Source organism: Nerophis ophidion, linkage group LG19 (assembly GCF_033978795.1).
Source record: "Nerophis ophidion isolate RoL-2023_Sa linkage group LG19, RoL_Noph_v1.0, whole genome shotgun sequence".
Classification (NCBI taxonomy): domain Eukaryota; kingdom Metazoa; phylum Chordata; class Actinopteri; order Syngnathiformes; family Syngnathidae; genus Nerophis; species Nerophis ophidion.
Window position 1 is genome coordinate 30,028,512 of NC_084629.1, and position 72,089 is coordinate 30,100,600.

Consider the following 72,089-nt stretch of genomic DNA (forward strand, 5'->3'; position numbering starts at 1 on the left):
CAAGTGAGATGATTCATTTGAGTGACTGGGGTAGTTGAGTTTGATGGATCGTCCCTTAAAAGCATCATTGCTAATCTTCGGGCTCCTCTTTTTTAGGTTATTCACAGATCAGTGAGTTTTCCGGCTAACCCGACCACCGCTCCCCCCCCCGTCTGTGTACACGGTATTCATCACGCGCTGACAGGTGGAGTCCTTCAGACGACAAATAACCTTCAGCGAGCGGTAGGTAGGCAGGTAGGTGTGCGGTTATTTTGGATACACGGCACAGTGGAGTGGGGAAAGGCGCACGAGGCGGAGATGTATGGCGTCCTTGTATGGCGCCACGAGATGGACCCTCTCTCAGTTTCCCAGCATAATCATTCTGAGCCTCAGCCATGCCTTCGACAACTCAATCAGACAGCCCTCTACCTGTAAAGTGGCTGGGCTGATTTGATTGCCATTTTTATTGGATCCCGCGGCCATAAATCAAACCAATGGGGACGGGCTCTACAGACATGACCACTCGTCATTCGCCGGCAGCCTTGGAAACATTGTTTCGGAGGCCGCGCGGCTGTCATCAGAGGTAAATCAGGGAAAGGGAAGTTTCTTTCCCGCGACGGCGCTGCGGCGTGGTTAAATCATTCCGGAAACGGATGTCACCGCGACCAAGTGTTTTCACCTACCCCTTCAATAGAGTCCCATCAAGTGGTGACAATGTCAGCACTTTTACCCTCCGCTCAAAAAAAGATGCGTCTCTTCTCGGCCGGCCGCTGCTCTGCTTCGGCTGATAAGACTTTTTTTGGACATTTTCAAAGACTTCTGCGTATTAGCAAGGAGCATATGTGTCATATCTTTGCAAAACCCAGCGTCCCCCACAGTGGACATTTGTTTTAGTTCCATTTCTTTTGTCAGAATTACAGATTTAAAAGGGGAACATTATCACCAGACCTGTGCAAGCGTCAATGTATACCTTGATGGTGCAGAAAAAAGACCATATATTTTTTTAACCGATTTCCGAACTCTAAATGGGTGAATTTTGGCAAATTAAACGCCTTTCTGTTTATTGCTCTTTTTGCGATGACGTCAGAACGTGACGTCTCCGAGGTAATACAGCCGCCATTTTCATTTTCAACACATTACAAACACCGGGTCTCAGCTCTGTTATTTTCCGTTTTTTCGACTATTTTTTTGAACTTTGGAGACATCATGCCTCGTTTGTGTGTTGTCGGAGGGTGTAACAAAACTAACAGGGAGGAATTCAAGTTGCACCACTGGCCCGAAGATGCGAAAGTGTCTGCCGCCAGACCCCCATTGAATGTACCAAAGTGTCTCCACGTTTTACCGGCGATGACAGACATGGCACAGAGATGTATGGATATCCTGCAGATGCATTCACAACTATAAAGTCAACAAAATCACAAAGGTGAGTTTTGTTGATGTTGACTGCCAGCTAATCGATGCTAACATGCTATTTACCGGCGGTGCTAAAGCAGACATGGAACAGAGATGTATGGATAACCTGCAGATGCATTTGCAACTATATTACGTTTCCTTCCACCCACATTTAATGCGAAAAAAACACTTACCAATCGAAGGATTTAAATTGCTCCAGTGTCACGAGATGCGAAAGTCCTGATCGTTTGGTCCGCACATTTTACCGGTGATGCTAACGCAGCTATTCGGCAATGTTATGGCTATGAATAGCGTCAATAGCTATTCGCTCAATAACTTCAGTTTTTTCTTCAATACTTTCATACTCCAACCATCCGTTTCGATGCATGCGTAATCTGTTATAATCTGTTAAATCGCTTAAATCGCTGAAATCCGAGTCTGAATCCGAGCTAATGTCGCTATATCTTGCTGTGGTATTCGCCGTTGTTTGTTTACATTGGCAGCACTGTATGACGTCACAGGGAAATGGGTAGTCTCATCGCAAATAGCGAAAAGCAAACACTTTAAAGCTTTTTTTAGGTATATTCGTGGAGCGGTAAAATTTTGAAAAAACTTCACACATTGTGATCATGTTTCCCTTTAAAGGGGAACATGATCACAATTTCAAAAGGGTTAAAACCAATAAAAATCCGTTCCCAGTGCCTTATTTAATTTTTGGAAGTTTTTCTCAAAATTTTGCCCATCACGCAATATCCCGAAAAACTGCTCCAAACTGCCTGATTTACACCATCATTATATCCACCCGTCCATTTTCCTGTGACGTCACTGCGTGAAGCCACCAGAAACAAACATGGCGGATAGTACAGAAATGTATAGCATAGTAGCTCGGATTCAGACTCGGATTTCAGCGGCGCAAGCGATTCAACATGTTACGCATGTATTGAAACGGATAGTTGTAGTGTGGAGGCAGGTACCAAAAATGAAATTAAAGAAGAAATAGAAGCTTTTGAGCCATATCACAACAGACGGCGGCACGGGAGATTTGCACCTTCTTTCTCTCGTATTACCACTCGCACCACAGCTAACGTTACCCATGCTGCTACCTCTCTGCTCCGCGAAGTCGTATACGTATGTAACGTATGTAAGAAGCTGCACTTGATTTATGTCTCTGTGAGAAGGAGAGACAACAAAGAGTGAGAAGAGCCTGAAGTGTAATGCCAGCAGCTAAAAGCAGCTGCGTGAGAACGTATACTCAAATATCACGATATAGTCATTTTCTATACCGCAAAAGACAAACCCACGATATATCGAGTGTATCGATGTATCACCCAGCCCTGGTTCAAAGCATATAATAGGTAACACTTTGATGAGATAACGATAGGGATACATAAGAATAAACACAGCGGATAAAACGAAATCTAAAATATATTAAATGGACGTAATCATTGCAAAGACTATTCCAGGTCAATGATATCAGGCACCAGTTTTTAATAATACATTCAGGAACAAATTATATCAGACACTGGTATTCATAGGACACTGTAATAATTAAAACTCAGGAGTAATTTATATCAGACGCTGTGGTATTTATTAAATAAAAAAAACTTGGAAACAAATGATATCAAACATTCCTTTTCATTAAATTATAAATTAACTCAGTAATGAATTATATCAGACACTGTGGTATTTAATACATAAAAAATAGCTTTGGAACAAATTATATCATACATTGGTATTCATTAAATAATATATGAATTCCGGAGCAAATCATTTCAAACTCTAGTATTTATTAAATTAAGTAATTCAGGGATAAATTATATAAGTATGAAAAAAATATTACAATCCGTAAATTATTTCAGACACTGGTATTCATTAAAAAAACGTATTCAGGAATAAATTATTTGTGGCACTGGTATGTGTTTAAATAACTCAGGAATAACTTACATCAGACTTTGGTATACATCATTGATACATGCATTCATTTGGGCATATATCTGTCAGGGTTATTTGTTGATGAACCCCAAGATGCAGAGAAGGAGGCAGGCATAGAATATGAAAACATGATTTAATAAAAACTAAACAAGAACAAACAAAAAGCACGCAAGTGGGCGGAATAACAAACTAAGGGAGCTAGCACTGGAAGCTCGAAAACAAAAAAAGAACTTTAGCATGTAAGCTAGAGGATAGCAAACAGAAAAACTGGAAATAACTAATGGCTAAGAAGAACAGCTTACCGCTACGACGACCAGGACAAAATGTAGCACGACAGGTAATAGCTGAAAAGAATCACAGACACGACAAGAGCAACATATGGCAACGACAAGTTTGAATGACAATACAATGATCCAGCAAACTGACACAAGACAAAGCAGGTACAAATAGGAGCAGGCTGATTGGCAAGAGGTGTGGCCAGGTGCCAATCGGCCGCAGCTGAGGAGGAACACAGCACTCAGGGAACAAGACAGGAAGCTGACAAAATAAGAGCACTAGACAGGAACTAAAGACAGGAAATACCAGACACAGAGGAAACAGACAAATACAGAGGAAAAAAACTAAAACATAGACAAACTGTCAGGGGAAAGCCTGACAATATCATATCAGAATATAGTATTATTAAATCACAATTTTAGTGTTGGAAACAAATGATATCAAACAATGTGGTATTCATTAAATATAATAATTCAGGGGAAACATATGTTAGACATTGTGGTATTCAAATAATTTTGAATTAAATATAAATGATATCAGGCATTTTATCGTTGAATAATTTTACTTGGGGATAAAAAATATCGGGTATTGTTTTTTATTCAATAACACATTATTTCAGACACTGGTATTTATTAAATATATACAATGAATAAATAATAATTACATAACTCAGAAATAAATTATATTAGATACTGTGGTCTTCATTAAATAATAAATTATTTTAGGAATAACTTACTTCAAACACTGGTATACATAGATGAAGCATACATTTATGAAGGAACAAATGATATCAGACTATGGTATTCATTAAATCACAATTTAGTTTTAAAAACAAATGATATCAAACAATATGATATTCATTAAATAATATCTGTGAGACATTCAATGGATAATAAACAATTTAAGTATAAGTTATATCAGGCATATTGATATTAACTACTTAACAGCTAAACAAATTATAACAGACATTGTTTTTCATTCAATAATATCAATCAATCAATCAATCAATGTTTACTTATATAGCCCTAAATCACTAGTGTCTCAAAGGGCTGCACAAACCACCACGACATCCTCGGTAGGCCCACATAAGGGCAAGGAAAACTCACACCCAGTGGGACATCGGTGACAATAATGACTATGAGAACCTTAGAGAGGAGGAAAGCAATGGATGTCGAGCGGGTCTAACATGATACTGTGAAAGTTCAATCCACAATGGATCCAACATAGTCGCGAGAGTCCAGTCCAAAGCGGGTCCAACTCAGCAGCGAGAGTCCCGTTCACAGCGGAGCCAGCAGGAAACCATCCCAAGCGGAGGCGGATCAGCAGCGCAGAGATGTCGAGGCGGATCAGCAGCGCAGAGATGTCCCCAGCCGATACACAGGCAAGCAGTACATGGCCACCGGATCGGACCGGACCCCCTCCACAGGGGAGAGTGGGACATAGAAGAAAAAGAAAAGAAACAGCAGATCAACTGGTCTAAAAAGGGAGTCTATTTAAAGGCTACAGTATACAAATGAGTTTTAAGGTGAGACTTAAATGCTTCTACTGAGGTGGCATCTCGAACTGTTACCGGGAGGGCATTCCAGAGTACTGGAGCCCGAACGGAAAACGCTCTATAGCCCGCAGACTTTTTTTGGGCTTTGGGAATCACTAACAAGCCGGAGTCCTTTGAACGCAGATTTCTTGCCGGGACATATGGTACAATACAATCGGCAAGATAGGATGGAGCTAGACCGTGTAGTATTTTATACGTAAGTAGTAAAACCTTAAAGTCACATCTTAAGTGCACAGGAAGCCAGTGCAGGTGAGCCAGTACAGGCGTAATGTGATCAAACTTTCTTGTTCTTGTCAAAAGTCTAGCAGCCGCATTTTGTACCAACTGTAATCTTTTAATGCTAGACATGGGGAGACCCGAAAATAATACGTTACAGTAGTCGAGGCGAGACGTAACAAACGCATGGATAATGATCTCAGCGTCTTTAGTGGACAGAATGGAGCGAATTTTAGCGATATTACGGAGATGAAAGAAGGCCGTTTTAGTAACGCTTTTAATGTGTAATGTGTAAATGTGTAATAAATTGACTCGGTAATAAATAATATCAGACACTATGATATTCATTAAATAATTAACTTAAGGATGAATGATATCAGAAACTGGTATATATCAAATAATAAATTAATCCAGGAATACATGATATCAGACACTGATTTTCATTATACAATAAACAAACTCAGGAATAAATGATTTCAGACACTGTGGTATTATCATTAACACTGTTTCATTGAAGGGGGACCGGAGGGTGTGTTCCACAATTTTCTCACCAAAACCTGCTGCTTGATATGTGGTAGAGAAACATGTTCACTTGACCGCTCTGTGCCATATTAAAGCTTCAAAACAAACAAAGAGACACCGGCTGTGTTTCGGTTGATAAAGGCAGCTGCAATCCACCGCTTTCCACCAACAGCATTCTTCTTTATAGTCTCCATTATTAATTGAACAAATTGCAAAAAATTCAACAACACAGATGTCCAAAATATTGTGTAATTATGCGATTAAAGCAGACGACTTTTAGCCGGGAGTGGTGCTGGGCTTAAATGTCTGCTACAACCAATAACGTCACAAGCACGCGTCAACATTAGCGTCATCATTCCGCGACGTTTTCAACAGGATACCTCGCGGGAAATTTACAATTGAAATTTTGTAAAATAAACCAGCCGTACTGGCATGTGTTGCAATGTTAATATTTCATCAAACTATCAGACTGCGTGGTCGGTAGTAGTGGGTTTCAGTAGGCCTTTAAGTTTGTTTTTTAATCACTAAATGGATTATGTTTTAATATGTCTGACCTGTTTTAGTTAATATATTTCTGACTTTAACAACATTACAGGATTAATAGCATCACAATAAATGTTCATACATATCATTCCCCATCTTGTCATGTTTTTAAAAATGTATAATTATATTATTACTATTTATCATACATGTATTAGGGTTGTACGGTATACCGGTATTAGTATAGTACCGTGATACTAATGAATAATTTTCGGTACTACACCGCCTCTAAAAAGTACCGGTCCTCATCACAACATCTTTTGTTTTTTTTAAACGTACATTATGTTTATAAACTCAGGAAACATGTCCCTGGAGACATGAGGACTTTGAATATGACCAATGTATGATCCTGTAACTACAAACCCCGTTTCCATATGAGTTGGAAAATTGTGTTTGATGTAAATATGAATGGAATACAATGAGTTGCAGATCCTTTTCAACCCATATTCAATTGAATGCACTGCAATGACAACATATTTGGTGTTCAAACTCATTAACTTTATTATTTTTTTTGCAAACAATAATCAACTTAGAATTTCATGGCTGCAACACATGCCAAAGTAGTTGGGAAAGGGCATGTTCACCACTGTGTTACATCACCTTTTCTTTTAACAACACGCAATAAACGTTTGGGAACTGAGGAAACTAATTGTTGAAGCTTTGAAAGTGGAATTCTTTCCCATTCTTGTTTTATGTAGAGCTTCAGTCGTTCAACAGTCCGGGGTCTCCGCTGTCGTATTTTACGCTTCATAATGCGCCACACATTATCAATGGTAGACAGGTCTGGACGGCAAGCGGGGGAGGAATGTACCTGCACGTGCTGAATGTGGATTGGTATTGTCTTGCTGAAATAAGCAGGGGCGTCTATGAAAAAGACGGCGCTTAGATGGCAGCATATGTTGTTACAAAACCTGTATGTACCTTTCAGCATTAATGGTGCCTTCACAGATGTGTAAGTTACCCATGCCTTGGTTACTGATGCACCCCCATACCATCACAGATGCTGGCTTTTGAACTTTGCGTTGATAACAGTCTGGATGGTTCGCTTACCCTTTGGTCCGGATGACACAATGTCGAATATTTCCAAAAACAATTTGAAATGTGGACTTGTCAGACCACAGAACACTTTTCCACTTTGCATCGGTCCTGCTTAGAGGATTACGGGCACAGAGAAGCCGGCGGTGTTTCTGGATGTTGTTGATAAATGGCTTTCGCTTTGCATAGTAGAGCTTTAACTTGCACTTACAGATATAGCGACAAACTGTATTTAGTGACAGCGGTTTTCTGAAGTGTTCCCGAGCCTATGTGGTGATATCCTTTAGAGCAGGAGTGCCCATTACGTCGATCGCGAGCTACCAGTCGACCGCGGGGGGTGTGTCAGTCGATCTCCAGCCAGGCTTTTAAAAAAAATAGACCTAAAAATTAGTGATCATCATTCTTCACCAAGACGTCACTTAAATGACATTCACGGTACCGGAGGGTCTTGTGAGATGACGCTGGCTGCTGCAAGATCATTATTATTAAAAATGACCGAGAGGAAGGCGAGAAACACTTTTTATTTCAACAGACTCTCGCACCGTACCTTCCGTCAAAACTCTAAAGGCCGACTGCACATTTCCTATCTTCACAATAAAAGCCCTGCTTCATGCTGCCTGCGCTAACAAAATAAGAGTCTCGGAAAACTGGCGTGCACAAGCGATCCCTCAGAAAGCTGGCGTGCACATCACTCAGTATTTATTGCCACCTTTCCCAACTTCTTGGTCACGTGTTGCTGGCATCATTAATGATCATTTGCAAAAAAATAAAAATGTTTATCAGTTTGAACAACAAAAAATATGTTGTCTTTGTAACATATTCAACTGAATATGGGTTGAAAATGATTTGCAAATCATTGTATTCCATTTTTATTTACATCCAACACAATCTCTCATAGTCATCATTGTCACCGACGTCCCACTGGGTGTGAGTTTTCCTTGCCCATATGTGGGCTTTACCGAGGATGTCGTTGTGGTTTGTGTTGTGGTTTGTACAGCCTTTTGAGACACTAGTGATTAAGGGCTATATAAATAATCATTGATTGATTGATTGAACAGTAAATGAACAAGTAGATTAATGATTCATTTTCTACCACGTGTCCTTAATAATGTTGATAAAATAATAGAAGGGAAAATGACACAATATGTCAGCAGCTAAATTAGGAGCTTTTGTTTCTTTACTTACTAATAATAGACAAGTTCTCTCGCATGTTCACTATTTTATTTAAGGACAAACTTGCAATAAGAAATATATGTTTAATGTACCCTAAATGTTTTTGTTAAAATAAAGCCAATAGTGCTATTTTTTGAGGTCTTCTTTATTTAGAAAAGTACCGAAAAGTATCAAAATAATTTTGGTACTGGTACCAAAATATTGGTATTGGGACAACACTCATATGTATATTGTTTTCTTATCTGACTTACCATATATTATTATTATTATTATTATTATTTTTTTTTTTCCAAATTACAATTTGTTATTATTTTTTTTCAATCCGAGAAACCAAAATACATATTATTTTTACTTGGACAAAAAACATTTATGATCAGTTTTTCCTGGACATGTGTTTTATTAGAGGTGGAGGAAATAATGCATTTTTAGATGCATAGCAATTTGGACATGGACGATTATAAAATCAATTGGTGAACATCAATAATCGACGTATTTATTGGAAATAAGGACCGTTCTAAAATTTGGCTGAGTGCAGCGAGCCACCACACCAGCTCCTTTATCAGTACAGTTTTCGCACACATTTCCATGAATTTAATAAATGTGAAAATTAAGTCAACTGTTTTTTATTGAAAAAATGTTTTAAAGTTGCAAGTAATAAACGTTTATTTAGTGAAACGAAAAAATGTATATACATAAATTGGAGATGATCAATTAATAATCAAATCGTAATCGAATCGTGAGCTGCCCAAAGATTCCCACCTCTATGTTTTATTATTATATTCACTTTATGAGTTTTATTTCAAATATTTAACTGTTAATCTGTGCATTGTACTGCGTGTTACACAACATCTATTTATGTGACAAAAGTATTTATTGATTTATTTCAATGTGCAATAAACATTCAATGAACATATTACTGTATTGTATACCACGCATTAAATGTAAAGAAAATGTTAGAAATGGGTGAAGTCTTTTCACCCTGGACAGAATCAGGCCCTTCCATCCCAGTTACTAAACTCTCCTTACGCTCCCTTCAAACTTGAAAACTACATCGCTCATCATCTCTTTGCGCTGTCTGCCCGGCTTTTGATTCAGTGCAGAAGTGAAGTCTATCATGTCCGCCAGCGCCAACGTATTCTATTAAACGCAGGTAGCTCATTTCCTCCAGCCGCATGGCTGAGTGGGACTGCGAACGAACATGATGTAAAATTAATTCCGAGCTCTGAAATTTTGATCACGCCCGGGCTATTTTGGGGTTCTCGCCGCGGAGCTTGTTTCTTACCTCGTTTTCCGGGGGGTGTCTCTTAGGGATCAATGTCAGTCAGCATAAATATCATCTGCGGAGGGAAACCAGACATGACAAAAGCCATGCATGTGAGCAAGCTCCATGAAGCTCTTCTGCACGCAAAATACTAAAAATGTTTTAGTATACCAATATTAATTTGCAGATTTAAAACTAAGGAGTGTTAAACGATCTGACAAAAGCCAGTTTTTGAAACAGTACACGGTGTTTGCTAAGTCCACTGAAGAGGCAAAATGCTAAGAGGCAGTGACTGATTAATTCCTGATTTCATGGGAGCTGTGTGCTCGGTATTTTTATGGATTTTATGTATTTTTATCTATTTATCTATGTTCTTATGTGTTAATATGAATTCACACTAAATTAGTTTTGCTTACAAATTCGTTGTACAATGTACAATGACAATAAAGATATATTTTATTCTATTCTATTTGATTTAATTTATTTATTATTCAATGGAACATCCATCCATCTTCTTCCGCTTATCCGAGGTCGGGTCGCGGGGGCAGCAGCCTAAGCAGGGAAGCCCAGACTTCCCTCTCCCCAGCCACTTCGTCTACCTCTTCCCGGGGGATCCCGAGGCGTTCCCAGGCCAGCCCGGAGACGTAGTCTTCCCAACGTGTCCTGGGTCTTCCCCGTGGCCTCCTACTGGTTGGATGTGCCCTAAACACCTCCCTAGGGAGGCGTTCGAGTGCATCCTGACCAGATGCCCGAACCACCTCATCTGGCTCCTTTCGATGTGGAGGAGCAGTGGCTTTACTTTGAGTTCTTCTCGGATGGCAGAGCTTCTCACCCTATCTCTAAGGGAGAGCCCCGCCAACCGGCGGAGGAAACTAATTTCGGCCGCTTGTACCCATGATCTTATCCTTTCGGTCATGACCATAAGTGAGGATGGGAACGTAGATCGACCGGTAAATTGAGAGCTTTTCCTTCCGGCTCAGCTCCTTCTTCACCACAACGGATCGGTACAACATCCGCATTACTGAAGACACCTCACCGATCCGCCTGTCGATCTCACGATCCACTCTTCCCTTACTCGTGAACAAGACTCCTAGGTACTTGAACTCCTCCACTTGGCGCAGGGTCTCCTCCCCAACCCGGAGATGGCACTCCACCCGTGCTGATTCTCATTCCGGTCGCTTCACACTCGGCTGCGAACCGGTCCAGTGAGAGCTGAAGATCCCGGCCAGATGAAGCCATCAGGACCACATCATCTGCAAAAATCAGAGACCTAATCCCACGGCCACCAAACCGGAACACCTCAACACCTTCACTGCGCCTAGAAATGCTGTCTATAAAAGTTATGAACAAAATCGGTGACAAAGGGCAACCTTGGCGGAGTCCAACCCTCACTGGAAACGTGTCCAACTTACTGCCGGCCTTGCGGACCAAGTTCTGACACTGATCATACAGGGAGCGGACCGCCACAATAAAACAGTCCAATACCCCATACTCTCTGAGCACTCCCCACAAGACTTCCCGAGGGACACGGTCGAATGCCTTCTCCTAGTCCACAAAGCACATGTAGACTGGTTGGGCAAACCCCCATGTACCCTCAAGAACCCTGCCGAGAGTATAGAGCGGTCCACAGTTCCACGACCAGGACGAAAACCAAACTGTTCTTCCTGAATCCAAGGTTCGACTATCCGGCGTATTCTCCTCTCCAGTACTTTTGAATAAACCTTACCCGGAATGCTGAGGAATGTGATCCCACGATAGTTGGAACACACCCTCCGGTCCCCCTTCAATGAAACAGTGTTAATGATAATACCACAGTGTCTGAAATCATTTATTCCTGAGTTTGTTTATTGTATAATGAAAATCAGTGTCTGATATCATGTATTCCTGGATTAATTTATTATTTGATATATACCAGTTTCTGATATCATTCATCCTTAAGTTAATTATTTAATGAATATCATAGTGTCTGATATTATTTATTACCGAGTCAATTTATTATTGAATGAAAAACAATGTCTGTTATAATTTGTTTAGCTGTTAAGTAGTTAATATCAATATGCCTGATATAACTTATACTTAAATTGTTTATTATCCATTGAATGTCTCACAGATATTATTTAATGAATATCATATTGTTTGATATCATTTGTTTTTAAAACTAAATTGTGATTTAATGAATACCATAGTCTGATATCATTTGTTCCTTCATAAATGTATGCTTCATCTATGTATACCAGTGTTTGAAGTAAGTTATTCCTAAAATAATTTATTATTTAATGAAGACCACAGTATCTAATATAATTTATTTCTGAGTTATGTAATTATTATTTATTCATTGTATATATTTAATAAATACCAGTGTCTGAAATAATGTGTTATTGAATAAAAAACAATACCCGATATTTTTTTATCCCCAAGTAAAATTATTCAACGATAAAATGCCTGATATCATTTATATTTAATTCAAAATTATTTGAATACCACAATGTCTAACATATGTTTCCCCTGAATTATTATATTTAATGAATACCACATTGTTTGATATCATTTGTTTCCAACACTAAAATTGTGATTTAATAATACTATATTCTGATATGATATTGTCAGGCTTTCCCCTGACAGTTTGTCTATGTTTTAGTTTTTTTCCTCTGTATTTGTCTGTTTCCTCTGTGTCTGGTATTTCCTGTCTTTAGTTCCTGTCTAGTGCTCTTATTTTGTCAGCTTCCTGTCTTGTTCCCTGAGTGCTGTGTTCCTCCTCAGCTGCGGCCGATTGGCACCTGGCCACACCTCTTGCCAATCAGCCTGCTCCTATTTGTACCTGCTTTGTCTTGTGTCAGTTTGCTGGATCATTGTATTGTCATTCAAACTTGTCGTTGCCATATGTTGCTCTTGTCGTGTCTGTGATTCTTTTCAGCTATTACCTGTCGTGCTACATTTTGTCCTGGTCGTCGTAGCGGTAAGCTGTTCTTCTTAGCCATTAGTTATTTCCAGTTTTTCTGTTTGCTATCCTCTAGCTTACATGCTAAAGTTCTTTTTTTGTTTTCGAGCTTCCAGTGCTAGCTCCCTTAGTTTGTTATTCCGCCCACTTGCGTGCTTTTTGTTTGTTCTTGTTTAGTTTTTATTAAATCATGTTTTCATATTCTATGCCTGCCTCCTTCTCTGCATCTTGGGGTTCATCAACAAATAACCCTGACAGATATATGCCCAAATGAATGCATGTATCAATGATGTATACCAAAGTCTGATGTAAGTTATTCCTGAGTTATTTAAACACATACCAGTGCCACAAATAATTTATTCCTGAATACGTTTTTTTAATGAATACCAGTGTCTGAAATAATTTACGGATTGTAATATTTTTTTCATACTTATATAATTTATCCCTGAATTACTTAATTTAATAAATACTAGAGTTTGAAATGATTTGCTCCGGAATTCATATATTATTTAATGAATACCAATGTATGATATAATTTGTTCCAAAGCTATTTTTTATGTATTAAATACCACAGTGTCTGATATAATTCATTACTGAGTTAATTTATAATTTAATGAAAAGGAATGTTTGATATCATTTGTTTCCAAGTTTTTTTTATTTAATAAATACCACAGCGTCTGATATAAATTACTCCTGAGTTTTAATTATTACAGTGTCCTATGAATACCAGTGTCTGATATAATTTGTTCCTGAATGTATTATTAAAAACTGGTGCCTGATATCATTGACCTGGAATAGTCTTTGCAATGATTACGTCCATTTAATATATTTTAGATTTCGTTTTATCCGCTGTGTTTATTCTTATGTATCCCTATCGTTATCTCATCAAAGTGTTACCTATTATATGCTTTGAACCAGGGCTGGGTGATACATCGATACACTCGATATATCGCGGGTTTGTCTTTTGCGGTATAGAAAATGACTATATCGTGATATTTGAGTATACGTTCTCACGCAGCTGCTTTTAGCTGCTGGCATTACACTTCAGGCTCTTCTCACTCTTTGTTGTCTCTCCTTCTCACAGAGACATAAATCAAGTGCAGCTTCTTACATACGTTACATACGTATACGACTTCGCGGAGCAGAGAGGTAGCAGCATGGGTAACGTTAGCTGTGGTGCGAGTGGTAATACGAGAGAAAGAAGGTGCAAATCTGGTAACAAATGAAGGAATACTTAACTCTCAAGAAAAACGGCACAGGGTCCATCGTCTGGCGGTGGTTTGGCTTCAAGCGGGAATATGTCGAACAGACAACCATAATTTGTCTAGTGCGGGGCAAAAGTGTTGCTACAAAAAATTGCATTACTGCTAATATGTAGCATCATTTGAAAAGTCACCCGCCCGAGAATGAAGAGTGCTTGAAACTCCGCATGTCAACATTTCCGTTCGGTGCCACACCAACGAAATGCCAAGGAAAGCATTTCCAGATCAACACCATATGAAACAAATAGTCAACAACAGAAGGAGATAACGTCCGCAGGAACCTACCACACAGTGAAGGACATACATTGTTTGATTTGCTATTATGCAGCTCATTTTTATTTTAAAGTTATTGAAATATCTTGTGTGACATCATGCACAAAAGTGCACTTTATTTGTTTTAAACAATTGTAGTGGTGTTCTGGACAAAAAGTGCACTTTAATTTAGTGTTGTTTTGATATGTCATCTTAGTGACATAGTGCACAAAAGTGCAATGATAGCTTGTTTTAAAATGTCTCTGACAATCTTACACTTTCCGTTTTGGAAATGACATGAATGTTTGTGCCACTGATTAATAACTGTACAATAAATACAGTTTGGTCAATTGACTTAGGCTGGGCGATATGGCCTTTTTTTAATATCGCGATAATTTTAGGCCATATCGTGATACATGATGTATATCTCAAAATGTTATATATAATCACAGCAGTATTATGATTCTATGTGTCTACATTAAAACATTCTTCGTCATACTGCATTGATATATGCTACTATTAAACTTTCATGCAGAGAAGGAAATCACAACAAAAAAAATATCACAATTTCTTTCATACGGTGTTGATCTGGAAATGTTTGCCTCAGCATTTTGATGGTGTGGGCGTGTGGCACTGAATGGTGATGTTGAAATGCGGAGTAAGCACTCTTCATTCTCTCGCAGGTGACTTTTCAAATGATGCTACATACTAACAGTAATGCTACTTTTTGTAGCAACGCTTTTGCCCCACACTTGACAAATGACGGTTGTCTGTTCGACATCTTCCCGCTTGAAGCAAAACCACCGCCAGACGATGGAGCCCCTGCTGTTTTTCTTGGGAATGAATTATTCCCTCATTTGTTACCAGATTGGCACCTTCTTTCTCTTGTATTACCACTCTCTACACAGCTAACGTTACCCATTTTGCTACCTCTCTGCTCCGCGAGGGCGTATACGTATGTGACCTATGTAAGAAGGTGCACTTGCTGTCTGTGAGAAGGACAGACAAGAAAGAGCAAGGAGAGCCTGTAGTGCAGGGGTCGCATGCGGCTCTTTAGCGCCGCCCTAGTGGCTCTCTGGAGTTTTTTAAAAAATATATGAAAAATGGAAAAAGATGAGGGGAAAAAAGCATTTTTTGTTTTAATTTGGTTTCTTTACGACAAACATGACACAAACCTCCCTAATTGCTATATAGCACACTTTGTATCAAACATGCTTCACTGATTCAAGTATTTGGTGAGCGGCGTTTTGTCCTAATTTTGGCGGTCGTTGAACTCACCAAAGTTTGTAACTTTCCCCGATTTTCTAAGACGTGTTTTATGCCACTTCTTTTTCTGTTTCATTTTGTCAACCAAACTTTTAATGTTGTGCATGTATGCACAAAGGTGAGTTTTGTTGATGTTATTGACTTGTGTGGAGTGCTAATCAGACATATTTGGTCCCTGCATGACTGCAAGCTAATCGATGCTAACATGCTATTTAGGCTAGCTATATGTACATAATGCATCATTATGCCTCATTTGTAGCTATATTTCAGCTCATTTAGTTTCCTTTAAGTCTTCATAATTCAATTCATATCTCATGACACACTATCTGTATGTAATATGGCTTTTAACTTTTTGCGGCTCCAGGCGGATTTGTTTTTGTATATTAGGTCCAATATGGCTCTTTCAACATTTTGGGTTGCCGACCCTTGCTGTAGTGTAATGCCAGCAGCTAAAAGCAACTGCGTGAGAACGCATACTCGAATATCACGATATAGTAATTTTCTATATCGCACAGAGACAAACCCAAGATATATCGAGTATATCGATATGTTGCCCAGCCCTAGCCCAGCCCTACTTTGAACTTAGTTTATTATACAGCGTTTGTTCATTTTACTCCTTTATTTCCTCCAGTCCATCTTCCATTATTAAATAAGCAATCCACAAGCAATTACTTTAACCCTTCTATCTCACTTTTTAACTCCTCCCTTACTCTAATGCAGTGGTTCTTAACCTTGTTGGAGGTACTGAGTCCCACCAGTTTCATATGCGCATTCACCGAACCCTTCTCTAGTGGAAAATACAATATTTTTCAAATTCAAGAGAAAGTTATATGATCTTTTACTGGTGCACAACCATGCATGAACATCACCTTGTTCAAAGAACAAAACCAACACAGTGCATGAACTCGTAACAAATTACACACCTGCAAATCAGTTTGGGTTCTGCTGTTGCCGTATCCCTAATATGCCGATAGGGAGAAGTTTTTATGTACACGATGAGTCGGGTGTGGCCTGAGTGCAGGCTCCACCGAACCCCTGAGGCCGACCCACCGAACCCCTAGGGTTCGATCGAACCCTTGGTATGAACCACTGCTCTAATGGAAAAGTGTTCATTTCCCGTGTTAACATGTACTGTGTAAGAAAGGGGTCACCAACGCGGTGCCCGCGGGCACCAGGTAGCCCGTAAGGACCAGATGAGTAGTCCGCTGGCCATTTCTAAAAATAGCTCAAATAGCAGCACTTACCAGTGAGCTGCCTCTATTTTTTAAATTGTATTTATTTACTAGCAAACTGGTCTCGCTTTGCTCGACATTTTTAATTCTAAGAGAGACAAAACTCAAATAGAATTTGAAAATCCAAGAATATATTTTAAAGACTTGGTCTTCAATTGTTTGAATAAATTAATTTATTTTTTTACATTGCTTCTCATAACTTTCAGAAAGACAATTTTAGAGAAAAAATACAACCTTAAAAATGGTTTTAAGATTTTTAAACACATATACATTTTTACCTTTTAAATTTCTTCCTCTTCTTTCCTGACAATTTAAATCAATGTTCGAGTATTTTTTTTTTATTGTAAAGAATAATAAATACATTTTAAATTAATTATTCATTTTAGCTTGTTTTTTCGACGAAGAATATTTGTGAAATATTTTTTCAAACCTATAATGATTAGAATTAAAAAAAAATTGTGGCAAATCTAGAAAATCTGTAAATCAAATTTAAATCTTATTTCAAAGTCTTTTGAATTTCTTTTGAAATTTTTGTTCTGGAAAATCTAGAAGAAATAATTATTTGTCTTTGTTAGAAATATAGCTTCGTCCAATTTGTTATATATTCTAACAAAGTGCAGATTGGATTTTAACCTATTTAAAATATGTCATCAACATTCTAAAATTAATCTTAATCAGGAAAAATGACTAATGATGTTCCATAAATTATTTTTCAAATTTTTTCCAAAAGATTCGAATTAGCTAGTTTTTCTCTTCTTTTTTTTGGTTGAATTTCTAATTTTAAAGAGTCGAAATTGAAGATAAACTATCTTTCAAAATTTTATTTTTATTTTATTTGTGTTTTCTCCTTTTTTAAAACTTTCAATTAAGTGTTTTTTTCATCATTTATTCTCTACAAAAAACCTTCCGTAAAAGGAAAAAAAAAATGTATGATGGAATGACAGACAGAATACCCATTCTTTTATATATATAGATTTATTTATTAAAGATAAATTGAGCATATTGGCTGTTTCCGGCAATTTATTTAAGTGTGTATCAAACTGGTAGCCCTTCGCATTAATCAGTACCCAAGAAGTAGCTCTTGGTTTCAAAAAGGTTGGTGACCCCTGATGTATAAGGTCACCCTAATTATCAGTCACTGTTGCGCAACAGGGAAGGGGTAGAATGAAATAAGCTCTGCTTCGTTCTACTCCTTTTCAGATGTGTTGAGTTGTGCAAGGATGGGATGCCCTTTAATCTAGGCAAACATGGTTAGCAGAAAACAAACTATCAAATTGCTTTATACAGTATGGAGAAGGGCTGGGTGGAACAAGATCTACTTCGGCCTACTCCTTTTCAGACATGATGAATAGACAAGGTGTACAGCAAACACGTGATGCACTTGAATGCAACACCGATAAGCATGTTGGTAATAAACTACACCGTTGCCGTGTCCACGGCGGTAAACAAGGCGGCCGTTAGAGGTGCGGATGATTTGAATCAACAAGGGTGAACAGATATGGATACTCTGCGCATTAGTGTTAATAGGAATAGATTATGGAGGGATTTGGCAGAGTGACCTTCAGTGCACTAATTGAAATAGTACTCCGAGTCAGCAGTGGAGTAATCAACTTAAACACAGAATCATAAATCATCGTGAGTAGCGCTGTCACATGGCGACCATTAGCCCCGTGTTTTTCACCCACACACACACACACCCGCCCCACTCCTCCGCTCTCCCGCGGCAGCCTCGCGAAAATGTTTGCCACGCCGATCCGTAGGTTAATAGGAACAGAAATGGCATTTAGACTCTATTTGGATCAAAGACACTGCGGGGTTGAAAGTTTGCTAATTTGCAGGTAATGTGAATTGATGTAGTGGAGGGGGGTAGGGGGGTGGGCTCGGGCGCGGCGTGATAAAACCTACATCATAACGCCGCTTTGTGACAGGCTGAGACATAAGAGGTCCAGCTCGTGGCCAGATCTGTTATCAAGAAGGGATTAATCTTACAGGGTCTGCGCGACCTTTGGGTTTTGTTATTAATTACAGCTGACAAAAGCGCAATAAATTGCATTTCCTTGGTGCTGCTGCTCCTTTCCTACTGTTGCTTGTTAGTAATGCACTAATGCTACTTTATTTACTCATCACCACTTACTGGAAATTGTCATCACCTGTCGCAACATCTAGAAATAAAACTGCCCATTTTAGAGATGCACGGATAGGCAATTACATCATCCGCAACCGCATCAGCAAAGTCGTCATCCACCCAAACCAACATTTTATCAGAACCGCAACCGCCTGCCACCCGTCCGTTGTTATACATCAGAGGTCGGCCACCTTTATCACTCAAAGAGCTATTTTAACCGGTTTCACAGAGTAAAGAAGACAATGGGAGCCGCTAACGTTCTCGCGAATATCCGATGGTGTTCATCCAGATAACGAGAACAAGGGCGGGCTGAGAAGCCATTGCCTTTGACGCCTTCTACAACATGTATGAACCGCTTGCCAGTCCAGCAACATGTTATATGCAGCATCCATTAACACACGTACAATATTGAAATGCATACTGGGTGATACAGAGTACACTGATGGTTGTGATATAAACAATTTTAACACTCTTGCTAATATGCGCCACGCTGTGAAGCCACACCAAACACGAATGACAAACACATTTCGGGAGAACATCCTCACAGTAACACAACACAAACGCAACACAACAAATACCCAGAATCCTTTGCATCCATGACACTTCTTGAATACATTTTACGCCCCCCAACACCGCCCACCTTACCGACGCACGGGGGTGAGGGGGGGTGGCGGGGTTTGCTGCTAGCGGGGTGTATAATATAGTCAGGGTATTGTCATGGATGCAAAGGATTCTGGGTATTTGGCGTGTTGCATTTATGTTGTGTTACTGTGAGGATGTTCTTCCGAAATGTGTTTGTCATTCTTGTTTGGTGTGGCTTCACAGCGTGGCGCACATTACTAAGAGTGTTAAAATTGTTTATTTCACAACCATTAGTGTACTATGTGTCACCCAGTATGCCTTGCAGTCGTGTGCGTGTGTCTGTGGAAGCCACACACAACATGTTGCTGGACTGGCAAGTAGATTGTTTATGCTGTAGAAGGCGTCAAAGGCAAAGGCTTCATAGCACGCCCTAATACTTATTAACTGGGTGACTGCTGCCAGACGTTCTTGAGATTGTTTGCGTCTCCTATTGTCTTCTTCGCTTTGTGACACGGGCCCGAAAGGGCTCTTTGAATGGTGAAGGTTACCGATCCCTTAACCATGTATATCTAATATTTCCGAATAGTTCAACCCCCACTCGCCCGTATCTATTTAAAATCTATTTTTTCGTCATGTCACCCGCCCGACACACGGTTTATTTGCGGACTTCGCAGATGAGACCGCAAACCGCGCATCTCTAGCCCATTTTAACCGTCTTATGTTTTATTTTTATTTTTTTTAATACAAATTTGTGTTGCTGTTTTAATTGTGGTTGTGTGATTTTCTATTTTTGACATACCTAATATTTTTGGCGTCTGATAAAAAACACTGTTTGATTTCCATCCCATCCACTTTCTACCGCTTGTCCCATTTGGGGTGGCAGGGGGTGCTGGAGCCTATCTCAGCCGCATTCGGGCTGAGATCAGCTTCTCTCTGGTACTCATCGAGGATGGACGCTCCCCTTTCCTCTCCCTTATCTCTCCTGCTTGCTTCTTTGTTTTGTCTTGTCTTAACTTTCTTGTTGCCTCTTTTGGCACTGCTCTCCAAATCTAAACATTGGAACTATTTAACTGGCCTCAACAAAATTGACAAGATCTTGGGTTTGGGGGAACCTGCTGTCGTGACGAACTGGACACACGACGGACTCTTGGGAGAAGAAGGAGGGCCGCGTGCCTCGCGACCCTTTTCTGTCGAGGACGTGAAGATATCTACCTATTCGGAATTATGACAACAGGACATCTGTTGATTGGAGTAAGCGTTGCTCTGGTTTGTCGACAAAATGGAAGTTGCTGGCAGTCTTCAAAGTACCCCAAAGCTGCCACAAATGATTGGAGGATGCAGGAAGAACTGTGGATTACATCGGACTGTCTACCCCGCAGTTTTTGAGGACCAGTCATATACAATTTAGAGTGAAAAGCAAATTTTATTTTCACTCGCATACAAATCTTTTTAACTTGGATTGTTTTCCTGGCTTCGAGACTCTCCTGAAGATCACTGCAAGCGAAGACACAACAAACTCCCTTTTTTGTCTCTCATGGACACACACCTGTTGTTGTGAACTTTGGACTAGCGACGGCAAATACATCAAGGCCGCGGAACAGAGACCCACTATGGGCTTATACACTAACACACACACACATCCACAAAAAAATATATACGCCACACATACACCCTCCTGCCCCCCAATCCAACGCCCTCGACGCAAATCCCATAGGGGGTGATGAATGGATGGTCAGCGCCTGTGAGCTGCGACCTACCACCATGACCTTAAACTACCTTGCCTCTGTTGCTAAATATCTCGAGATGTATGTTGTAATATGTATATGTGCTTTGCTATGGAGGTTTTTTTCCCAATCCAGACTGGGCCCCTTTAGGAGCCCAGTCTGGATTGTATTTTTTTACTCATCCTTCCCCAGCGTTTACCTTTTTCACATCTTTTACAGGGCGCCTTATGGCGACCCATCAGCGTTCTTGTTCTGTAACCATGTACACTGTTTGTCTAATCTTGAACAGGTTTGTGCTGAAAACAAAGTTTCGTTGTTCTTGTGCAATTACAATAAAGACCTACCCTACCCAAGTCGACACCTCATCCCAGGGCCAACACAGATAGACAGACAACATTCACACTCACATTCACACACAAGGGACCATTTAGTGTTGCCAATCAAACTATCCCCAGGTGCATGTCTTTGGAAGTGGGAGGAAGCCGGAGTACCCGGAGGGAACCCAACGCATTCACGGGGAGAACATGCAAACTCCACACAGAAAGATCCTGAGCCCGGGATTGAATTCAGGGCAACTCGGGACTTTCGTATTGTGAGGCACACGCACTAACTCCTATTCCACGGTGTCATAATTTTGCTAGGTGAAATTCCAATTATTATTGAAATATTGCCAAAATGTTTAAAGGCCTACTGAAACCCACTACTACCGACCACGCAGTCTGATAGTTTATATATCAATGATGAAATATTAACATTGCAACACATGCCAATACGGCCTTTTTAGTTTACTAAATTGCAATTTTAAATTTCCTGCGATTTTATTGTTGAAAATGTCACGGAATGATGTCGCGTACGTGGGACGTCACGGACTGTCAGGAAATATTAGCGCTGCACCACTCGCGGCTAAAAGTCGTCTGCTTTAATGGCATAATTACACAGTATTTTGGACATCTGTGTTGCTGAATCTTTTGCAATTTGTTCAATTAATAAAGGAGACTATAAAGAACAATGTTGTTGGTGGAAAGCGGTAGATTGGAGCTGTCTTTAGCACTGAGACACAGCCGGTGTTTCTTTGTTGATTTCTCTGCGTCAACCAGCATGTTTTTGGATGGGGAAATTGTGACATATATCTTACCGGAGAAATCATTGGATTATTCGTCATCCTGCAGCAGCTGTTTAAAAGGCAGCTGTGAGCTTGGCTCCTCCGCTTCTCTCTGAGACATTTCGTGTTCACCGCAGCCATCCGACCTCGAGGTATGTCTTTAAAATTTCACTAAAACACTATAAAAACAATAAGCAGAAAAGGGATCTTCCAGAATTATCCTAGTAAATGTGTCTAATTACATGGGAGCCCTCGCTTTTTTTTTCTAGTCCTTCACTATCAATATCCTAATTCACAAATCTTTCATCCTCGCTAAAATTAATGCGGAAATTGTTGCTTTCTCGGTCCGAATTGCTTTTACTGCTGGTGGCTCCCATTAAAAACAATGTGAATATGTGTGGAGCCCTGCAACTCGTGATGTCACGCGCACATACTGCCGGTAAAGGCAGGGCTTTTCTATTAGCGACCAAAAGTTGCGAACTTTATCGTCGATGTTCTCTACTAAATCCTTTCAGCAAAAATATGGCAATATCGTGAAATGATCAAGTATGACACATAGAATGGAACTGCTATCCCCGTTTCAATAAGAACATCTCATTTCAGTAGGCCTTTAAGTATTCTTATAAAATTGTGAGTTTTGTCGAGTAAAATTACGACTCTTCATACAATTGTCAAAATGTTAAGCTTTTTCTTGTAAAATTGCAACTGTTATTCAGTAAAATTCCAAAGCAGGACTACTCAGGACCTTTGTTTTGTGAGGCAGATGCACTAACCTCTCTACCACCGTGCTGCCCATGTGTTTGTGTTGTGGTTTGTGCAGCCCTTTGAGACACTAGTGATTTAGGGCTATATAAATAAACATTGATTGATTGATTTATTGATATTCATATATCCAAGTTTATTTTCTTTTTAAAAAGGGATGTTACATGTTATAATGGTGCGGTTTTAGGGGGGCAAGTACCGGTCAAATCAATTTCAGTTCATTTCGATGGGCGACGCTGGTTCATAATACACATTTTTGAAGGTACAAGCTACCTCACAATTTTTTGTCGGAGACGATTTGAATTTATATTTTTGCTCCGGCATACTTTCTGTCCACATTAGCTTCCACAGCCCTAGCCCACCCCCCACTTCCATATTTCCATAATGGAGATTCACAATTCTAGCAAAACACGCTAATGAAAGTGAGACGTTTGTCACAAAGTAAAGAAAAATGTTGTCAGTGCTTTAGAATTGCGACATCAAGCAGGGAAAAATTACTGCAAGCTTCAAAGTTTAAAAAAAGGAAGCGGCACAATGAACAGCATTGAGCGAAGTGGGGAAATGCATTTGCACAAGGTACCATGTACAAAACCCAAAACAAGTGATATTGGCACGTTGTGTAATTCATAAATAAATATAGAATGCAATGATTTGCAAATCGTATTCAACTTATATTCAATTGAATAGACTGCAAAAACAATATATTTAATGTTCCAACTGAGAAACTAGTTTTAACACTGTGCCTTGGCATTGTCTTTGTCATGTCTGTGTGATCATGTTTTGTTTTTTAGACACTCAGTTCCTGTTTTTGCACTTCCTGGTTTGTTTTGTTACCATGACTACTCATTAGTTTTCACCTGTCACGCACCTGTCTCACGTTTTGCACTCGCACACCTGTTTTCACTGATTATGTCACTGCTATTTAAGGCTGTCTGTTTCTGTTCTTTGTCCTGGCAACATCACCATCGATCACCGTCTACCACATTCCACCACCGTCTTTCACCTTTGATACCTTTACCCACGTCATGCCATGTTCCACAGTTCCATGCCAAGTAAGTTTTTGTTTTTAGTTCGTTATTCATGCCATAGCGCAAGTTTGTATTTGTTTTCTTTAGTCAAGTTTTCTTTTGTTCCTGTTTTTAGTTATAGTGTTAAAATAAAAATATGTCTTTACCTTCACACCGTGTCCACTCCAATCGCTTTGCACCTCGGGAAAACAATCCACGTCCAAGTCCAAGTCTTGACAGTCTTCTGAAATAAGCAGGGGCGTCAATGATAACGTTGCTTTGATTGCAAAATATATGTTGCTCCAAAACTTGTATGTACCTTTCAGCACTAATGGTGCCTTCACAGATGTGTAAGTTACCCATGCCTTGGGCACTAATACACCCCCATACCATCACAGATGCTGGCTTTTCAACTTTGCGCCTAGAACAATCCGGAAGGTTATTTTTCTCTTTGGTGCAGAGAACACAAATTCCACAGTTTCCAAAAGCAATTTGAAATGTGGACTCGTCAGACCAAAGAACACTTTTCCACTTTCCACTGTCCATCTTAGATGAGCTCGGGCCTAGCGAAGCCGTCTGCGTTTCTCGGTGTTGTTGATAAATGGCTTTCGCTCTCATAGTAGAGTTTTAACTTAAATAAATAAATCATGATAAATGGGTTGTACTTGTATAGCGCTTTTCTACCTTTAAGGTACTCAAAGCGCTTTGACACTACTTCCACATTTACCCATTCACACACACATTCACACACTGATGGAGGGAGCTGCCATGCAAGGCGCCAACCATCACCCATCAGGAGCAAGGGTGAAGTGTCTTGCTCAGGACACAACGGACGTGACGAGGTTGGTACTAGGTGGGATTTGAACCAGGGCCCCTCGGGTTGCGCACGGCCACTCTCCCACTGCGCCACGCCGTCCCTTACACTTAACTTAACTTGCACTTACAGATTTAGCGACCAACTGTAGTTACTGACAGTGATTTTCTGAAGTGTTCCTGAGCCCATGTGGTGATATTCTTTACGCACTAATGTCGCTTTTTGATGCAGGGATCAAAGGTCACGGGCATTCAATGATGGTGTTCAACCTTGATGCTTATGTGCAGTGATTTCTCCAGATTTTCTGAACCTTTTGATGATATTACGGACGGTAAAGGCTGAAATCCCTAATTTCCTTGAAATAGCTAGTTGAGAAATGTTCTTAAACAATTTCCTGTGTGCAATACTACATTTTTATTTAATGGTGTATTTTAGTCAAGAAAAAAGTTTTAAGTTTGCCCTTTCTTTATCTGATTGATTTGAATTACTATTTAATGAATATTGGTATATTATATGTATTAGCATTTATTTATTTGCATGCAATGTGCAATACTACATTTGTATTTAAAGATGTATTTTATTCAAGAAATAAGTTTTAAGTTCGCACTTTATTACTCTCAATGTTAGAGATTATTTACATGCAATGTACAGTACTACATTTTTATTGACAATTTTTTTTTATTGAAGATAGAAATTTTAAGTTAGCACATTATTGATTTAATTGATTTGTATTACTTTGGAATGATTATTGGTTTCATTTATTGTTGTATTTGAGTTTATTGATTTGCATGCAATGCGCAATGCCACATTTTTATTTGCAGAAGTATTTTTTAAGACAGAAGATTTAAGTTTGCACTTTATTATTCCTAATGTTAGAAATTATTACATATTTGTATGCAATGTGCAAAGCTACATTTTTGGTTTAATACATTTTGTATTAAAGTAGAAGTATTGCCTCCCAGAGAAATCTCTTAATTCAGTTCTTTGAAAATGTTTGCCCCCAAAAAAGTACAATGTATAGCTGGTCTGAAAATAACAAGATGAAACACTTTTGAATTTCACAAAGAGTAAGATGTAGTGTATGTTGTGTCATTTCCAACTACTAGTTTTGGATCAAATTAAAGTAAAACTTGTTTTGGATCATTTCTGTCATTTGTATTACCTGGTTTCTGGGAAAAATAAGGGGAAACAAATCTGAAAAAATTGTAAATCAAATTTTTTGACATCACATGGACAAAGATAAGACCTTCTGGAGGAAAATTCTGTGGTCAGATGAAACAAAAAATCAGCTGTTTGGCAAAAATACCCGGCAATTTGTTTGGAGGAGAAAAGGTGAGGCCTTTAATCCCAGGAACACCACACCTACCGTCAAGTATGGTGGTGGTAGTATTATGCTATAGGCCCTGTTTTGTTGCCAATGGAACTGGTGCTTTACAGAGAGTGAATGGGAAAATGAAAAAGGAGGATTACCTCCAAATGCTTCAGGACAACCTATAATCATCAGCTTGGAGGTTGGGTCTTGGGCGCAGCTGGGTGTTCCAACAGGACAATGACCCCAAACACACGTCAAAAGTGGGAAATGAATGGCTAAATCAGGCTAGAATTAAGCTTTTAAAATGGCCTTCCCAAAGTCCTGACTTAAATATGTGGACAATGCTGAAGAAACAAGTCCATGTCAGAAACCAACACATTTAGCTCAACAGCACCAATTTTGTCAAGAGGAGTGGTCAAAAATTCAAGCAGAAGCTTGTGGATGGCTACCAAAAGCTCCTTATTGCAGTGAAACTTGCCAAGGTGACATGTAACCAAATATTAACATTTCTGTATGTATACTTTTGACCCAACAGATTTAGACACATTTACAGTAGACCGAAAATAAATTCATAAAAGAAACAAACTCCATGAATGTTTTTCTTTACCTTGACTGTATATACAAACCCCGTTTGTGTTAAATGTAAATATAAACGGAATACAATGATTTGCAAATCATTTTCAACCCATATTCAGTTGAATATGCTACAAACGTATATGATGTTCAAACTGATAAAAAAATTTTTGTTGTTGCAAATAATCATTAACTTTAGAATTTGATGCCAGCAACACGTGACAAAGAAGTTGGGAAAGGTGGCAATAAATACTGATTAAGTTGAGGAATGCCCATCAAACACTTATTTGGAACATCCCACAGGTGTGCTGGCTAATTGGGAACAGATGGATGCCATTATTGGGTATAAAAACAGCTTCCCAAAAAATGCTCAGTCTTTCACAAGAAAGGATGGAATGAAGTACACCCCTTTGTCCACAATTGCATGAGCAAATAGTCAAACAGTTGAAGAATAATGTTTCTCAAAGTGCAATTGCAAGAAATTTAGCGATTTCAACATCTACGGTCCACAATATCATCAAAAGTTTAGAGAATCTGGAGAAATCGCTCCACATAAGCGGCATGGCCGGAAGCCAACATTGAATGACCGTGACCTTCGATCCCTCACACGGCACTGTATCAAAAACCGACATCAATCTCTAAAGGATATCACCACATGGGCACAGGAACACATCAGAAAACCACTGTCACTAAACACAGTACATCGCTACATCTGCAAGTGCAAGTTAAAGCTTTACTATGCAAAGCGAAAGCCATTTATCAACAACATCCAGAAACGCCGCCGGCTTCTTTGGGCCCGAGTTCATCTAAAATGGACTGATGCAAAGTGGAAATTTGTTCTGTGGTCTGACGAGTCCACATTTCAAATTGTTTTTGGAAATATTCGACATCGTGTCATCCGGACCAAAAGGGAAGCGAACCATCCAGACTGTTATTGACGCAAAGTTCAAAAGCCAGCATCCGTGATGGTATGGGGGTGCATTAGTTCCCAAGGCATGGGTAACTTACACATCTGTGACGGCACCATTAATGCTGAAAGGTACATACAGGTTTTGGAACAACATATGCTGCCATCTAAGCGCTGTCTTTTTCATGGACAACCCTGCTTATTTCAGCAAGACAAATGCCAAGCCACATTCAGCACGTGTTACAACAGCGTGGCTTTGTAAAAAAAGAGTGCGGGTACTTTCCTGGCCCGCCTGCAGTCCAGACCCGTCTCCGATCGAAAATGTGTGGCGCATTATGAAGCGTAAAATACGACAGTGGAGACCCCTGACTGTTGAACGACTGAAGCTCTACATAAAACAAAAATGGGAAAGAATTCCACTTTCTAAGCTTCAACAATTAGTTTCCTCAGTTCCCAAACGTTTATTGAGTGTTGTTAAAAGAAAAGGTGATGTAACACAGTGGTGAACATGCCCTTTCCCAACTACTTTGGCACGTGTTGCAGCCATGAAATTCTAAGTTGATTATTATTTGCAAAAAAAAAAAGGTATGAGTTTGAACATCAAATACTTGTCTTTGTAGTGCATTCAACTGAATATGGGTTGAAATATATTTGCAAATCATTGCATTCCATTTATATTTACATCCAACACAATTTCCCAACTCATATGGAAACAGGGTTTGTACTACAACTATATACCCCAAATATACTGTAGACTGCCACACCTTTTTATCACTGCCGAACTGCCTATATTTTATATACATAATTTACTTTAGCATACTTTCTCAACATGTACCTATTTTTTAACATGTCTTTGGTGCACTTTATTTCTTTATTTGAACCCAGTTTTGTTGTATATTGTGTCAATAAAAGCCTCTACTCTCATTTGAAAAATTGCTCAAAAATAAAATAAATAGGTGCTTTTCATTATATACTTTTTTTAATTGTATTATCTAAATATTTTGACTGTACTTTGTAGTGGTGTAAAACATGTACAAAAAATAATAACAATAAAAAATCACTTGGATTTATTGAATATGGTCCTTCTCCCTTCTGTTGCCTGTTAGTAATGCACTAATGCAACTTTATTTACTCATCATTACTTAAAACGTCATCTTGAGCATCGGCACGTCGGGTGGATTGTCACAACATCTATATCCATAACAACTGGCCTCCCAGCGCTAAATGGCTTTTTAATTGCAACTAAAGAGTTGGAATTAGACACTAACCACTAAGCATGGTCTTTCACACAACAATACACAGCCAACACTGACAAGGGGCCGATGGCGAGCGCTCACGTGGTATTAATCAAATAGTAGGTCTAATTAAAACCGCTTTAAACAAAGCTTTTCTTCTAAATGTTGCCCAGGTATGGCAATAATTTTTGATCAGCCAAGCCTGCAAGACAAATAATTAGAACTGCCACAGCGGCCTGATGAGTGATGTCAGCATCTCCCAGTGACCTTCCCCTGCTAATTAATTTTCATTCCCCACAAGAAGAAAAAAAAGGCCGCCGTTGTTACACATTATTAATTGAGTTCATGAAAAGATGCACCTGATTAATTTTTGTTGATAATACTTGTCATTCTGCCGGCCGTCAGTAATCATTTTATGGGGTTTTGGTCTTTGTGTGTTTTTCAAAGTTGATCTAAGTCATCTTGGCATTGGGGGATTAATTCGTCCCCGAAATGGAGCGGCTTACTTCCAGAAGACAACAAGGCCTCTGTTTGCAAAATCGTATGACTTCATTTGACTTCTTTAATCACACATTATTACAGCAGGTATGCCGAGAGGGAAGGAAAAATAATCTACTCCTACTAACCAATAATTTACTTTTATTACCAAAACATGTTTACAATAAACATGTAAGGTATAATTATTTTAAATATTCTTAACTTGTGTGTGTTCTACATCAGTGTTTATGCTAAGATAATGTATATATTCGCAGCCCTAATATATAAATATATATATATATATATATATATATATATATATAAATATATATATATATATATATATATATATACACACACACACATATGTATAAATATAAACATGTATATACACATATATATACACACAAATATATATATATATATATATATATATACACACATATATACATATATATTTATATTTATTTATTTTGTAATATACAGCTAAAAACAAAGAGAAACATAAAACAAACATAAAACAACTATTTAAAAAAAAAAAAGATATATATTTGTTTTATTTTAAATAGGTTTTTATTTTTTATGGGTTTTGCTGTGTATTAAAAAAAAAATATATATATATATATGTATATATAGATATGGATATATAGATATGGATATATTTATTTATTCATATTTATTTATTTTTTAATACACAAGCAAAAAACAAAACAGAAATAATACAAAACTATTTATAATATTACAAATATATATATATATATATATATATATATATATATATATATATATATATATATATATATATATATATATATATATATATATATATATATATATGTGGGCCTACCGAGGATGTCGTAGTGGTTTGTGCAGCCCTTTGAGACACTAGTGATTTAGGGCTATATAAGTAAACATTGATTGATTGATTGATATATATATATAGATAAAAAACAATTTTTTAATTCAGTAGAATTTATTTTTAATGATTAAGCTAAGCTCAGTGGTATTTCTTAACCCAGGGGTCAGCAACCCAAAATTTTGAAGGAGGCAAATTGGACCAAAAACAAATCCATCTGAAGCCACAAAAAAATGTAAGTCTTATATTGAAGGCAACACATGATGTAAGTGTCTATATTAGTTTTATTAGCCTACTTTTAAAATGACTTTAAAATCTTATATAAGTGTTATAATGAAGACAACACATTATGTAAGTATCTTTATTATATATATTAGCATACAATATCAAAATTACTAAAGGTGGGAATGCTTGGCCACCTTATGATTTGAATACGATCAGGATTCAGCAACTATGATTCGATTAAAAATCAATTATTGATGCATCTTTCATTTATGTATGTTGACGCAGTTTTACATTTATTTTCGTTTCATTAAATAAGCGTTCATCACTTTCAATTTTTACAAACAGTGCGTTCGTGATAAGAACTTCCTATGTGTGCAAAACTGAAACATATGTGGCCGTCAAAAAAGGAACTGGCCAGATCTCTGTGCAGTCAGCAAAATTTTAGAACTGTCTGCATGACTTTATTTACAATAAATAAATAGATTATCGATTATTGCCATTAACTAATCGATTTTATTATCGTCCATGTCTGATTTGCGATGCATCTAAAGATCGATTATTTCCCCCACCTCTAAAAAGAACTATGTGTCGCAAGCTGAGACAAATCTTCATTGACAGAAATGTTGAAATGTACTCTACGCATTTTTACAACATTGGAAAACATTAGTAAAACTTCTCAGAGGGTGCGATAACTCCTGAAAAGGACCGTCTTCGAATGGCCAAAGGTATACATGTGTGTGTCCAAGTTGAAGGAAAGCGTCTTCTTCTAATCAATCAATCCATCAAAGGTTATTTATATAGCCCTTAATCACAAGTGTCTCAAAGGGTTGCACAAGCCACAACGACATCCGCGGCTCAGATCCCACATCGGGGCAAGAAAAACTCAACCCAATGGGCGCAATGAGAAACCTTAGAGGGGACTGCAGATGTAGGGACCCCCAACCACCTCTACTCCTCTTGGGCGACCGGTGCAATGGATGGCGAGTGGCTCTAGTTAATAATGTATATGAGTTAATAATGGATTCATTACAATCTTTGCAAGCTGGGTAACATTTCCTGTGGTCTGGAACAACATCAGAAATGCAGCCATTATTACAAAAAGCTAATAAGTCATGAGAGATGCAAATATGAATTAAATACACAGAGGGCATAAGTGAAGGAAATTAAATGGCCCTACAAACGAGGCATACTGATGCAATATGTACATACAAGTAGCCTAAATAGCATGTTAGCATGGATTATTTTGCAGTTATGCGCTGACCAAATATGCCTGATAATCACTCCAACAAGTCAATAACATCAACAAAGCTCACCTTTGTGCATTCACGCACAGTAAAAAACATTTGGTGGACGAAATGAGACGGAGAAGGAGTGGTATAAAACACGTCTTTCTGCGTCAGCGTCAGGAAAAATTGTACAGTCCACACAAGCATGGTGAGTTCATGTACCGCCAAAATTAGTCGGACAAAACGGCGTTCGAACATTTCAGCTTTTTCTCATTTCATACAGAATGTTTTGCTCTATTGCTTACATTTTTACTGTTCTTTTTCCCATGTAATAATTGAATAAAAATAATAAGGTTGTGTATCTGCATAACCAAGTGTATCAAAAATTTTGCCTGTATGAAAAATATTAATGTACAGCTATTATTAGAGTTGTTGTAATTTTTCAAATTAATTTTTTAGTTTGGATTATTTTATTATTCAAATAACTAAACATTTTTATATTTTAAAGGCCTACTGAATGAAACCCACTACTACCCACCACGCAGTCTGATAGTTTATACATCAATGATGAAATATTAACATTGCAACACATGCCAATACGGCCTTTTTAGATTACTAAATTACAATTTTGAATTTCCCGGGAGTTTCGTCTTGGAAACGTCGTGTAATGATGACGTGTACGCAAGACGTCACAGGGTTTTTAGGAAGTATGAGCGCTGCACACACACACAGTTAAAAGTCGTCTGCTTTAGCGGCATAATTACACAGTATTTTGGACATCTGTGTTGCTGAATCTTTTGCAATTTGTTCAATTAATATTGGAGAAGTCACAGTAGAAAGATGGAGTTGGGAAGCTTTAGCCTTTAGCCAAACAAACACACGGTGATTCCTTGTTTAAAATTCCTGGAGGTGAAACTTTCCTATGGATCACAGGTCTGTCGAGCGGACATGGATCCCGACCACATGTCAACCAGCAGGTTTCGGTGAGAAAATTGTGGTTAAAAAGTCAGTTCTTACCGGAGAAAAGCTGAGCTTGTGCCGTCCATAGCTGCCGTCGACTCCCCTGAGACATTGGCGTCAAGACACCCGTGGAGACACCCTTCCGACTATCAGGTAATATCTAATTATCTAAAACACTAGCAACACAATAGAAAGATAAGGGATTTCCCAGAATTAATCTAGTAAATGTGTCTAAAAACATCGGAATCCGTCCCAATGCAATTGCGTTTTTTTTTTTTTTTTTTCCAGACTGTCGCTATCAATATCCTCAAACACGAATCTTTCATCCTCGCTCAAATTAACGGGGAAATTGTCGTTTTCTCGGTCTGAATAGCACTTTTTGTTGGATGCTCCCATTAAACACAATGTGAATATATGAGGAGCGTGTGACATCATTGTCTGCAACTTCCGGTAGAGGCAGGGCTTTTCTCTTAGCACCGAAAGTTGCAAACTTTATCGTGGGTGTTCTCTACTAAATCCTTTCAGCAAAAATATGGCAATATCGCGAAATGTTCAAGTATGACACGTAGAATGGACCTGATATCCCCGTTTAAATAAGAAAATCTCATTTCAGTAGGCCTTTAAGTACATTTTAGGAATGTGGGGCCCTTTTGAAACAATGCTAAACACTGATATACACACTATATATTATATATATATATATATATATATATATATATATATATATATATATATATATATATATATTAGGGCTGTGAATCTTTGGGTGTCCCACGATTCGATTCAAATCGATTCTTGGCGTCACGATTCGATAATATATCGATTCAAAAACGATATTTTTCCGATTCAAAACGATTCCGTATTCAATCAATACATAGAATTTCAGCAGGATCTACCCCAGTCTGTTGACATGCTAGCAGAGTAGTAGATTTAAAAAAAACAAAAAACTTTTTGAATTGTAAAGGACCATGTTTTATCAACTGATTGCAATTATGTAAATTTCTTTTAACTATTAAACGAACCAAAAATATGACTTATTTTACTTTTGTGAAAACATTGGACACAGTGTGTCGCCAAGCTTATGAGATGCGATGCAAGTGTAAGCCACTCTGACACCATTGTTGTTTTTTTAATTATTTATAAGTGTCTAATGATAATGTCAGTGAGGGATTTTCAATCACTGCTATGTTGAAATTAAAATTAATATTGATACTGTTGTTGATAATATTCATCTTTGTTTCACTACTTTTGGTTTGTTCTGTGTGGTGTTTGTGTCTCCTCTCAATTGCTCTGTTTATTGCAGTTCTGAGTGTTGCTGGGTCAGGTTTGGTTTTGGAAATGGATTGCATTGTTATGGTATTGTTGTGTAGTGGTTTGCTGGATTGATTAAAAAAAATAAAAAATAAAAAAAATAGATTTTTTAAAAATGAGAATCGATTTATGAATCGCACAACGAAAACGATTCAATTCGTATTCGAATCGATTTTTTCCCACACCCCTAATATATGTATATATATATATGTCTTGATTGGATTATCCAGAGAATAGTGCTCGATACCGTGGTAGAGCGCAATATGTAGGTGTGGGAAAAATCACAAGACTACTTCATCTCTACAGAACTGATTTTTATTTTTATTTATTTTTATTTTTTTTTCCTGATGATGATTGAGGGAACCCCTCATGAAACAGTTCTTTAGAGATGAAGTACTCTTGTGATTTTTCCCACACCTACATATATATATATATATATGTATATATATATGTATATAGTTTTAAAAACAAAATATTGTGTTATAATAGACTAGATATATTATTATTAATTATTAGTTAAAAAATATAATATTTTTCTAATTACAATCTGATTTTTTACTCTTTTTTTTCTTACAGTTTTACTGTTGTTTCTTTTAAATAGACATTTTAGCAGACACGCTTGAATTTTACCCGGTATCGGATCGCAAAGAAAATCAGTGCTACCGCATATCACTATTAGCTGGAATGTTCTGCACATAGTCTTGCATATGAGTCGGCTATGTTGAAGTATTTGCAATAAACTTTGAACAAAAACCTCTACAACGCACTTTTTTTCTCAACATTGTGTTGTTGATGAAAAGCCCTCAGCGCTACAAAAGCCTGTTGTTGTACGATAAGACGGAAAAATGCGGAGAGGGGTGTCTGGCAATCCATTTAGAATGAATAACAACACAGAAAGCATTCTTCTTAATGAAAACGTATAATTTGCCTGAGGAAGCTGAGGAGTAATCGGAGCAATGCAAGATGGCAGTCTTTAATGGCCGCTCTCACCACGACGCCACATTGTTCTTGACAGTTAGAAAATGATGTTGGGAAACTATTAAAAACATCTGTAATTACGCTGGGCAAATGTGTTGATTTCCCCCGCTTCCCCCTCCTACTTGTGGCCATATTTGACACGCTCAGCACAATGAGGAGATGAATTAGTACTAATACACAAGTCTCATGATTCCGTCTTTAATTGGAGGATCATTATACCTCATCCATAGAGAGGCCCACAGCTAAACCCAGTTCTTTCAAAAAAAAAGAAAAAAACAGGACACAAAAAAAAGCGGCTTTAATGAATACTCCTGTGACTTAGCGCCGTCTCGCACAAAAGAGGAGGCACATAAAGTGTTTTTATCTTCCACGTAGTTTCCTGTAATTGTTGGATTGAGGTGCAAGATCAATGCTGGCTTCTCCCTTTCCAAATCATTAAAACAGAGGTTGATTACGGGTTACGTCGCGTATAATGCGACAGAATATTTGATCAATGCAATGTTTCAATGAGCTTAAAGCTACAATAAGTAATAGTTTGACCTCAAAATAACAGCACACCAACTTGCAATGAAGAGACTTCTGTTTTGCTCATCAAGCTACTTTTAGTATTTAATATCGGCGGACCTGCCAAGACACTGAATTGAGATGTGTCACACAGGCCAACACAGTGTATATGTTTCTTTTACTTTTTATTCATAGCTGTATGTAGAAGTGTCTGGTTGTATCAGCTGCTTTAATGTCTTTAATGTTCTTTGTCTTCTTTGATGTTTGATGTTTCCCTCTTACACACATGTGAGAGGGATGTGTACTATGGCTATGAGTTGTTGTAGTTTTTTTCCCCTTGGCCGCAGTCTGGACCCCCTCTCCAGGGCCCAAGCTTAGACCAATTTTTTTTAATTTTATTTTATTTTATTTTAATATTCTATTTTTTTTCTCCCATTCCCCCCACTTGTTTACCTGTATCTCATCTTTTTTGTAAGGGGCGCTGGAAGCCGGCAGACCCGGCAGCGATCCTGTTCTGTCTCCCTGTAATGTTTGTCTGATCTTGAATGGGATTGTGCTGAAAATTTAAATTTTCCTGAAGGAATAAATAAAGTACTATCTAATCTAATCTAATCTAATGCTCGTGTTCTAAACTGTGTGCAGTGTTTGTAGAAAATTCCATCCATTTTCTACTGCTTGTCCCTTTTGGGGTTGCGGGGGGTGCTGGAGCCTATCTCAGCTGCATTCGGGCAGAAGGCGAGTACACCCTGGACAAGTCGTCCAATTTTAAACAAACATTTTTTGAGATATACTTTTACGTCCATTTCACCCAGCCCTATAGCGTACACATTCAGAATTCAGAAGTTCAATCTCATAACATAAATGGCCCAACAAACACAGCCCCAAAATGAAATGACTTGTTTCTAATCCTATTTCGATAATTTCCCGAAAGTTTCATGAAAACGTGCTTTTAACTTTTTTAGTTACATTGCTAACTCTTTAGTTAGCTAGCTCGCTAACAGACAGAGACAAACCAACAGTTCCATAACCTTCTAGCGATTATAATTACACTGCACAAATCTGGGGGAAGCCAGGGAGCAACACTAAAATATAAATTTAAACAAAAGTTAGAAGATACTGGTTAATACCAGGTAATGGGTTTGAAATTTTACAAATGTTTGCCTTTAGAAAAAATAGACAGCTAGATCGATACTCCTTTGTTGATTCCTTCAGGAAAATGGAACATTCTTAGCTGTCAAAAGTATAAAAAAAGCTAGAAACACGTGAAAGCCAACCTGTTTAAAGAGTACAAGTCACAAATAATAAAATAAGAAACATGAATAAAAAAATTATGGAAGTAAACAAAATGTAAATAACAAAATGTAAGCAACCTGTGAAAGTTATGATGAGAAGACATTATCAGTAACAGACAAGGAGAAGTGGTACAATTAAATCAATTGTACTTCTTCCTAATCCTTTTCAGACATGTTGCATTATGCAAATGTGAATCTTTCTACATGTAATTTGTTAATAAACATGTCTTAAACAAATAAATCATACCTGTCATCCCTTGCTACACTGTGCTTGAAATATTTTTTTGGGGAAAAAAAAATATTTTCAAAAATGTTACATGCTTTTGGCCTAAATTTAGTTTTCCATAAAATTGTATTCATGTGTTATACGTATCTTATTTTCTATTATTATGGTACCACTATCTCTGACATCAATAGCACATACGGTGGGGCAACAAATATTTAGTTTCTCCCACTTAAAATGATGACAGAGGTCTGTAATTTTCATCATAGGTACACTTCAACTGTGAGAGACAGAATGTGAAAAAAAAAATCAATGAATTCACATTGTAGACATTTTAAAGAAATGATTTGTAAATTATGGTGTAAAATAAGTATTTGGTCAACCATTCAAAGCTCTCACTGATGGAAGGAGGTTTTGGCTCAAAATCTCACGATACATGGCCCCATTCATTCTTTCCTTAACATGGATCAATCGTCCTGTCCCCTTGGCAGAAAAACAGCCCCAAAGCATGATGTTTCCACCCCCATGTTTCACAGTAGGTGTGGTGTTCTTGGGATGCGACTCAGTATTCTTCTTCCTCCAAACACGACGAGTTGAGTTTATACCAAAATGGATACATGGATGATACAGCAGAGGATTGAGAGAATGTCATGTGGTCAGATGAAACCAAAATATAACTTTTTGGAATAAACTCAACTTGTCGTGTTTGGAGGAAGAAGAATACTGAGTAGCATCCCAAGAACACCATACCTACTGTGAAGCATGGGGGTGGGAACATCATGCTTTGGGGCTGTTTTTCTGTTAAGGGGACAGGACGATTGATCCGTGTTAAGGAAAGAATGAATGGGCCATGTATCGTGAGATTTTGAGCCAAAACCTCCTTCCATCAGTGAGAGCTTTGAAGGTTGACCAAATACTTTTTTCCACGATAATTTACAAATAAATTCTTAAAAATTCCTACAATGTGAATTCCTGGATTTTTTTTTCACATTCTGTCTCTCACAGTTGAAGTGTACCTATGATGAAAATTACAGACCTCTGTCATTATTTTAAGTGGGAGAACTTGCACAATCGGTGGCTGACTAAATACTGTTTTGCCCCACTATATATAATTTGGATAAAGATAATATAGAATGTGAGATACAACAGGATAATGCATACATTTATCATTTGTTTTCAAAACGCTTACAAAAAAGTGGGACCCCAAAAATTTCCTGTGGTACCCCATTTTTAGGATAATATTGAATTAATTCAAGATAATAACAGCACAATAATGTCGGAGTAAGCAGAGCAAATGTATTGCACACTGAGAAAGTCATTAGCTCGCTCTCCTCGCAAACCGCAGCCCATCAAACGGGCGAGCAATCTTCTAGTCGTTTGGCGGCCCCGAGACACTTAAAGCTCAAGCTAACAGGTCAGGAGTGAAGACGTGAGCGACCGAAGAGAACGAGGAATAAAGGTTGAATGTGAACTATAAGTTTTATTGTTTTTCTTGCTGCAATGTCAGCGAGGTTTAAGGTTTGACCTCCATGCTAATGGAGGAGGCCCCACTTCTTTATCTATTACTGACCAACGTGATCACCCTGGCTTGGAAACTAAAAAGTGCTGAAATGGTCTAAATGATGAGCGCAAGGATCTGCAGGGGGTTTTGCATATCACACATCCTCCGTGGCTTTAAGAGAGAAGGGGTAGGGGAAAAAAAAAAGGTGAAAGAGGTCAGCTCAATATGCATATAATTTGGCGTTAAATTCCAAGTTTGGGTTTTAAGCCGGCTGATGAAAGGCGGCCATGAATAAATGTAATCTTTTTTTTCTCCTCGCATTTTGGGTCATTTGCGGAAATGGCCAGGCCGAAAAGTCTTTGTTCAGCACGTCGGATGGCTGTTCGGGTTTCTTAATGCCGTTCCGTGCAAATCATTGTCCTCCTGAAACTCCCTCAATGTTTAAGCAATGTCAAGCAGTTCATGTTGAGCTTTGCTGGCGCTAAACAAAACTAAGTAGGGCACAGACCACAGCCAAGGCCACACCGCTAACTAAAGTGCCGCTTCAATCAGCAGTGTTGGAATAAAAATTAAGCATAGATTTTAGCTACTTTCCAACAAAGGTAATTGAATAAATCCAATTAGTTAAAGTAATTATAGCGTTACTTCTTTGAAAAACATTGAGATGGGTGAAAACACCATAAGCTTCACGGTGGCAGAGGGGTTAGTGCGTCTGCCTCACAATACGAAGGTCCTGAGTAGTCCAGGGTTCAATCCCGGGCTTGGGATCTTTTTGTGTGGAGTTTGCATGTTCTCCCCATGAATGCGTGGGTTCCCTCCGGGTACTCCGGCTTCCTCCCACTTCCAAAGACATGCACCTGGGGATAGGTTGATTGGCAACACTAAATTGGCCCTAGTGTGTGAATGTGAGTGTGAATGTTGTCTGTCTATCTGTGTTGGCCCTGCGCTGAGGTGGCGACTTGTCCAGGGTGTACCCCGTCTTCCGCCCGATTGTAGCTGAGATAGGCGCCAGCGCCCCCCACGACCCCAAAAGGGACAAGCGGTAGAAAATGGATGGATGGAATGATGCATAGGAACGGGTACACTTTTCACGATTCACTGGTGCAAGGTCAAGAAAGCCTGAGTTTGTTTCGGTTTAAATACTTTTTTTAACCCATATAACATTGAAAAACATACATATAGAACACAGTACTATGCAATAAAAGTTCAAATGACTGCAATAACCTACTCAGTGGCCTAGTGGTTGGAGTGTCCGCCCTGAGATCGTTAGGTTGTGAGTTCAAACCTCGGCGGAGTCATACCAAAGACTATAAAAATGGAACCCATTACCTCCCTGCTCGACGATTCATTGATTGATTGATTGATTGAAACTTTTATTAGTAGATTGCACAGTTCAGTACATATTCCGTACAATTGACCACAAAATGGTAACACCCGAACAAGTTTTTCAACTTGTTTAAGTCGGGGTCCACGTTAATCAATTCATGGTACAAACATATACTATCAGCATAATACAGTCATCACACAAGTTAATCATCAAAGTATATACTATACATTGAATTATTTACATTATTTACAATCCGGGGGGTGGGATGAGGAGCTTTGGTTGATATCAGTACTTCAGTCATCAACAATTGTATCATCAGAGAAATGGACATTGAAACAGTGTAGGTCTTACTTAGTAGGATATATACAGCCAGCAGAGAACATGGTGAGTTCAGATAGCATAAGAACAAGTATATACATTAGAAATACATTTGATTATTTACATTAGGTTATTTACAATCTGGGGAGATGGGATGTGAATGGAGGAGGGTATTAGTAAAGGGTTGAAGTTGCCTGGAGGTGTTGTTTTGGAGCGGTTTTGAAGGAGGATAGAGATGCACTTACTTTTACACCTGTTGGGAGTGCATTCCACATTGATGTGGCATAGAAAGAATATGAGTTAAGACCTTTGTTATATCGGAATCTGGGTTTAAAGGGGAACATTATCACAATTTCAAAAGGGTTGAAAACAATGAAAATCAGTTCCCAGTGGCTTGTTTTATTTTGCGAAGTTTTTTTCAAAATTTTACACCTCCCGGAATATCCCTAAAAAAAGCTTTAAAATTCTTGATTTTTGCTATTTGCGATCCGACTATCCATTTCCCTGTGACGTCATACAGTGCTGCCGATACAAACAACATGGCGGTTACCACAGCAAGATATAGCGACATTAGCTCGGATTCAGACTCGGATTTCAGCGGCTTAAGCGATTCAACAGATTACGTATGTATTGAAACAGATGGTCGGAGTATGGAGGCATATAGCGAAAACGAAATTGAAGAAGAAATTGAAGCTATTGAGCGAATAGCTATTGACGCTATTCGGCCATAGCGTGGGTGTACCTAATGAAGTGGCCCATAGCATGGCTGCCTTATTAGCATCGCCGGTAAAATGTGCGGGACAAACGATCAGGACTTTCGCATCTTGTGACACTGGAGCAACTTAAATCCGTCGATTGGTGCTTGTTTCGCATCAAATGTGGGTATCTAGTTTCAAATATACATACAGCTAGCGTAAATAGCATGTTAGCATGGATTAGCGTAGCATGTTAGCATCGATTAGCTGGCAGTCATGCCGTGACCAAATATGTCTGATTAGCACATAAGTCAACAACATCAACAAAACTCACCTTTGTGATTTCGTTGACTTAATCGTTGCAAATGCATCTGCAGGTTATCCATTCATCTCTGTGCCATGTCTGTCTTAGCATCGCCGGTCAAATGTGAAGACACTCTGGCAAATTCAATGGGGGTCTGGCGGCAGATTTCTTGCCAGTGGTGCAACTTGAATCCCTCCCTGTTAGTGTTGTTACACCCTCCGACAACACACCGACGAGGCATGATGTCTCCAAGGCTCCAAAAAATAGTCGAAAAAACAGAAAATAACAGAACTGAGACCCGGTGTTTGTAATGTGAAAATGAAAATGGCGAGTGTGTTACCTCGGTGACGTCACGTTCTGATGTCATCGCTAAAAGACCGATAAACAGAAAGGCTTTTAATTTGCCAAAATTCACCCATTTAGAGTTTGGAAATCGGTTAAAAAAATACATGGTCTTTTTTCTGCAACATCAAGGTATATATTGATGTTTGCATAAGTTTGGTGATAATGTTCCCCTTCAACGTGGTTTGTGGAGCTCCCCCTGGTGTTGTGGTTATGGCGGTCATTTACGTTAAGCAAGTAGTTTGACATGTACTTCGCATCAAGCATCAAGGGTTGGAATTGGGGGCTAAATCACCAAAATGATTCCCGGGCGTGGCCACCGCTGCTGCTCACTGTTTATTCTCACCTCCCAGGGGGTGAACAAGGGGATGGTAAAATGCAGAGGACAAATTTCACCACACCTATTGTGTGTGTGACAATCACTGGTACTTTAACTTTAATCTTTAACTTTAAAATGAATAAATATTTAACATTTTTAAAAAGTAAAAGGCTCTGTCTATTCGCAGTTGTGGGTAGCCCCTGCTTCTCAATCCATCCATGGACTCGCTACAAAATAATTTATAAATACAAACTTAAGTCGATCGACTAGATCAGGATCTAGGGGTGACTGTGGTCCCATTCTGGAGTAAGTGTTTTTGGGCAATCCCTTTTTTTTATATCGCTCGCGCGCATAGAACACGATAATAAGTAACATACGAGACTTACAAACTTTTTCATTATACATCTAAAACTGTGGTTACCTGAAAATAAAAACTGCACTCATATTCAATCGTGCAATCCACTTAATGTGTTAATATTATCACATTTAATCGATGTAATTGATAACTTTATTTTTAATGTGTGGGTTGTTTTAATGGAAATAAACCAATCGTGTGACTCTGTCTGCTTACTTACACTTTGTTATGCATGCACATGTTGAAATAGTCCGTACATAATCACAACTATGTATGCTAACCTGTGCAGTAATACCTGTACGCACGCATGTCCATGTGTAAAATAATTGCAATGTGCAATTTACCAGCACTTTAAACACTTGTAAATTAGCCCTTTGCTACGGGCAATGTTCAACTCTCTTCCAGTATATCTTAACACTCAAGCACTTTAGCACCCTTACACTTAAATCCAACTCCATCCATTTGTTTCCATTTTTTACCGCTTGTCCCGTTTGGTGTTGTAGGGGGTACTGGAGCTTATCTCAGCTGCATTCGGGCGGAAGGCGGGCTACGCCCTGGACAAGTCGCCACCTCATCACAGTAAAAATCCAACTTTCTATGGTAATTTAATTGCTGGCCTGTCATAGGTAATTTCTATTATGGTTTCATTTTTATTTTAGTCCTACTGTACTTTGTTGTTATGTTATGGTTTGAGTTTATTTCCAACATGCATCTTGGTGCTGTACTGTTCTTATGTGTTTGGCATTAATTGCCGCGGAGGGGAAAGATGTGAATTAGCTACTGACGTATTTACACTTGAGTGTTCATCAATATGTACAGTCCCTGTTTTAAAAAATACAGTCAAGGTCAATCAATCAAACTGACTTGCAATTATCTACCAAAATACTATGTCCGGAGACATGTTTTCCTTAGAGTATGTATTCACAACGCATGTTGCGAGCTAGGTAGCTTATCCCACCTTTGATCGAAATGGAACGCCTTAGAAGTTACTAGCTGTGGCTTAGTTTGTCTGAAGAGATAAACCTGGACTTACCCCGTTACTTAGCCGTACACTCATACTGTATTCTCTCTAGTTTTTATGGTGTTAGGAACAAGACAAAGGGAGAGTGGACAGATCAGTTTTGATCGCTGACAAAGTTATGCGAAAGTTTGTACTTTCTCTTTGTATAGAACCAATTGTTAACCTTCAGTTCTATTCATCTCTCATTATTTAGACAGCCTTAGAACTAAAGAATATGAGAGCACTCCTTCCTGCAAAAGGGTGGGTGCCAACATAGTTGTGAACAATTGAGACAAAGGTAGCATCCAGATGGTTATTATTAATGCAAAATGACATGCCATGTTTAGTCGGTAACAGTAACCATGTTGTAAAATTTGAAATCGTAATTATTGGCTTACCTGGTACTGGAAAACAATAACGTTCTTACAAGCAACGTTATAGTTAACAGGAATTCTCACGACAGCGTGTGTCAGGGGTTTTGGTTGTTGACGAACCCCAAGATGCAGAGACGGAGGCAGGCATAGAATATGAAAACATGATTTAATTAAAACTAAACAAGAACAAACAAAAAGCACGCATGTGGGTGAAATAACAAACTAAGGGAGCTAGCACTGGAAGCTAGAAAACAAAAGGAACTTTAGCCTGGAAGCTAGTGGATAGCAAACAGAAAAACTGGAAATAACTAATGACTAACAAGAACAGCTTACCGCTACGACGACTAGGACAAACTGTAGCATGACAGGTAATAGATGAAAAGAATCACAGACACGACAAGAGCAACAGGCTTTCCCCTGACAGTTTGTCCATGTTTTAGTTTTTTTCCTCTGCATTTGTCTGTCTCCTCTGTGTGTTTAGTATTTCCTGTCCTTAGTTCCTGTCTAGTGCTCTTATTTTGTCAGCTTCCTGTCCTGTTCCCTGAGTGTTGTGTTCCTCCTCAGCTGAGGCTGATTGGCACCTGGCCACACCTCTTGCCAATCAGCCTGCTCCTATTTGTACCTGCTTTGTCTTGTGTCAGTTGCTGGATCATTGTATTGTCATTCGGACTTGTCGTTGCCATATGTTGCTCTTGTCGTGTCTGTGATTCTTTTCAGCTATTACCTGTCGTGCTACATTTTGTCCTAGTCGTCGTAGCGGTTAGCTGTTCTTGTTAGCCATTAGTTATTTCCAGTTTTTCTGTTTGCTATCCTCTAGCTTCCATTCTAAAGTTCCTTTTTGTTTTCTAGCTTCCAGTGCTAGCTCCCTTAGTTTGTTATCCCGCCCACGTGCGTGCTTTTTGTTTGTTCTTGTTCTATTATTTATATTAAATCATGTCTTCATATCCAATGCCTGCCTCCCTCTCTGCATCTTGGGGTTCGACAACAAATAACTCTGACACAGGCCTGGACAATTATTTTGACTCTGGGGCCAAATTTAGAGAAAAAATGTGTCTGGGGGCCGTTATGTCTATTTTTAGGAAAACTAATACAAAACCTCACAATTAAGTCTAATTGAATGCTAAAAATTTTATGACAGACCGCCTTAAAAACGGAACTGAATTTAAATATTTTCTACGAAGATAAAACCCTGAATATTGAGAACATATGAACGTCACCCCCCCTCTCAATTAACATATTTTATAATCAAGCCAAATGCAACAAAAATGCAACAAACACGGCGATATATGAACGCAAAGGGTGAAACATAAACCCACCTACAATCTGATGAATCTGATATATCACTAAGCTTTACAACTTTGTAAAAATCTCCTTCCGCGTTTGTCCCTGACACCCGCATTTCAGGCTGGCCGCTCTGGAAACACTCTGTGGAAACGCTCCCCACCCACACTGCTTGGTGCCTCGTCTGACCTGCTGTGACGTAGATTACCTTAGTAACTCGTAGGGTTGTACGGTATACGGGTATTAGTATAGCATCGCGATACTAATAAATCATATTCGACACCATACCGCCTCTGAAAAGTACTGTTCCGCCACACCGTAAGATTTTTTTGTTAAAATAAAGCCAATAATGCAATTTTTTCTAGTCACCTTTAATTAGAAAAGTATCGAAAAGTATCAAAATAATATTGGTATCAGGACAACACTAGTCACTAAAATATCATACAAAAGCGCAGATTTCAAGCATTGAAATACTTAGTATAGTTCAAAACTTACGGTCATTAGAAAACATCACTGAACAACATAATGGCAGCTACAGTTTCCATCTTAACGATTTTTAAAAAGATATTTGAGAATGTCCAGCGGGCCTGATAGAAAAGCTTAACGGGCCGCATGTTTACTTTGCCCAGGTCTGAACTAGTCAATCCTAATTGACGAGTAGCACATTTAGGGCTGGGCGTTAAGAAAAAAAAAAATATGCCGATTATTTTTCATATCATCCAATCTTGATTAACATCACAATTATTTTTATTTAATTAAAGTCGGATTGTCCCATGCAGGATTATAGAGATTACGTTAAGAGTGTATCCCTAATTGCAGTGTCATGTAATAAACTTGTCTGCCATGTTTGATTGAGGTAGTATATGCTAACAGTTGACAACAGTCATTTTGTTCATATGTAGGATTGTGCTTACGAGAGTTACAACAGTACAGGTACCCCACGCTACGGTCCGTACCTGCTTTTGGGCCCCTTCTAAGGTTATCCAGGCTATAGGGTGATTGTGGAAAAAGTGTCAAAGCGCTTTGAGTACTTTGAAGGTAGAAAAGGGCTATACAAGTATAACCCATTTTAGTACGCATGGGTGAAAAAAAAATGTACGTGTCTGTGGAGAGACAGAGCCGACGAGCCAACAGCAGGCTAGGACAAACAGCGGTCCTGCCCAAGATGGCGGCCAGGAGGCTGAGCATGCAGCGGAGAGGCTGGGCACGCCTGGAGCGACACTGCAGCCATCAGAGTCAGGTGCGTAAACGACACACCGGCTCTCAATCCCTGCATCTTCTGCTACAGCATACAAGGGGAGAAGGAGGAGCAATCGTGGCAGAAGTAAGAGAGGAAACAACCGGCGACAAAGACGACGAGAGCGACCAGGAGAGAGATGAGCCCCCGCGGAAGACGCAGCCACCGAAAGGCGCGCCGAGACGAGCAGGCAAGGAGGCCATGCTAGAAATTGGCGCGACCAACTGGAACCAAAACTTGTTTGTTGAAAGAATAAACGAGAGTCAAACCTGCTACAATGCGTCTTGCATCGATGGTCACTGCAACCCACACGATGAAGGCTGGAGATCTGTCACAGCGTCATAGTCACCTCTAACCTGGAAGTGTTTTCTTACCCTGTGTTTCAAAGTAGAATATTGCCACATTTCTTTTAACTGTAAACCTTGCTTGCCTCACCTTCAGCAGCTTTCAAGACTATTGTAGTGAATCACACCTGAGGCATCATACATGAATCAAAAATTTAATGGACATGTGAAAGTAAACAATGTGGTAAAGAACATTTTTCCACAATCGATCAAGGGATAAAGATATCTGGTCAGGACACTGCTTGTCGGCTGAAATTGGCAGTCATACTTGTCGGCAGCAACCACTTCATGGCTTCACAATAGTTATGGAGTACAAATCTAGACGTTGAGTAATCGCTCGACATACATTGCGAACAATCACTGGTAGACTGCGTTGCCAGTCAAAATGCATTTTCTGTTTTCTGTAGTACTCCTTCGTCCACGGGAGCCCGCATTCTCGTTGTCTCCCCTTCAACAAAGCTGGACAAAGCTCAAACAAAATCTCGTTGACATGCATGACTTAAAGGCCTACTGAAATGAGATTTTCTTATTCAAACGGGAATAGCAGGTCCATTCAATGTGTCATACTTGATCATTTCGCGATATTGCCATATTTTTGCTGAAAGGATTTAGTAGAGAAAATCGACGATAAAGTTTGCCACTTTTGGTACTTCCTGAAAAAGCCCTGCCTCTACCGGAAGTCGCAGACGATGACGTCACATGTTGATGGCTCCTCACATATTCACATTGATTTTAATGGGAGTCTCCAAAAAAAACAGTTATTAGGACCGAGAAAACGACAATTTCCCCATTAATTTGAGCGAGGATGAAAGATTCGTGTTTGATAATATTGATAGCGACAGAGTAAAGAAAAAAAAAAACGCGATAGTGTTGGCCCTATCTGTGTAGATCAGGGGCGTCGCCAGACATATTTCACTGGGGCACGTGCCTCACTGTTGATTTGCAGTGCCCCAGTAAAAATTTCACCAATAAAAAAAAAAACGCTTCAGAGTTTTAAATTTTAAGCGCACATTCTACTTAGTATGGTAATTGATTGCTACCGTATTCACTCCACGAGACAATGAGCACATGGCTAATTAATATGGTAATTTATTTACGTGGTAGATCGAGACTTCAGTTGAGAGAGAGAGGGGGGGTGGGGGGCGAATCACTGCGTGAAGTAGGTAACGTTAGCCAACAATAATTTGTTAATTACATTATTTTGATTTTGATTTGACTCAAACTGTAACTCCTAGATGGAATTAAGAAAGGTATTTGCCCGCAGCAGAGAAGAAGCAGCAGGAATGAGAGATGTAAGTGAAGTCCTAGCTAGCTAGGCAACATCATTGTCTTAAGTTGATTCTAAGTAGCTAACCTTATTCCTTGTATCAAGACAAACATATTCATTTGCTGTACGAGCTGTCGGGGGAATTTCCAATGAACATGAAACATAATGTTGGTTATTGTCAGCTGGTTCTGCATCAATGATGATTTGGAGTAAGCATGTGTGAGTTGAGTGCTTCTCAAATGGTTTATCTTCAGGAAGAAAAACATTTTTCCATATCACCAAGTCGTGAGCCAAATTTTTAAATCATTCAAGTTTATTTCACAGAAAAATAGCACAGTAGACTTGTCTTGTTAATCGGTGTGACTTTGACTGAAATAATCTTGTTTTGTCACCAGAAAAATGGCTACAGCTAAAGTATCTGGTTTTGTTTCCAGAAAAAATAGTAACATTTCTGTTTTTGTTTTCAGAAAGATGGATGAAAATATCGGGTTTTGTTGCCCCATTTAGATTTTCAAAAAATATATTTCCATGTCTGTCCTGAGTCCTCCTCCAACTTGTTAGTAGGTTTGCCTTTTGCTAAAATATTCACTAATAGTCACTAGAAAAATGGCTAAAAATATCTGGTTTTGTTGCCACAATTTAATTTTTTTCTCCCTTAACTTTTTTTTTTCCATGCACACATCTGACTGCGACTCACTGAAAATGACACACAATCCACTTTTATGTCACGAGCCAGCAGTTGGGAACCACTGGTCAACTGTATAACAGTTACTGTAATATTTCCATGTCTGTCCAGAGCAGGGGTAGGGAACCTATGGCTATAGAGCCAGATGTGGCTCTTTTGATGACTGCATCTGGCTCTCAAATACATCTGAGCTGACATTACTTAACACGATTAGTAATGAATAATTCCGCCAGTAATCGGTGTTAAAAATAACGTTTATCATATAAAACATTCGTATGCATTTTAATCCATCCATCCATTCGTTTTCAACCGCACCTGTTCAATAAGTCACATCAATGGTAAGAAGTCCATCCATCTATTCTCTACCGCTTGTCCCTTTTGGGGTTGCGGGGGTGGCTGGAGCCTATCTCAGCTGCATTTGGGCAGAAGGCGGTGTACACCCTGGACAAGTTGCCACCTCCTCACAAGGCCAACACAGATAGACAGACAACATCCACACTCACATTCACACACTAGGGCCCATTCAGTGTTGCCAAAGAAGTATTTTATTTGATATTGGTTAGCTTCAGAATAAAAACGATATAAAATATAAGACTTATACTCTAAAAATGTAGGTCTTACTCAAAAAATGCATGCATTTAGTTGTATTCAGTGTTAAAACATATGACACGGCTCTCATGGTAATACACTTTAAAAAATTTGGCTTTCATGGCTCTCTCAGCCAAAAAGGTTCCCGACCCTTGGTCCAGAGTGATTGACCACTTTGCAAAAAGGAAAACGAGACGTTACAGTTTACTTCTCAGAAAATGATTCCCTGAACAGACACACAACAGTTGTTCATTTATTCTACTACTGTGGCTTTATTGTTTTGTGTATATTTTATAGTTTTGTGTATCTGAAATAGGATTAGCCACATTGCCATAGATGGAAATTAAATAATATAAAAGAACCCAGAGATGTCGGGGTGCTTTATTTTTTGTTTTACTTTTGTAGATGTTAAATTCATTAAAATTAGTTTAAATTTGTTAAATTTGATGTTAAATTTGATGTTAAATTTTTGCTTTTACCAGTAGCAGTTTAGAAGTCTGGAGTAAAAAAGTGCACAAGTAGGTCAAATGCATTAGTTAATTTCAGGTGGTTAATCAAAGATCCATACAACATAATCTGATATGATTTCATAGTTTAAAGCACTATTTATGTATTTTTTATGATAAATAAGTGCTAAAAATGTTTTTGCTTGTGCGCTTTGCACGCTCACATGAATTATTTGTGCTCCAGGTGTGCCCCAGTACAGTATTAGTTCTAGTGACGCCCCTGGTGTAGATAGACTGATTTTTTAACCACAATTTTCTCACTGAAACCTGCTGGTTGACATTTGGTCTGGATTCATGTCTGCTTGACCGCGCTCTTATCCATAGTAAAGTTTCACCTACGGGAATTTTAAATAAGGAAACACAGTGTGTTTGTGTGGCTAAAGGCTAAAGCTTCCCAACTCCATCTTTCTACTGTGACTTCTCCAATATTAATTGAACACATTGCAAAAGATTCAGCAACACAGATGTCCAAAATACTGTATAATTATGCCCTTAAAGCAGACAACTTTTAGCTGTGTGTGTGTGCGTAGCGCTCATACTTCCTAAAACCCTGCGACGTCACGCGTACACGTCATCATTACACGACGTTTCTAAGACGAAAGTCCCGGGAAATTTAATGTAATTTAGGAAACTAAAAAGGCCGTATTGGCATGTGTTGCAATGTTAATATTTCATCATTGATATATAAACTATCAGACTGCGCGGTGGGTAGTAGTGGGTTTCAGTAGGCCTTTAAGTGTTATTTATGACAATGACAATAAAGGAATTGATTGATTGATTGACAAATGGACAAGGTTTTACACTAAGTAGAATCACAGCTGACCTGGACATTCGAAAGTTATCTTGCCGTTCCTGTGGCACAACACACCCAGTGACAAACATATCCCACCAGGCAGATGTTATTCCAGGCCTTATCCAAAACAGTCGCTCAAAATTGCTTTGTTGCCGTGTGAGATGTGTTGTATCCCGAATAGCTGCAATCGCACGTTTCCTTCTTTTAAAAGGTATTCATGTGTGATTTCCTTTCTTATGAAGCTGTCTGTGGCGTGTTTTTCCAGACGTCACTTCCTGTGTGGGGCGCGGCCTTTCTGGCGTCACTTCCTCTCCGAACCCTGCTTTTAAACGATCGATGAGTCCATACGAAGCTAAGAGCCGCAGATTCAAGAGATACACGGCGCACTCAAACGATGGTTTAGTGAGGCTGAAACGGGGCTAAATAAATAAATAGGCTAAATTGGTTTAAGGAGTTATCCGGCTTAATGTAGACAGGGCCTAAGGTCCCTGGTTTTGCTTAATTTTTGGTACATTTTGTGGGAGTAAAGACAACTTTTTTCCCTTTCAAAGTTGTTATTTTGCTTTGATTGATTGATTGATACTTTTATTAGTAGATTGCACAGTACAGTACGTATTCCGTACAATTGACCGCTAAATGGTAACACCCCAATAAGTTTTTCAACTTGTTTAAGTCGGGGTCCATGTTAATCAATTCATGGTTTGTTATCAAAAAGGTGTACTGAATATTACAATACTTTTACTTCAAGTGAACATTGACTAAACAACACTTTAAAATGGTCAATTATTATATGCACTTTTAAATTACTTTTATACATCAGTGTTTCTCACCAGTGCTTTGGCAATTTGCAAGCGCTGACCCAGATTGTGGAGTTTTCTAAAACTCAAATATTGTAACACATCCATCCCTTCCTTTTTCTACCATTTGTCCCTTTTGGGGTCGCGGGGAAGCCTATCTATATTGAATACTATTACAATAAAGTGCAATTTTAATTTGAGGTACTGTAAAGCAATGTGTACCATCACATAAAACATGTTTAATGATTATTTCAGGAAGAAAATGTTTTTTTTTATCCACAAATTCAGAAATGATTGGAACACAAACCATCGGTCTGCAGAGTTTTTAGTACGCTATAAAAGAGGAGTTGAATCTTTGCAGACACATAAACAAAAAGTCTGATTAAAAACTATTTAGATATAAAAAAGCCTTACTCTGATTAAATTAGTGGGTGTGTTTATTCTCCTAGTCGAGACTAATAAAGACTCATGTGAGTGCCTGCAAGTCCATATCAGAGAGTAAAACTAAAGTATGTCACTATAGTCGCTGCTCCATCTATATGTTGTTTCAACTTCAATGGTAGTGTTAGTCATATTTCTTTAATTGTTTTTTCTGGGCTGCACTTAAAGTTAAAAGTTAAAGTACCAATGATTGTCACACACATAGTAGGTGACAATCATTGATCACCTACTGGGAGGTGAGGGGAGCAGTGGGCAGCAGCGGTGCCGCGCCCGGGAATCATTTTTGGTGATTCAACCCCCAATTCCAACTATTGATGCTGAGTGCCAAGCAGGAAAGGAATGAGTCCCATTTTTATAGTCTTTGGTATGACTCGGCCAGGATTTGAACTGACAACCTACCTATCGCAGGGCGGACACTCTAGCCACTAGGCCACTGAGTAGGTAGTTATGTAAGGGGAAGTGTTCCATGCAGGATTGTACGAGCATTGTTGCTTGCCTACTGTATACTACTGCGGTAACTTCCAAGTTCTGCTATGTTTGATCGAGGAAATATGCTAACAGCTGATGACTGTGATCAAACTCAAATTAAACGCGATCAACTATCATGATCATATACTCGCCCAGTCCTAAGCACACTGTACGAAAAACCTCTGTGAATAATTAATGTAACAATTTTCATTTTTAGTTATTAGGCCTCTCTACGTTTACCTGGATGTCCATTTCCTTGGACGACTTGTGCAAATTACACAGATTCATTGCAATATACACTATATTGCCAAAATTATTTGGCCACCCATCCAAATGATCAGAATCAGGTGTCCCAATCACCACAGGTATATAAACATTTGTGAAAGAATGGGCCGCTCTCAGGAGCTCAGTGATTTCCAGCGTGGAACTGTCATAGGATGCCACTTGTGCAACAAATACGGACGTGAAATTTCCTCACGTCTAAATATTCCAAAGTCAACTTTATTATAAGAAAAGTGAAGAGTTTGGGAACAACAGCAACTCAGCCAACAAGTGGTAGGCCATGTAAACTGAAAGAGATGGGTCAGTGGATGCTGAAGCGCATAGTGCAAAGACTGTCTGTACAGTCAGTTGCTACAGAGCTCCAAACTTCATGTGACCTTCCAATGAGCCCACGTACAGTACGCTGAGAGCTTCATGGAATGGGGTACCATGGCCGGGCAGCTGAATCTAAGCCATACATCACCAAGTCCAATGCAAAGCGTCGGATGCAGTGGCGTAAAGCACGCGTTCTCTGTAACGATTTATCATTCTTTTCCAACTGGCAATCTGAAGGACGAGTCTGGGTTTAGAGGTTTACAGGAAAATGGTATATTTCGGGTGTGGGGTTGTTTTTCAGGAATTGGGCTTGGCCCCTTAGTTCCAGTGAAAGGAACTTTGAATGCTTCAGGATACCAAAACATTTTGGACAATTCCATGCTTCCAACCTTGTGGGAACAGTTTGAAGCGGTCCCCTTCCTCTTCCAACACGACAAGCAAGGTCCATAAAGACATGGATGACAGAGGCTGGTGTGGATGAACTTGACTGGTCTGCACAGAGTCCTGACCTGAACCCGATGGAACACCTTTGGGATGAATTAGGACAGAGACTGAGAGCCAGGCCTTCTCGACCAACATCAGTGTGTGACCTCACCAATGCGCTTTTGGAAGAATGGTGGAAAATTACTATAAACACACTACGCAACCTTGTGGACAGCCTTCCCAGAAGAGTTGAAGCTCTAATAGCTGCAAAAGGTGGACCGACATATTGAACTCTATGGGTTAGGAATGGGATGGCACTTCAAGTTCATATGTGAGTCAAGGCAAATACTTTTGGCAACATAGCGTATTTGGGATCATTCTTAACTCCCATTTTCATGCAAGTACAGACCTCGATCAATAAATCCATTAATCAAATGATAAAATAAAAGGAACCTGATAACTTTGACGTCATCAACAAATTGCTGTGTCCATGTGTCTCTTGCTTCCAGTCAGTGTGCAAGAGGGTTCAGGACCATACCAAGCTAATTTAAAATCTGAGTAAACCTTAATGTACTGTAAGTCATCCACAGTCTTTGTCTCCATGAGCCCAGGCAGAAATGTTAGTTAGCTTACACACACATAGCCTCGCGAGTCGCAACTTACTACTGAGAAGCACCGCAAAGTAACAACAATGAAAAAGATGAGCCCATCGACCTGAACTAACATTATTAAGGTACCGGGGTACTAATGAAACATATTCGGTACTATACCGCCTCTGAAAAGTACCGCTCCACCGCCCCAAACGCCATTGGTGGTCTACACCTAACATTCACTGTAATGATACCAAGTACAGTAGCGTATCTAGTTGATACTACTATGATTACGTCGATATTTTTTGGCATCACAACATCTTCTTCTGTTTGTTTATTTTGAATTTATATTATGTTTATGAACTCAGGAAATAAATTCTTGGACACATGAGGACTTTGAATATGACCAATGTATGATCCTGTAACGACTTGGTATCTGATTGATACTCAAATGTGTGGTATCATCCAAAACTAATGTAAAGTATCAAAAAAAAAAAAGAATAAGTGATTATTACATTTTAACAGAAGTGTAGATAGAACATGTTAAGGGAACGTAAGCAGATATTAACAGTAAATGAACAAGTAGATTAATAACTCATTTTCTAGCTATCATAAAATGCTTGTTAAAGCAATACCCTGTGATAATGATGTCAGAAAAGTTTAGGTCAACCACACAGACGAGAAACTTATTTGTCGAGCGAGGCAAAATAAAAAAAACCCACGACGGATGGAGGGCAGCCAGTCAAAAGAGCGAGAACGTCATTCATCTGCTAACCTGTTCAAGGTGCGCCCGCCTGGTTGATGTCCTCCTCCTTTGGTGGGGAAACATATGTCCACAGCAGCTGTGCCACCGTCAATAGGCAGTGATTGTACGCTCGCTAACCGCATTCCCGGGAGCCAGGCCAAGTTTGAGCCGAGTGAGCTGTCCCATTTTTTTTTTTCCTGCCGTCCCCTCCTCCGTGCGATCTTTTCTCTACATTCCACCTGACAAATGAATCTCAGCGGAATTAGCGGCCCTTCACTTTGGCCCCAAACTGCATCCGAGCTCGCTTTCTGTAGCACAACACAACAGCTGTTAGGAAGCGCTGGCTTAAAAAAAACAAAAAAAACATCTTTATTCTAGTTCATCCAAAGTAGGTTGGAGGTGAGGTTCCTCCAAACTACAGTTGGCTGGTGCTTTGGGGCACAAAGGTTCTAGGACTCATAGGACTCACTTTTCTCAAACTGTTCTCACAAAATTCTTAGTATGTCCAAAATGTCATGGTATAATAATAGATTAAGATTCAAGAGACCTCAACCATCAACAGACTGATGAATTGAACCATTTTTCGGATTTTGTATCGATACACAAAAATACAGTGGTACGTCAACGTCCAAGTTTTTTTCAGCCATTTCTCAGTTTTTTTGCTGTAAGTCGCACACATTAATTTGAGGTACGAGCCTCCACGTCACGAGTTGGCGTAGTGATTGTCTGAAAAAAAACCCGTAAGAGCACTGGTTGACTTGAGGCTTCTCTGCAATACCTTTTTATGATGAATATTTGAAAAGTGTGTTTGACTGCATCCTTACTCAGAGGAGATCTTTTAACTTCCCAAAAGGGGAACTCCATCCCAACAAACTTTCTCATTCTTGATTTTTGTCTCTGTGAAACCACTAATAGAAACATCAACTCTTTCTGGTGATAATTTTTTTATGTCGGAGCTACCCAAATTTTTAGACTTTGGGCCCGTGATGAGCTTAATAATTTGGCCGAGGGCTGAAAGCCGACAGGACTTTCGGCCCGAAGGTCTTATCTTCGTCCATGTGATGTGTGGGACGTCGTCGTGGTTTGTGCAGCCCTTTGGGACACTTGCGATTAAGGGCTATATAAGTAAACTTTGATTGATTGATTGATTGATCATACACCTGTTAGAGTTGCTAGAGAGATGTACCGTATTTTCCAGACCATAGGAAGCATCCGGATTATAAGGCGCACTGCCGATGAATGGTCTATATTCGATATTTTTTCATATAAAAGGCGCATCGGATTATAGGGCGCATTATCCATCCATCCATCCATTGTATACCGCTTGTCCCGTTCGGGGTCGCTGGAGCCTATCTTAGCTGCATTCGGGCGGAACGCTGACACCACCTCATCGCAGGCATTAAAGGAGTCATATAATCATAATTTTCTCAATGTAAAACACTTCCTTGTAGTCTACATAACATGTAATGGTGGTTCTTTGGTCAAAATGTTGCATAGATGATGTTTTACAGATCATCTTCAAGCCGCTCTCTGACAGTCGCTTAAGGATGCGCCGTTTTGTGGGCGGTCTTATTTACGTGGCTCACCTTCGACAGCGTCTTCTCCCCGTCATCTTTGTTGTAGCGGTGTAGCGTGCAAGGATGGTAGTAGAACAAGTGTCAAAAAATGGAACTAACTGTAATGACATTCAGACTTTACTTAAATCAATAATGGAGCAGCATCTCCTCACCTGGAAATGTGTCCCGTGAAAAACCGTCCGACCGGAACTCTAACAACTGAAGTTCCTTGGGTGAATAATAAAAATTCACTAGACCAGTATGTTTAAACGCTTTCGTGGCGAGTTTACTGACAGAAATAAGTAAGATATTTGCACTGTTTTATATTAGAATATGAACAGTGGAGGACAAATATCCCATAAGAAGATAGTCGTCGTCGGTACGGACTATAAAGGCAAACACGTGCATTTTTTAAAGATTGATGAAGATCCCAAAAACAGATCAGCAGGTACCAGAAGGTAAGAAAAGTTGCTTTTGCATATGTGGAAGTCTCTGTTTCGGGTTCTCAATGTGAGCACGGTAAAGCACCACACCCTTGCGCAGCCGTTACAATATGTTTAAAGGGGAACATTATCACAATTTCAGAAGGGTTAAAACCAATAAAAATCAGTTCCCAGTGGCTTATTTTATTTTTTGAAGTGTTTTTCAAAATTTGACCCATCCCGGGATATCCCTAAAAAAGCTTTAAAGTGCCTGATTTTTGCTATCTGTGAAGCCATCGTTCATTTTCCTGTGACGTCATCCAGTGATGCAAATACGGATAGCACAGCAAGATATAGCGACATTAGCTCGGATTCAGACTCGGATTTCAGCAGCTTAAGCGATTCAACAGATTACGCATGTATTGAAACGGATGGTTGGAGTATGGAGGCAGATAGCGAAAACGAAAATGAAGAAGAAACTGAAGCTATTGAGCGAATAGCTATTGACGCTATTCAGCCATGTTTGCCTTAGCCTCGCCGGTAAAATGTGCAGACCAACGGTTGGAAGTTTCGCATCTTGTGACACTGGATCAACTTAAATCCATCGATTGGTAAGTGTTTGTTTGGCATTAAATGTGGGTGGAGGAAAATGCTGGATGCAAATATAGCTACAAATGTACAAACAGCTAGCCTAAATAGCATGTTAGCATCGATTAACTGGCAGTCACGCCGCGACCAAATATGTCTGATTAGCACATAAGTGAACAACATCAACAAAACTCACCTTTGTGATTTCGTTGACTTTATCGTTGCAAATGCATCCGCAGGTTATCCATACATCTCTGTGCCATGTCTGCCTCAGCACCGCCAGTAAAATGTGCAGACACTCCGGCACATTCAATGGGGGTCTGGCGGCAGATTTCTTTGACTTTATCGTTGGAAATGCATCTGCTTTGAGTGTCGCAGGATATCCACACAATCTTGCCATCTCTGTAGTAGCATAGCTTTCGTTGGTAGAGTGTACGGAACAAACGACTGACCATTTCGTCGGCTTTCCCCACACCCTCGTATTTTGAACAAATTTCGTCCAATTTCTTGCCACTTTCGCATCTTTGGGCCAGTGGTGCAACTTGAATCCCTCCCTGTTAGTGTTGTTACACCCTCCGACAACACGCCGACGAGGCATGATGTCTCCAAGGTTCCAGAAAATAGTCGAAAAAGCGGAAATCAGTACAACACTACTGTCTACCAGTTTGGACGGGTTGTACTGTAAAACAAAGTAAATTAAAGTTGATAAAAAAATTAATAAATAATAGTTATTTAATGTGTTTAATGTAAAATGTATTCTTAAAAAAACTATTTGCAAAAAAAATATATATTTTTTATTTGATTCTTTAAAAATGATCCATCCTTCCATCCATCCATTTTCTACCGCTTATTCCCTTTCGGGGTCGCGGGGGGCGCTGGCGCCTATCTCAGCTACAATCGGGCTGAGATAGAATAAATACAAATAGAATAAATACAAATCATTATTAGGACGTGAATCGATTTTTCGGAGCAACCCTAATATAAGCTTTCTTTTAAATAAGGACTTATCATATATATAAGTCAAGTTTTTAATTAGGTCGACCGATTACGGCAAAATGTTTAAACAATATTTAAAAAAAAAAAAATACAGCCAGACTCAGCATGAGTCCAACCACAATTTCCACATAAAACTTGCGTGTGTTGCACAATGGCTTGTTTTCCCTTTAAAAAAAAAAAAGTCCGCAGTGGAGACGAGGCCAAGTAACAGCAATATTTTCCAAACATGACAGTCCTCACAATGAAGTCCAGCACCTGCGATTGTTGTTCCTCGCTCGTACAGGAAAAGCCGGGCCTGTATCGACCGCCGCAAAAAAAAACAAAAAAAACAAATAAAAAGATTCCGAGGCGGTTTTAGGAATTCTCATTTATGTGTCATGAGAAACAAACAATGGACATCTGCAATGCTTCTCTTCGTGTCCGAGGGCCGACCTCCATCCTCCCGGCGAGGAGGTCAATAGAAGAGCGCCCGAAATAAACCGAAAACAACAACACAATCGACGCACTACAACCTTATTGTTTCATTTCTAGTGGCTATCTTAGATATCTCTCCGACTGTTCTTATCTTTCACCTTCAGCTTGTTGCTTTGTCGTACACCCCCTACCCGCCCCACCCGCCCACCCCGTTACACCTAGCTCCCCCTCGATGCAAGCCAGCGGCGACCTTCAGAGGGGTGCCATTACTCCCTGACCCATTTGACGATCCCCTCATGTGGAATGTGCATATGCCCGATGGCTGGCTGGCTGGGCGCAGTATGGGGTGAGGTGAAGTACTTGCAGAAATATGACTTGACACGCTTTATCAAAATGGGGGAAAAGATGAAGACCAAACAGCTGCCGTTGCTGTCGTAAGCAATCTGTCCGTGATTGAATAAAAGTGTCAGGAAAAAAAGGGCCGCTTGATGGTCTTTTGTTCTCGCCCCACTCAACCCCCCCCCCCCCCCCCAACACACACACACACACACACACACACACACACACACACACACACACACACACACACACACACACACACACACTCCACCCTCTCCCTCCTCCAGCTTGATGTTAGTTTGAGCTGTCAGGAGGGAATCACAGCTGGGTGATTTATCAATACTTCAAGTGACCTTGCAGCCGCACAGCAAGTGTGTTTGTGTGGATTAAAGAGACACAAAGTGGGATATTTTCAACGCGCTTGGCACACATGGACAAAGACTTGGCCCGGCTTGGAACGCAACAACAACAACAAAAAAAATAACTCCTAAGAGTGGATTGTTCTTGCCAGTACGATAAGGCTTGTAGTTGTTTTTTTAATTTTTTTTATTCTCCACATCAGAGAACTCAAAAGCACTGAAGGGTAAATGTTTGAGGAAGCAGAAAAGTCTTTCAACTAACGCTGCTTTTGAACACCTTGGCTAGTGTGCTTGACTTATCTGGAAACTCCCACTTTTTAGACATCCTAAATTCACTATTAATTGAAAATTATTGTGAGTGAGTGTGTGTGTGTGTATATATATATATATATTAGGGCTAAGAATATTTGGGTGTCCCTCGATTCGATTCAATATCGATTCTTGGGGTCACGATTCGATTCGCTTTTTTTGATTCGATTCGATTCTCGATTCAAAAACGATATTTTTCCGATTCAAAACGATTCTGTATTCATTCAATACATCGGATTTCAGCAGGGATCTACCCCAGTCAGCTGAAATACTAGCAGAGTATTAGATTTAAAAAAAAAAAATGCTTTTATAATTGTAAAGGACAATGTTTTATCAACTGATTGCAATAATGCAAATTTGTTTTAACTATTAAACGAACCAAAAATATGACTTATTTTATCTTTGTGAAAACATTGGACACAGTGTGTTGTCAAGCTTATGAGATGCGATGCAAGTGTAAGCCACTGTGACACTATTGTTCTTTTTTATTATTTTTATAAATGTCTAATGATAATGTCAGTGAGGGATTTTCAATCACTGCTATGTTGAAATTATAATTAATATTGATACTGTTGTTGATAATATTCATTTTGGTTTGTTCTGTGTCGTGTTTGTGTTTCCTCAATTGCTCTGTTTATTGCAGTTCTGAGTGTTGCTGGGTCAAGTTTGGTTTTGGAATTGGATTGCATTGTTATGGTATTGCTGTGTAGTGGTTTGTTGGATTGATAAAAAAATAAAAAATACAAATAAAGAAAAATAAAATAAAATAAAATTTAAAATTAAAAATAAAATCTATTTTTTATAAATGAGAATCGATTCTGAATCGCACAATGTAAACGATTCGATTCGCATTCGAATCGATTTTTTCCCACACCCCTAATATATATATATATATATATATATATATATATATATATATATATATATATATCCAAAATGTTTCATATCTACGGGAAATACATATTTGAATTAAAAAGAAGTTCAATAAATACATGTACTTTTTCGGTCATAATTTTACTATAAGTACTAACACTTAAATATTATTATTTTTTTTTTCAAATACTGTACCAAATTCGAAAAAAAAAAAAAAAAAAAAAAATACTGTACCAAATTCCCTCCAATGGGCTCACCACCCATAGCAGGGGCCATAGAGGTCGGGTGCATTGTGAGCTGGGCGACAGCCGAAGACAGGGCACTTGGCGGTCCGATCCTCGGCTACAGAAGCTAGCTCTTGGGACGTGGAACATCACGTCACTGGGGGGGAAAGAGCCTGAGCTAGTGCGCGAAGTCGAGAAATTCCGGCTGGATATAGTCGGACTCACTTCGACGCACAGCAAGGGCTCTGGAACCACTTCTCTCGAGAGGGATTGGACCCTCTTCCACTCTGGCGTTGCCGGCAGTGAGAGGCGACGGGCTGGGTGGCAATTCTTGTTTCCCCCCGGCTCAAAGCCTGTACGTTGGAGTTCAACCCGTGGACGAAAGGGTAGCCTCCCTCCGCCTTCGGGTGGGGGGACGGGTCCTGACTGTTGTTTGTGCTTATGCACCAAACAGCAGTTCAGAGTACCCACCCTTTTTGGGAACGCTCGAGGGAGTACTGGAAAGTCCTCCCCCGGGTGATTCCCTTGTCCTACTGGGAGACTTCAACGCTCACGTTGGCAACGACAGTGAAACCTGGAGAGGCGTGATTGGGAAGAATGGCCGCCCGGATCTGAACCCGAGTGGTGTTTTGTTATTGGACTTTTGTGCTCGTCACGGATTGTCCATAACAAACACCATGTTCAAGCATAAGGGTGTCCATATGTGCACTTGGCACCAGGACACCCTAGGCCGCAGTTCCATGATCGACTTTGTAGTTGTGTCATCGGATTTGCGGCCTCATGTTATGGACACTCGGGTGAAGAGAGGGGCGGAGCTTTCTACCGATCACCACCTGGTGGTGAGTTGGCTGCGATGGTGGGGGAGGATGCCGGACAGACCTGGGAGGCCCAAACGCATTGTGAGGGTCTGCTGGGAACGTCTGGCAGAGTCTCCTGTCAGACAAAGTTTCAATTCCCACCTCCGGAAGAACTTTGAACATGTCACGAGGGAGGTGCTGGACATTGAGTCCGAGTGGACCATGTTCCGCACCTCTATTGTCGAGGCGGCAGATCGGAGCTGTGGCCGCAAGGTAGTTGGTGCCTGTCGGGGCGGCAATCCTAAAACCCCTTGGTGGACACCAGCGGTGAGGGATGCCGTCAAGCTGAAGAAGGAGTCCTATCGGGTCCTTTTGGCTCATAGGACTCCGGAGGCAGTGGACAGGTACCGACAGGCCAAGCGGTGTGCAGCTTCAGCGGTCGCGGAGGCAAAAACTCGGACATGGGAAGAGTTCGGGGAAGCCATGGAAAACGACTTCCGGACGGTTTCGAAGCGATTCTGGACCACCGTCCGCCGCCTCAGGAAGGGGAAACAGTGCACTATCAACACCGTGTATGGTGCGGATGGTGTTCTGCTGACCTCGACTGCGGATGTTGTGGATAGGTGGAAGGAATACTTCGAAGACCTCCTCAATCCCACCAACACGTCTTCCTATGAGGAAGCAGTGCCTGGGGAATCTGTGGTGGACTCACCTATTTCTGGGGCTGAGGTCGCTGAGGTAGTTAAAAAGCTCCTCGGTGGCAAGGCCCCAGGGGTGGACGAGATCCGCCCGGAGTTCCTTAAGGCTCTGGATGCTGTGGGGCTGTCTTGGTTGACAAGACTTTGCAGCATCGCGTGGACATCGGGGGCGGTACCTCTGGATTGGCAGACCGGGGTGGTGGTTCCTCTCTTTAAGAAGGGGGACCGGAGGGTGTGTTCCAACTATCGTGGGATCACACTCCTCAGCCTTCCCGGTAAGGTTTATTCAGGTGTACTGGAGAGGAGGCTACGTCGGATAGTCGAACCTCGGATTCAGGAGGAACAGTGTGGTTTTCGTCCTGGTCGTGGAACTGTGGACCAGCTCTATACTCTCGGCAGGGTTCTTGAGGGTGCATGGGAGTTTGCCCAACCAGTCTACATGTGCTTTGTGGACTTGGAGAAGGCATTCGACCGTGTCCCTCGGGAAGTCCTGTGGGGAGTGCTCAGAGAGTATGGGGTATCGGACTGTCTTATTGTGGCGGTCCGTTCCCTGTACGATCAGTGCCAGAGCTTGGTCCGCATTGCCGGCAGTAAGTCGAACACATTTCCAGTGAGGGTTGGACTCCGCCAAGGCTGTCCTTTGTCACCGATTCTGTTCATAACTTTTATGGACAGAATTTCTAGGCGCAGTCAAGGCGTTGAGGGGTTCCGGTTTGGTAACCGCAGGATTAGGTCTCTGCTTTTTGCAGATGATGTGGTCCTGATGGCTTCATCTGACCGGGATCTTCAGCTCTCGCTGGATCGGTTCGCAGCCGAGTGTGAAGCGACCGGAATGAGAATCAGCACCTCCAAGTCCGAGTCCATGGTTCTCGCCCGGAAAAGGGTGGAGTGCCATCTCCGGGTTGGGGAGGAGACCCTGCCCCAAGTGGAGGAGTTCAAGTACCTAGGAGTCTTGTTCACGAGTGAGGGAAGAGTGGATCGTGAGATCGACAGGCGGATCGGTGCGGCGTCTTCAGTAATGCGGACGTTGTACCGGTCCGTTGTGGTGAAGAAGGAGCTGAGCCGGAAGGCAAAGCTCTCAATTTACCGGTCGATCTACGTTCCCATCCTCACCTATGGTCATGAGCTTTGGGTCATGACCGAAAGGATAAGATCACGGGTACAAGCGGCCGAAATGAGTTTCCTCCGCCGTGTGGCGGGGCTCTCCCTTAGAGATAGGGTGAGAAGCTCTGCCATCCGGGAGGAACTCAAAGTAAAGCCGCTGCTCCTTCACATCGAGAGGAGCCAGATGAGGTGGTTCGGGCATCTGGTCAGGATGCCACCCGAACGCCTCCCTAGGGAGGTGTTTAGGGCACGTCCAACCGGTAGGAGGCCACGGGGAAGACCCAGGACACGTTGGGAAGACTATGTCTCCCGGCTGGCCTGGGAACGCCTCGGGATCCCCCGGGAAGAGCTAGACGAAGTGGCTGGGGAGAGGGAAGTCTGGGTTTCCCTGCTTAGGCTGTTGCCCCCGCGACCCGACCTCGGATAAGCGGAAGATGATGGATGGATGGATGGATGTACCAAATTCAAAAATGTACATATTAGTAAGTAACATATTTAAATCAAGAAAAGTTGTAATACATTTTTTAGCTTATAATTGAACGTTTTTCCAGTATGAACACTCAAAATATAAATAATGCAATACAATTGTATATTATAATAACTTTTTACAGTAAACGTATCTTTAATGTTGATGGATTTAAAGTTATTTGATCATTAAAAAATACCTTGTTGAAAAAAGTTATTTTTAGAAAATATGTATCTATTTTAACCATTTCTAATTTTGTAATGTATTTTATTTTATAGCAAAAATTATTACACATTTTTAATTAACATTTTTACTGAATTAACGTTACTATCAATATTTTTATTATACATAAACTTTTTTATCGTTCTATCACCATCCATCCATCCATCCATCATCTTCCGCTTATCCGAGGTCGGGTCGCGGGGGCAGCAGCCTAAGCAGGGAAGCCCAGACTTCCCTATCTCCAGCCACGTCGTCTAGCTCTTCCCGGGGGATCCCGAGGCGTTCCCAGGCCAGCCGGGAGACATAGTCTTCCCAACGTGTCCTGGGTCTTCCCCGTGGCCTCCTACCAGCTGGACGTGCCCTAAACACATCCCTAGGGAGGCGTTCGGGTGGCATCCTGACCAGATGCCCGAACCACCTCATCTGGCTCCTCTCGATGTGGAGGAGCAGCGGCTTTACGTTGAGCTCCTCCCGGATGGCAGAACTTCTCACCCTATCTCTAAGGGAGAGCCCCGCCACCCGGCGGAGGAAACTCATTTCGGCCGCTTGTACCCGTGATCTTATCCTTTCGGTCATGATCCAAAGCTCATGACCATAGGTGAGGATGGGAACGTAGATCGACCGGTAAATTGAGAGCTTTGCCTTCCGGCTCAGCTCCTTCTTCACCACAACGGATCGATACAACGTCCGCATTATTGAAGACGCCGCACCGATCCGCCTGTCGATCTCACGATCCACGATCGTTCTATCACATCCAAAATAATTTTAAATATACAATAGAGATGTGCATATCTACCTTAAATGGCGATCCGATATGAATGTCAATACATGGGTTACAATACGATTCACTAACAATACTTTTTAAAACATTACGATTCGATGCAGATGAAAGGTTTGCATGGTGAACAGAACATTCAATGTATCACGTATCACACCCGGAACAATGTCATGTGTTTATTCTTCAAATGGACAAATAAAAAAAAGGCAGTTCCGGTATTAATTATTAGCAAATAGTAGAACTATCAACTTCAAGGCATTTCAATCCATAAACTTAAAGAAAAAAATACGTCTAAATTAAAAATGAAAATTATGATTAGAACTGTAAATCGATTCTCTGCTGCTGATTCTTAGTCTGATTTTCAATTGACATTGTTAAATGTTAGAGTATCAAATTTGATCAAAAGACTGAAATGTTGAGATAGTCACGAACAAACTGACTGGCTCATTGACATGAACGGTAGGTTTGTTTTTATTAGAAGCATGACAGTGATACTAACATTTACATCCCCATCAAGGCAGAAAGAGCGGCACCTTTGCACGGAGTGGATGTGCCTTTCCTCTCTGCTCGGACAAGAATGGGATGGACTTCATTGTGATTGCACTTAAACGTACAACGAAATGTGTTTTCAGTACAAGCTGTCTAAGAGCAAATTGAGTAGCCTGTTGACCGTCTGTAAGAAAGGCTCATAGCTGCTTTTCCGTTGAGGACATTAGAGCTTTAAAGGCCTACTGAAATTAGATTTTCTTATTTAACCGGGGATAGCAGATCCATTCTATGTGTCATACTTGATCATTTCGCGATATTGCCATATTTTTGCTAAAAGGATTTAGTAAAGAACATCGACGATAAAGTTCGCAACTTTTTGTCGCTAACAGAAAAGCCCTGCCTTTACCGGAAGTCGCAGACAACGACGTCACCCGTTGACGGCTCCTCACGTCCTCACATTGTTTTTAATGGGAGCCTCCAACAAAAAGAGTTATTCTTACAGAGAAAACGAAAATTTCCCCATTAATTTGAGGGAGGATGAAAGATTCGTTTTTGAGGATATTGATAGCGACGGACTAGAAAAAAAAAAAATAAAAATAAAATCATTGGGATGCATTCAGATGTTTTTAGACACATTTACTAGGATAATTCTGGGAAATCCCTTATCTTTCTATTGTGTTGCTAGTGTTTTAGTGAGTTATATAGTACCTGATAGTTGGAAGGGTGTATCCACGGGTATCTTGAGGCCAGTGTCTGATGGAAGTCGACGGCAGCTGTATGGACGGCACGAGCTCAGCTGAAAGTGGCAACTTTTCACCACAATTTTCTCACCGAAAATTGCTGGTTGACATTTGTTCGGGATCCATGTTTGCTTGACCGCTCTGATCCATAGTAAAGCTTCACCTCCGGGAATTTTAAACAAGGAATCACCGTGTGTTTGTGTGGCTAAAGGCTAAAGCTTCCCAACTCCATCTTTCTACTTTGACTTCTCCATTATTAATTGAACAAATTGCAAAAGATTCAGCAACACAGATGTCCAAAATACTGTGTAATTATGTGGTTAAAGCAGACGACTTTTAGCTGTGTGTGTGCGCAGCGCTAATATTTCCTAACAGTCCGTGACGTCACGCGTACACGTCAACATTCCGCGACTTTTTAAACAAGAAACTCCCGGGAAATTTAAAATTGCAATTTAGTAAACTAAACCGGCCGTATTGGCATGTGTTGCAATGTTAATATTTCATCATTGATATATAAACTATCACAGTGGTTCTCAAATGGGGGTACGCATACCCCTGGGGGTACTTGAAGGTGCCAAGGGGTACGTGAGATTTTTTTTAAATATTCAAAAATCCTTTATAAATATATTTATTGAATAATACTTCAACAAAATATGAATGTAAGTTCATAAACTCTGAAAAGAAATACAACAATGCAATATTCAGTGTTGACAGCTAGATTTTTTGTGGACATGTTCCATAAATATTGATGTTAAAGATTTCTTTTTTTGTGAAGAAATGTTTAGAAATAAGTTGATGAATCCAGATGGATCTCTATTACAATCCCCAAAGAGGGCATTTTAAGTTGATGATTACTTCTATGTATAGAAATCTTTATTTGTAATTGAATCACTTGTTTATTTTTCATCAAGTTTTTAGTTATTTTTATATCTTTTTCCCCAAATAGTTCAAGAAAGACCACTACAAATGAGCAATATTTTGCGCTGTCATACAATTTAATAAATCAGAAACTGATGACATAGTGCTGTATTTTACTTCTTTATCTCTTTTTTTCAACCAAAACTGCTTTGCTCTGATTAGGGGGTACTTGAATGAAAAAAAAATGTTCACAGGGGGTACATCACTGAAAAAAGGTTGAGAACCATTGAGCTATCAGACTGCGTGGTCGGCAGTAGTTGATTTCAGTAGGCGTTTAATGTCTCTAAACATCCCAAAACAATTGGTAGATTTTTAGCTGGTTGCTTTTGAGAAAGAAAGTCACTAAGGGACATTGGAAAGATTCGAGATTTTGCGAGAAATTCGTCAAGTTGAAAACACTGCGCTGAAACGTGTGTGTGGAAACACATTTTTCACAAAACCATGTATTTCTTTAGTTTGAAAAAATAAATATAGGGTTTACAACACGGACATTGTACCGATCCGTTGTGGTGAAGAAGGAGCTGAGCCGGAAGGCAAAGCTCTCAATTTACCGGTCGATCTACGTTCCCATCCTCACCTATGGTCATGAGCTTTGGGTCATGACCGAAAGGAGAAGATCACGGGAACAAGCGGCCGAAATGAGTTTCCTCCGCCCTGTGGCGGGGCTCTCCCTTAGAGATAGGGTGAGAAGCTCTGTCATCTGGGAGGAGCTCAAAGTAAAGCCGCTGCTCCTCCACATCGAGAGGAGCCAGATGAGGTGGTTAGGGCATCTGGTCAGGATGCCACCCGAACGCCTCCCTAAAGAGGTGTTTAGGGCACGTCCAACCGGTAGGAGACCATGGGGAAGACCCAGGACACGTTGAGAAGACTATGTCTCCCGGCTGGCCTGGGAAGGCCCCGGGATCCCCCGGGAAGAGCTATACGAAGCTGCTGGGGAGAGGGAAGTCTGGGCTTCCCTGCTTAGGCTGCTGCCCCCGCGACCCGACCTCGGATAAGCAGAAGAAGATGGATGGATGGATGGATGGATGGGATACAACACATACAACATAGAAATAGATAGTTGGCTTAGCATTGTTGTCCTGAATAAAGCAATTAAAATAAAATTAAGATGTTAAAGTGACATTATGTGGCCAAATATGTCCCTAAAAACCAACATAGTCATCCTATTTGCCCTTGTTGATGATCACCTGGACGATCTCTTTGACACACACCTTCACCAGCAGGCTATCTATAGTGCCTGCCGTTGTGATTGAGCAGATGTTTTACTGCCAGGCCGGCGTGTTCATTGCTGCCATAAACCCATCTGTGGGACAGCTTTTTATGCAAATGCACAAAAGCACCTGCATAAATAAAGTTCCAATTAATACCTTTTCTGCAGACCTCTGCACTCTTTTGTTTGCACCGTGCTCTTAATTGCGTACGTGCGGGAAGAATACCCAAATCGATGTTGAGTTTGTTGAGCAGCAAATATGCCTTATTTTGCAATATTTTCTTTTAAAGAGTACATTACAGGATTTGTCCAAAGAGAGACGTATGCAGCACTATTTTGCACAATGTCATATTCTGACATGCCAACACGGCTAACTATTGACGTACCTTTAATTAAGAACGCGCCGCAAACAATTTCAATCAAGGGTAACATTCATGTAAAAGTCGCAGCGGGCAGCGTTTTTTTTTTTCGGGTTACAAGGGAAATAAAAGCAAATCTGCTGCTACCGGTTGATTGGGAACTACTGAAGAGTAAAGTTTCTTCCCCGAGAACATTAAGGGAGCTTTATAGATCCCTTTGTTGTGAGGGTGCCAATGGAAGCTCATTAATTTCCCCAGGCTTTTTAATCGGCCAGCCTTGAACATGTGGCAGGAGTTGTCTTGCCGGGACCCTTATGTGTTACACCTCTGCAGTTGGAGAGTCGGCAGTGGTTAAAAAAAACAAAAAAAACATGTCCCTTTGCAAGCTAATCAAACGCTTAACAGCACCAATTGATTTATGTATGATTCCAATTAGGGGCCTTGTAAAATTACATTTATGCCTGCCATTGCTCCATGCGGTCTACTGTGAGTTGCTTTGCTTCTTAGCTGTAAACTAAAATAATCAGTTTCCTGCATGTTTACTGATAGAAATGTACAACTGTAATTGATGTAAACCAACAACGAACAGCTAATCGTTATTGTCGCCAGCTTTATTAAGTTTACAGGATTGGAACATTCTTACCTGTCGTAAGAGTAAAAAGAAGTTAACCGCTGCTAGTAGTATTTGGGCTCCAGTACTCTGGAGTTCGAAATGCCACCTCAGTAGAAGCATTTAAGTCTCACCTTAAAACTCATTTGTATACTTTAGCCTTTCAATAGACTCCCTTTTTAGACCAGTTGATCTGCCGTTTCTTTTCTTTTTCTCCTATGTCCCACTCTCCCTTGTGGAGGGTTGTCCGGTCCGATAGCCATGGATGAAGTACTGGCTGCCCAGAGTCCGCACTCAGGATGAACCGCTCGTCCAGAGTTGGGACCCAGGATGGACCGTATCAGTTGGGGACATCTCTGCGCTGCTGATCCGCCTCCGCTTGGGATGTTTTCCTGCTGGCTCCACTGTGGACGGGACTCTCGCTGCTGTGTTGGATCCACTTTGGCCTGGACTCTCACGGTTGTGTTGGATCCACTATTGATTGAACTTTCACAGTATCATGTTAGACCCGCTCGACATTCATTGCTTTCGGTTCCCCTAGAGGTGGGGGGGTTGCCCACATATGCGGTCCTCTCCAAGGTTTCTCATAGTCATCAGTCACCGACGTCCCACTGAGTGTGAGTTTTCCTTGCCCTTATGTGGGCTCTACCGAGGATGTAGTTGTGGTTTGTGTTGTGGTTTGTGCAGCCCTTTGAGACACTAGTGATTTAGGGCTATATAAATAATCATTGATTGATTATCCTGAATCCTTCAGCCTTACTGCCCCACTCGATCCCTAAGATCAGCCGATCAGCTGCTACTGACGGTCCCTGACACAAGGCTGAAGCTTAGAGGTGACAGAGCTTTCGCTGCTGCTGCTCCCAAGCTCTGGAACAACCTACCTCTGAGCGTTAGACAAGCCTCCTCTCTTCCTGTTTTTAAATCGCTCTTAAAAATATACTTTTATTCCTTGGCTTTTAACACTAAGTGATATCCATCCTGCAATGGCGCCCCAGTATACACCTGCTGTGAACCTGTTTTTGTTGTGTACAGAGGAGGGAAGGAGGCGACAACCAGGGCACAACTGCGGTTAACAAGGTTTATTTAAACCTTTGATGAGACATGGCGTGTGTATGCTACTCTAAGTGAATGAGTGATGACTATGTGTAATATTAATGATGTAAATGTTACCAGGGTTTGTTGTCTGTGAGTGTTGGTTGTATCCTTCGTCGAATCCAGAGGGGCAAGGCGAAGAGGCAGTTCGTGAGCAGGCAAGATGTCGGGGGCAGGAGGGAGGCAGCGTGGTCTGGGTCTGTGCAGGGAGGTCGTGGATCGAGGAAGGCAGTTAGGAATCCGGATGGATGTCGAGAGGCAAGGTACGATCACAGAAGACGGGAGTCATGAGAAGATAGCAACGTTCTGGCAAAGGTTCCTCGGGTCTGCTGGCTTTTATGCTGCTCCCTCTCATCAAATCCAGGTGTGTTGATTCTTGACCGGATGCAGGCTTGTTGCTGCTCGGGCGTGCTGCACTCAGCACGAGTGAGGGCGAGTCTGAGTGCACTGTCAGCAGCGGCCTCTGTTGGCGCACTGCTAGCGGAGGCACACGCAGCTCCAGCCGCTGAAGAAGTGCGGGTTCGACTCCACGTTGTGACAGTTTTTATGTTTTATGTATTTATTTTTCATCATTTGTATTTTTAATTGTTCACTCTATACAGACACATACAGTACGTGGTCGGTAGCTGTCAACACTCAATATAGCCTCCGGTCCGTCACTCATATCAGTCCGTGTGCAACATAAACACAAAACAATTTTTATTGTTACAAAATGCACATCCACCTAACATACTAATTGATTGTATTGATTTATATGATATATTTGAAATGATATATCATAGAAAAGGTCTATGCTCTGCACATGAATGCTACACATAAATAATATTTCCAGCTGAGTATAATTGCAATGAACAGGAACACAGTGATGGATCAGTGTGCTCTTTACAAGATGATAACAAAACTGCATTAACAAACAGTTGACTTGTTTAAGACTTAAAAGGGAACTGCATTTTTTTTGCCTATCATTCACAATTATTAGGAAAGCCATGACGGCAGGTGTATTTTATTATTATTATTTTTTCTTTGACTCGTAAATAAACTTTAATAAAAGTCTGCTTACAACGGAGCCAATGGGAGGTCCTCTATTCCGCCCATAAAACCCAATAAATAACCATCTAAAAAGCACCAACAACAGTTCATTTACATTTCGTGACTTGAATATTAACCAAGTATTAGTCCATCCATCCATTTTCTACCACCTATTCCCTTTGGGGTTGCGGGGGGTGCTGGTGCCTATCTCAGCTACAGTCGGGCGGAAGGCAAGGTACACCCTAGACGATTCGCCACCTCATCGCGGACCAAGTATTAGTGATAATGTTATTATAAGCGCTAACGCAGACAAGCAATTTATAACAGAGCCATGATCACAGGCTTGTGTTACTCTATTGACATCGACTGGCTTCCTCGCTTCCTTGCTAGTGGAAGTTTATTGTAGATCAGGGGTCGGGAACCTTTTTGGCTGAGAGAGCCAAGAATCCAAATATTTTAAAATGTATTTCCGCAAGAGCCATATAATATTTTTTGGGACACTGAACACAACTAAATGCGTTCATTTTAAGTGAGACCAATTTCTACAGTATCAAAAGTCTCTTATTCTCTGTAATAACATTGTTATTCTGAAGCTAACTGTGGAGGGGGCGTGGTATGCGGGCCTGCAGCAAAGCAGAGTGTGCCAGGACCGGCCTCGAAATCAGCGACAGGTGCGTAGATGGCCCACCTGGGCCTTGTTATCTAATCACCTGTCCCCCTGTTATAAGCAGCAGCCAGGAGGAGAGATGGGGTTGGGACTGGAGCCAAAGTGCGAGCGAGAACGAAAGGGAAAAAGACAATTGCTGGAAAGCAACGGAGAGACTTACTAAAAAATAAAACAAATATTGCAACCCTGAAACAGGCTCTCATGTCGGTGCTTGGTGGTCTGAAGAACCCCCGGGAGGGCAAGCCCTAAACTAACCAATAATAAATAAATTACTTCTTACCCTTAATGCAACTTCTTGAACAAGTGCGATAGAAACAGGATGGATGGATTCAAATGCATGAGCATGTTTTATATTTTGAACGTTATTTTTAACTCTTTGGAATTATTCATTACTTATCGGGTTAAGCAGTGTCAGCTCATATTTATCCGAGAGCCAGATGCAGTCATCATGGAGCCACATGTGGCTCGCGAGCCGTAGGTTCCCTACCCCTTTTGTAGATCATAAAT

General features: G+C 40.1%; 1 long non-coding RNA gene across 1 annotated transcript; it reads right to left on the minus strand.

The window, feature by feature from the left end:
- Positions 1-8,508: 8,508 nt before the first annotated feature.
- LOC133537786 (uncharacterized) lies at positions 8,509-54,600 on the minus strand. The gene is made up of 4 exons (XR_009802841.1): positions 54,354-54,600; positions 24,453-24,554; positions 24,301-24,377; positions 8,509-9,957 (listed from the first exon to the last, which is right to left on the minus strand). It is a non-coding gene; the product is annotated as an uncharacterized LOC133537786 (long non-coding RNA).
- Between the last annotated feature and the right edge of the window lie 17,489 nt (positions 54,601-72,089).